The sequence below is a fragment of the Arachis hypogaea genome, chromosome 12 (genome assembly GCF_003086295.3).
Source record: "Arachis hypogaea cultivar Tifrunner chromosome 12, arahy.Tifrunner.gnm2.J5K5, whole genome shotgun sequence".
Lineage (NCBI taxonomy): Eukaryota > Viridiplantae > Streptophyta > Magnoliopsida > Fabales > Fabaceae > Arachis > Arachis hypogaea.
Window position 1 is genome coordinate 20,260,526 of NC_092047.1, and position 72,089 is coordinate 20,332,614.

At 35.3% G+C, this 72,089-nt stretch overlaps 4 protein-coding genes across 11 annotated transcripts in view; 3 read left to right on the forward strand and 1 right to left on the reverse strand.

Moving 5' to 3' along the window:
• The first annotated feature begins 8,957 nt into the window (after nucleotides 1–8,957).
• On the forward strand, nucleotides 8,958–9,380 carry LOC140176658 (uncharacterized). Its single transcript, XM_072208191.1, has one exon. The coding sequence runs from the start codon at nucleotides 8,958–8,960 to the stop codon at nucleotides 9,378–9,380; it is 423 nt and encodes a 140-aa protein (XP_072064292.1).
• A 4,418-nt stretch (nucleotides 9,381–13,798) lies between these two features.
• On the reverse strand, nucleotides 13,799–30,541 carry LOC112727084 (uncharacterized). Of its 5 annotated transcripts, none has more exons than XM_025776702.2 (6): nucleotides 30,375–30,541; nucleotides 18,416–18,503; nucleotides 18,220–18,315; nucleotides 17,412–17,515; nucleotides 17,176–17,312; nucleotides 13,799–14,131 (listed from the first exon to the last, which is right to left on the reverse strand). In XM_025776702.2, exons 1-6 carry the CDS (start codon nucleotides 30,524–30,526, stop codon nucleotides 14,049–14,051), a joined length of 660 nt encoding a protein of 219 aa, XP_025632487.1. In that variant the 5' UTR covers nucleotides 30,527–30,541; the 3' UTR covers nucleotides 13,799–14,048. The 5 variants fall into 5 exon arrangements, with proteins under 5 accessions (XP_025632487.1, XP_025632493.1, XP_025632489.1 ...); XM_025776708.3 differs by lacking the exon at nucleotides 30,375–30,541 and adding an exon at nucleotides 22,404–22,822; XM_025776704.3 differs by lacking the exon at nucleotides 30,375–30,541 and adding an exon at nucleotides 22,305–22,818.
• A 1,544-nt stretch (nucleotides 30,542–32,085) lies between these two features.
• LOC112727085 (auxin response factor 8) lies at nucleotides 32,086–36,396 on the forward strand. Its single transcript, XM_025776709.3, has 8 exons — nucleotides 32,086–32,219; nucleotides 32,311–32,475; nucleotides 32,562–32,684; nucleotides 32,973–33,048; nucleotides 33,359–33,506; nucleotides 34,015–35,018; nucleotides 35,090–35,280; nucleotides 35,857–36,396. The coding sequence occupies exons 2-8, from the start codon at nucleotides 32,369–32,371 to the stop codon at nucleotides 35,978–35,980; spliced, it is 1,773 nt and encodes a 590-aa protein (XP_025632494.1). The 5' UTR covers nucleotides 32,086–32,219; nucleotides 32,311–32,368; the 3' UTR covers nucleotides 35,981–36,396.
• A 32,128-nt stretch (nucleotides 36,397–68,524) lies between these two features.
• The window catches only part of LOC112727086 (casein kinase 1-like protein 10), a 6,933-nt gene continuing 3,368 nt past the window's right edge, over nucleotides 68,525–72,089 (forward strand). Inside the window, exons 1-4 of one of the 4 annotated variants that reach the window (XM_072208977.1) lie at nucleotides 68,525–68,630; nucleotides 70,978–71,018; nucleotides 71,716–71,785; nucleotides 72,029–72,089. The exon at nucleotides 72,029–72,089 is cut by the window's right edge and continues 88 nt beyond it. In XM_072208977.1, coding sequence (XP_072065078.1) covers nucleotides 68,585–68,630; nucleotides 70,978–71,018; nucleotides 71,716–71,785; nucleotides 72,029–72,089 — 218 coding nt within the window. In that variant the 5' untranslated portion in view covers nucleotides 68,525–68,584. The other 3 variants (XM_072208976.1, XM_025776711.3, XM_025776710.3) reach the window with 3 other exon arrangements.

Sequence of the window (72,089 nt, forward strand, 5' to 3'; positions counted from 1 at the left end):
CATCGTAATCATTAATTAATTTTGGTGTAATCACTACGCCAGAAGCAGCAAATGGCGGCGGCAATATACCAGCGATTTTTAGAAATACCGCTAAAATGCTAGATTGCGGCAGTCTCGATGACGGTTTTAATAGGGCTGCTAAATCAAATAATTTGACTCTGGTTTAAGGGAAAAACGCAATGCACACAAAGAAATCCCCAATTGGAATTAAAAAAGAAACCCTCTCCTTCCGTGATTCAAGAAAAATGTAAAACCTCCAAGGGCTTTCTGCCTTGCCGCTGCGCTCGAAATCATGCCACCCTCATCATATTGCTTGGCCATCGCTCCATCCTATTGCATCGCCTTGCATGCAAATCCCCCTCTTGCTGCCTGTTCAGTCCGCTGCTCCTGCAAATCCCACGAACGAAATCTTCCCACAATCCGCCACCCACGCACCATCCTTCTTTCGTTCTGATATGTTCCATCTTCGCTACTGCTTGCTTTCCTCTTTCCCGGTTTGATCTTCTCTCTGTGCTCGCTTTCAATTAATTAATGTGTATTAGGGTTATCTATTAGGAATTAGGATGAGCTTTTGAATCTATTGTAATTGATGAATTTCCATTTAAGCTCTTTGTCTTGAGTTCCCATATGATTAGTCAATTAGTATTTCCCAATATTTATTTTTTAATCTTTCCTCTGTTGATGGTACGGATACTTCTGATTAATTTTGCAAGCAAGATTGGTGCTATAGTTACCAAGATTTGGAGTTCAGAAGTCACCCATGTGATTGCATCTACTGATGAAAATAGAGCATGCTCTAGGACAGTAAAAGTTCTTATGGCAATTCTAAATAGGGATGGGTTCTCAAAATGGATTGTAAGTTATTGTGGTTCTACGTTTTCTTACTTTATTACTTTTATCCTCATAATTGATTTCTAATTATTGAGTTCTTTAGTCACTTAATGACTTCATTATTTGGTTCTTATTCTGCAACGATTATGTTCATTTGAGCGTTGGAGGTTAGAAGGAAGAATAGAATTTGTGGAACAGTTTGATCAAATGTAATGTTCTACATAGTGGCATTCTTTCTGAACTTATAGTTCTCTACCATGTGAAGTTCACATTTTGCTTTGATATTTATAAGGTAATCTATATATTTAGTTTTATAATAGTTATTTGATGGAAATTTTATTTTGAGAAAATTTTAAGACTAAATTGACTTGACAATTTAAAAGTGTTAGGATTAACTTGATTAAACTTTTGTTTCTATATCATCTCATATCATCTAAATAATGCAGAACATCAACAAAATAAAGAAGGTCAAGTGCCCCGTATTGGTGATAGTGTTTTCTTCACTTTTCATTCAAATTTCATCTGATCATCACTCTTCTCCATGAATTGTTGAAGGTAATTCCTCTAATATACTTCCTCTCTACTTTTGTACTTATCAAGTTAACTAGTTGATTCAAAAGTTTTAATCTTTTGTTTAGATTTTAGTATTTTCATGCATGATTAGTTTATCTAGCATGTGGGTCTTCACTAATTTCTCCAAATAATTAGCTTGTGCTGTCGGTGAGGAAAAAAGTTATATATTGATTTTTAATTTATTATAAAAAAATTATTTATCTATTTATCGGTTTAATTCAATGTAAAAGGTTGTATAATTATGCATGTGGTGCCTTGTGTATATTATATTTTAATTAGATTGGTGTAGGAACTTGGTTTGCATAGTTTAAGAAATGGTGGTAGGTGGGAAATTGCATAATTAAGTCTGGGACCAGGTGGTGTTGGTAGTTGTTATGGTTAATCTAAGTCTATAACTATAGCTTGGTTGAGCTAAGTTGGTTTCATTTTCTGGGTTGTATTTGGTTTTGACCTCTATGTTAACTTTGCAGTTTCACCCTTTTTTGTGAAATGTTGAATGTAACGAAGTGTGAAAGTGGTGTTAATCAATGTGCGTTGTGCCTGTAGAGATATAAAATGATTACTAATTGTGTCACTTTTTGGAATCTTTCTGTTGAGTTTGAGTGATTATGTAATGATGTCTTACTTGTTGTTTGTGTCATTGGGCTATTTAATTAGTAAGTGATTAGATTGGATGGACAAACATTCTGGGGATTCTGCGCTAACTCATGGTGCCACAGGTGCTTTCTCTCACTCCATGTTTAATGCATGTGTGTGTAGTTGCAAGGACATAGATATTTGTTTTTAAATTAAGAAAAGAAATCAAATTCCAGCTGTTTAATGTATATATACTGTTGTTAGTATTATGAAGCATCGTTCCGAACGATCCTGATGTTGTTTGTAATGAACAGGATCGGATCGGAGCAAAGGGCATGCATGCTGTGATGAATCTTACATACACATGCACAGTGAATGCTGATCACTTTAACCCCGTATATTTACATTCTAGATAGATTCGTTTTTTTTTTTCTATTTTATAGATTTTTCTTATTAGTTACTAACGTTGTTACGGTCTTTTCACGAATTAAATTTTGTATTACTTAATTAAACACCAGTATTGAGGATCCTCTAATTTAATGAATTAACTAACATGAGTCTTATATATATATATAGGGTGACATGAGTGAAAGCAGGACCACATTGTATTAGAATTTAGCACAAGGTAGAGAGTATTTTCATCAAAATGGAATGCCATTAAATAATCAACAGCTACCAAAAGGAGAGATGCAGGTACAGTATTATTATTCCAAAGGTTTCTCATCACTCAACTGATCAAGGACCTCCTCCTTTTCATATTTAACAACTTAATAGCCTTTATTTTAGAACAATAACCATACCAAATGATACCTAAGATCCTAGTGTTGCAATTAACACTGTTACATATATAATAGTTAATTAAGCTTGATATATATCTAATTCTTTTGAGTCAATATAGGAAAACATTAAAGGTGGGGTTTACAAGCTAAAATCAGGACATAACACTTGGGAATCAGAGATCATTGTTTAGAGTTTTGGGAAAGTAGCATTCATCTTTTCAAAAATTAGATTGTATAGGCTCTTATTTTTATAGTGTCATGCATGCATGATTGTATAGAGTTATTAGCAACCACACTTTACTCGAACTCGCCAATAATTCACACATACAAAAAGTATAGCCAACCAAGTAGCTCACAACTTAGTAAAACTTAGCTTGCTTATTCCACCCTAATAATTCTATTTAGTAAGAAGAATCTCCAACAGTAGCTATACAGACCTTAGTAATAACAAATCAAGACCTAAATTAAATTATTAGCAATAAGCTTACCTACCTTTGATCATATATATTATTATAGTGATATGAAGAGGGCGTATATATGTTTTCTTTATTGGTGAGACATGATGACAGTGGGCAGGTAATATAACTAATTTTCAAAGACAGTGATTATATGCTTTCATCTCATAACTAGATAACCACCGGGGGAACCTCTACCCTTTTTTTAATTAAACTAGTTCTTTTGGCTTTGTATCGTTGGATGATTGATGGAAACAATTTGCAGGTCTAGTTGAGGACCAACAACTGATGGAGACCTTGGTGTCGGTATAAGTGCTCCTGGTACTACATCAATTAAAAGCTTTGCTAAAATTTGATCAAAGCATTAACTAAAAGTTTTGATACAGCTAATAGAATTTTCTTAGCATAGTAGTTTTGTGTTCAATATTTTTTGAGTAAATAATTTACAAATAAATATTTTTTTTAGTTAACGGTTTAGAATTATCTACGAGTTTAATATATTTTATTTAGTATTTTTTTGTATTAATATCTCAAGTTTAATAAATATGATGTAAAGAAAATATGTTATAATGAAGAAAAATGGTATAAACTATTGTAGTTGATCAGTTCTTTTTTTAAGCTTGTGTATGAAATTGCGGCAGTTCGAAACCGCCACAATTTTTTTTAAAAAAACCCACATAATTTTGCAGCGGTTTTAAAACCGCCACAGATTTTTTTAAAAAATCCACTTACCAAAATAGCGGCGGTTCTGCAACCGCCGCAAAATTGTCAACTTGATTTGCTGCGGTTGTGCCAGCGGTTCATTAGAACCACCGCAAAATCAAATCTCCACCCCGGCCCCTAATAGGTGACGCTTGTGAAACCGCTGGAATTTCAGTTTGCGACGGTTTAAAACCGCCACAAATCCCTAAATAAACCGCCGTAAATTATCGTTTCTATTGTAGTGAATTCTCTGTCAAATTAATTAATTTGTACTGCTTCTTATGTTTGGCTTTCTGTACTTTTTAGAGCTTGATGATATTAGAAATGAGGGTGTATGCTGGAGCAAAACCTTTGGTGGAGAATCAAGAGAGCATTAAAGCACCATATATTTCACTCAATGGTCAATGAATATCGTAAGTACTGTTATTTAATATATTTTATTGTGCTTTCGTGTAACTATCCTATTAAACATATTTTACTTTGTTATTTTATTTTTGTTTATTAGCTGAAATTACGGAATATATGTCATGGAATAGCTAGAGACAATTCATCCCAAAAAGATTAGAAAAGGAAAATACACATGAAAATTTGAAAACAAGTAAGTATCATTAAAAATACATAATTCTTTACTTCTAAATTAAAAATAAATTTCCTTAAATTGTAGGAAAAAGTTGATCGTTTCAGAGTGGAATATGCTTCGATTGTTATCTTTAATGAAATAAATCGAGAGATAAAGTCATTGCTGAATCTGAAGGCATAAGACTCTCAAAGCTATCTGCTGCAATATCAAGTCCTTTCTGTAAATTTTCATTAGAAAATATAGAAAGTGTATATGTTGAATGTTGTAAATTGTTATGAATTTATACACTGGTTGAGTATTGAATTATCTGTGTATTGTATAGTTAAAACAAAAATATCCATTGCATCTTTGTAAATATTAAATTGAAACTTTTGATAAATTTCTTTGTCAAATTAAACTTCTATGAATCTGTTTGTACTGTATTGCAGAATTTGAAGCCCTATTAATCAAAGTTCACAATTATTAGGTTTAATATATTGAAGAAACTACAGATGCATCGAATTTCTTCTCATTCAACCTGATACTATTTACCATTAAACAATTGAAAAAATAATTTAAAAACCAACAGTAACTTGGTAAATGGAACAACACAACACAATTTAGAAAGTAAACCTCATTCTATTAAAAAATAAAAATTTTACACTCATTGCACCGAAATTCATTCAAATAAACACCGAGAAACCTATATTATTTTCTTGATTCTCTGAACTGATAATTCATAATTTGTCCATGATAAAGCCTAGAATTTGACTGCACCACTGATCCATCATCTAAAAGGTTTAACTGCAAAAAGTAAATCGTATATTAGCACAATTATCAACATGCACAAAGACTATTTGAATTTCAACTTAAACAGCAACATATGCATCAGACAATGTATGAAAATCAACAAAAAGAAAATCACCATCGTCCTTATATCCCTAGAGCAATGAAGCATGCCCCAATTCAGACAGCAAAATAAACCAAATATTAAACCTAAATCCACTAACAAACAACTAAAATTACCTAACCACATGCAATTCTAACTAACTAACTAAAATGCTATTAAACTAAGCTAACTATACTAACTGAACAGAACGTAAACAGAACGTAGCAAGGAATGCAGGGGAGACCTGGGAAAAGTAGAAATAGGGAAGAAGCTGAACAAAAGGCTAGAAGTAAAGTTAGTATCCATGTCAACAAATCACATAGATATGGAGGTAACCGAGAAGAACAGTGATCGAAAGTGGAGAGCCACTGGCTTCTATGGATGCCCGAAAAACCAAAACAAAAAGGTTAGTTGGGATATTTTAAATGTGCTTGGATGTAATTCTAGACTACCTTGGATTATTTTTGGAGATTTTAATCAGGTGTTAAATAAAAATGAGAAGAGAGGAGGAAACCCAGTTGGCTATCTCAAGTAGAGGGCTTCATAGAGGCCATACAATCAAATAGCTTGTTGGACCTAGGCTTTGATGGTCATCCTTTTACATGGTCAAATGGGAAATCGGGTGATAGGAATATTCAAGAATGTCTGGATAGGGCCTAGCGAATGTAGAATGGAAAGAACTCTTTCCAATAACAACAGTCCAACACTTGGGAAGGTTCAAATCAGACCACAGTCCAATTCTAATAGACTTACAGGGCGACCGCCGTTTTAAGTTTGAGAAGTTTTGGTTATCGAATGAAGAGTGTTACAAGGTTGTTAAAGAATCTTGGAGAAATAGCACAGGAACGCTTGAAGAAAAGTTAGGGCAATGCAGGAGAAGGCTGGATAGATAAGGGGAGGAAAATTTTAGGAATATCCCAAAGAAGATTAGAGAAGAACAAAAGGAACTAGCCCACTTAAACTCAATCCAGCAAACTGAAGAGGTTTTGAGGAACACCAGGGTTGAATTATTAAAACTGGAAGAAATTTGGTTGTCGCAAAGATCAAGAGCCAACTGGATGAGACATGGTGATAGAAACACGAAGTATTTTCACCAGAAAGCATCTTAGAGAAAAATAAGAAATAAGGTCGAAGCGATAATAGATGATGTGGGAAGAAAGATTGAAGATGAGAAAAAAATTGAATATGTGATGAGGAGTTTTTTTGAAGGACTTTTCTCATCGGAGGAGACAGTAGAGGCAACAAAGATCTGTGAAGTTGTCGGAGGCCGAATAGATGAGGAGAAGTTTCAATTTCTAAATAAGGATTTCTCTAGAGAGGAAGTGACGCAAGCTCTCCAGCAAATGCATCCAACAAAGGCTCCTAGGCCAGATGGTATGCCAGTCCTGTTTTACCAAAAGATATGGCCTATAGTAGGGGAAGAAATAACCAGAATAGTGCTCAAGATTCTTAACGAAGGTGCTTATCCAAAACCAATTAACCACACTCACATCTGCATGATACCCAAGGTAGCTAAACCAAAGCATACAAGAAAATTCAAGCCAATCTCATTATGTAACGTGATCATGAAGATAGCTACCAAGACAATGGCAAATAGACTAAAGAGAATCCTACCTCAGATTGTAAGAGAAAATCAGAGCGCCTTTATTCTCAGGAGGCTTATTACAGATAATGGTTTGGTTGCGTTTGATATCTTCCACTACATGAAGAAGAAGACGGAGGGAAATAAAGGGTATGTGGGGATGAAGCTCGACATAGAGAAAGCCTACGATAGAGTTGAATAGAGTTTCTTAAGAGAAGTCCAAATCTCCATGGGATTTCCGGACAGGTGGGTTGAAATTATTTGGAGATGCGTGAGTACGACGTCCTTCTCGATATTACTGAATGGGTGTGCCAGGGAAAGTCTTTCAACCAGGGAGAGAATTGAGGTAGGGGGACCCTATTTCCCCTTACCTGTTCATTCTTTGTATGGAGGTACTCTCTGGTAATCTAAACAGAGCACAAGAAAACAGACAAATTCAAGGGATCAAGATAGCCAGACACAGCCCATAAATAAACCATCTATTCTTTGTAGACGATAGTATTTTATTCACTAGGGCCTCTGATCAGTCAATCCAAGCCATGACGGAAATACTGAATTCTTACCAGAACACGTAAGGACAACGCATCAACCTAGAGAAGTCGGAGATGTCTTTTAGCCAAAACATTCCTACTAACAGACAGATGATCATCCAAGATCGGATGGGGTTTAAGGCGGTGGAAAGACACTCGAAGTACTTAGGTCTACCAACTTTGGTGGGGAGATCTAAGAAGAGGGTTTTTGAGTTTGTTCAAGAGAGAGTTTGGAAGAAACTTAGAGGTTGGAAGGAGAAGACATTATCAAGAGTGGGAAAGGAGATTCTTATAAAGTCAGTTGTTTAGGCTATCCCGGCCTACATATTGTGCTTTTTCAAGTTGCCGAACAGCCTCTGTAGCCATATAGAGGCAATAATTAACAGATTCTATTGGGGTTCGAGGGAGGGGGAGAGAAAGATACATTGGGTCAGATGGGAGAAGTTGTGTTTACCTAAAGACAGAGGAGGTTTGGGGTTCAGAGAAGTAGAGGCTTTCAATTTGGCGCTCTGGTGAAACAAGGGTGGAGAATGATCAACAACCCAGACTCATTGGCAACAAGAATTCTAAAAGGTAAATACTTTAACAGAAAATCCTTCTGGAACTCGGATCTAGGCTGGGTACCAAGCTACACTTGGAGAAGCATATGGCAAGTTAAGGGCGTTATTGAGATAGGTGGATATTGGAAAATAGGAGATAGAAAAAATGTCAGCATTTGGAAGGATCCATGGCTTCCGAAACAAAATGGCTCCAAGCCATGGACTCCACCAAATACTTTGGATTTAACAGCACAAGTGGCAGAACTCATTCAAACAGAAGATAGGAGTTGGAACAGAGATTTAATAGAACAAATATTTCTACCATTTGAGAGCCAACAAATCCTAAACATTTCAATCCCAAGAATAGACCAACCAGACAGGTTTATATGGAAAACAGCTAGAGATGGCATCTTCAAAGTCAAATTAGCATACCATGAAATTAAAGCCATAAATCAGAACCAGTCCATAGACACAGAGAGTGAAGGAAGAAAGGAGGTTACCTGGAAAGAAGTTTGGCAAATTAAAGCACCCCCAAGATCAAAGAACTTTCTTTGGCGTTTGATCCATGGATCCCTCCCTACAAACAAAAATCTCTGCAGAAGAGGGATGACGAGAGCTCCGTTATGTACTAAATGACGGAAAGCCACATAATTCTGGGATGTCGGTTCGCAAAGAAGTTGTAGTTTGTGACCCATTGCTGCTGAGAATGAAAGATGAGGCTGGAACTACTCTGAAGGAATGGGTTGCTATATTGTTGGGGAATCTGGAAGAGAAAGAAAAAACTCTACATCTGCACCCTGATACACTAGTTGTGGATTGCGAGAAATAGAAGAACCTTCGAAGGTAGAGAATACACAATTGACGCAGAAGTGGACACATGCAAAGAAAATAGCGAACGAATTTTGAAAAGCTCAAGTACAGGAAAAGGAGAGAGGCTCTGTAATGACCACCCAAATGAAGCATAATTGGGAACCACCAACTACCACTCTCGTTAAAATTAATGTGGATGCAGCCATATCCAATGGTAATAATGGAGGAGTTGAGGCGGTGATTAGGAATGGTATGGGTCACATTCTTACAGCAGCAATATGGCCCACAACACAACCACTTGAAACCCTTGAAGCAGAGGCTCTTGCAATATATTTGGGGATGAAGCTAGCAAAAGAATGTTGCTTTATGGAGATTGTTATAGAGAGTGATTGCATAGAAGTGGTAAATGAACTCAAACACGGTAGACCAAACCCAACTTGCTTCAGAGCTTTTGTAGTAGATGCTCTATCTTTGATGTGTAACTTTAGATTAATGGCTTTCACTCATATTAAAAAAAGTGGAAACAAAGTAGCCCATGAATTAGCAAAAGAGTAGTGCTACACATACAAGTCATTTGGGTTTACAAGTCATACAAGTTAGGCCAAACCACACGCGCGCTACTCAACGGTTTTCATAGCGTGCTTCGCGTTCCTCCTCCTCCTCCTCTTCCTCCTTTTTCTCCTTCTTCTTTGCGTTTCTCCTCCTTTTTCTTCGCGTGTTTCATCTTTATCATTGTTTTTTTATTACTGTTGTTGCTGTAATTTTTTCCCCTCTTTCTCTGTCTATTGATTTTATAACATTATGTATTTTTTTCTTCTTTGTTTGATTTTTTCTCCCAAGAAGAATTATAAGAAAATAAAATAAGAAGATGAGGAAGAAGAAGTAGTAGAAGATGAGGAGGAGGAAGATGAAGAGTTTTGAATTATACAGAACTTATCAGAATAAAAATACACCCAAAATTCTTAAAAATATACCCAAATATCTTCGTGTTACACCCAAATTTGCTGCAAATATAGAAAAATATTTTCTCTAATGCTGCATTTTTTTTCTTCTTTTTTTCTTTACTTCTTTCTTTCTTTTAGTTAAATGAATGTAAGTTCATCATCTTCCAAGTAATTTTGCAGCATTATGTGTTTTTTCTTCTTCTTTATTTGATTTTTTTTGTTTTTATTCTTGTTAAGAGAGTAAAACAATAAGAAACTTGAGAAGGTAAAACAAAATAGAAAAAGATGAATAAAAAAAAAAAAGAAGATAGTTATGATGATGAAAAAAAGAAGCAGTAGAATATGAGGAAGCGGAAGAAGAAGAGTTTTGAATTATGTAGAACTTATCAGAATAAATATACACCCAAAATTCTTAAAATACACCCAAATTTACTGTAAATACAGAAAAATATTTTTTTTCAATGCAAAACTTTTACATTATATTCAAATTAAACCATCAACGATGAAATATTGTTCACCTACAGAATCATAAACTACTAACAAAAAAATTAACTAGAAGAAATTTCAATGAAAAAAGAAGAAGGAAGAGGAGGAAATGATGGTGTTGGTGGCGACGATAACGAAAGAACGTGCAATGAAGAAGAAGAAGAAGAAGAAGAAGAAGAAGAAGAAGAAGAAGAAGAAGAAGAAGAAGAAGAAGAAGAAGAAGAAGAAGAACGTGCAGTAACGGCTGAAAGCGCGTGAATATAAATAACTTGTAAAGACTTGTATAGGAAAATACTTATATATGGAGAATTATTCTTAGCAAAAATAGCCCATACCAATCTTAATACTATATGGATGGAAGAGGCTCCTAACCATATTCAAAATTTGGCCTGGTTGGACATTATAGCCCATATGAAATGAAAGTTTCTTCTTCCATCATCAACAACAACAACAACAATAATAATAATAATAATAATAATAATAATACATTTAAAGTATGTTAATTTATTTGATTTTTTTCTTATGCATATTACAAAAATAATTATTTCCAAAACAAAAAAATAATTATTTATAAATGAACATAATTAATTATACGACAAAGATAATACCAATACGTTTATTTTTATCAAATTAAATCCTATTAAATTATTAATTTAAATTCAATCTATTTAATTTTTAATTTCAAAAACATTTCATACATTGTTCTGTGTGTGAAAAAGTTACGTAGAGATTTTTAATTGCCCAATCATGCCATTAATACATTCTCTTGCACTTTCTAAACCATACATTATTCTGTGTGCGAAAACTTTCAATTATTACCTTTTGCCATAATCTTAAACTACTTCATGATACAAATAATTTTCTTTCTCCTGATAATTATATCATTGTATACTATCGTATACTATTTAACGTACTAATAAATAAAATTCATAACGTAAAATTGATATCATTACAATCAGTGGCAGAGCTTTCTTGGGACAATGGAGGCCACGGCCCCCCAAAACTTTTATAAGTAGTTCTATCTCAAAGAAAAACAAGTTAGCTCAATTAGTTAAAATAATATGCTTCCAACTTATATACTTGGGTTCAACACCCATCTTCACCATTCTTTAAAATTTTTTTTCTTGCATGCATATATTTAAATCAATATTACACTGAATTATATTCGATTTTTCGTATATTTTCATGCATTATTTTATTTTTAGAATAATGAAAATTATAGTATAACTAATACTAATATCAGTTATTAATAAAAAGTTAATATTTTATTTTAAATCAAAATTACAAGTTAAATATTATTGTAGTATCAACATTGTTTACATTAATAAATTTTAATATTTTTATTTTATTAAAAATTTAAGATTTTATTTTGTTGTATTGTATTATTTGATTGTAATGAAAATAATACCAAAAATAATTAATCTTGAGACTTTTAAGAGATAAATATTATCGAAAATAAAATTAATCTTTTAAAATGTTACAAAATAATTTATAAGTTGTAATCGTTTTTGTATAATTTAAATAAAAATCAATTTTTTTGAAAAGAAAAATTAGTTTTTAGATTAAAAAATGATTTTTTAAATAAAAATAAGTTTTTATGAGCAAAAACTACTTTTTTCATGTAAAAAGTAATTATTTTTTTAAAATTGACTTTTTATTTAAAATCAAATTGGTTTATTAATCTAAACAATTTTTTTTACAAAAATCATATTTACTTTTTTAGTTAACCTTAACCATATGTAATCCTACATTTTAATTAATAAATTTAAAAATAAAATAATTATAATTATAATTTTTATTTTAATATAATACTATTATATAATTTTTTTATTAGATTTTTAGTCCCTCTAAAAATTTCTTTCAAGCACCGTCACTGATTGCAACTTTATCCAAAATCCGAATTAAATTAAGATTTAACAAATTATAAGTCACTCAACTATTTGTTTCCATAACAAACAACATTATTGTACAATCCGTTCCAACCAAAAACCACACAACTTCATCGAAAATCAGTTATTTTTTTTCCCCAACCCAAACTTTCATGTGAAACAAATAAATTGTCACATTTTCATCGACAAAACTAACGACAATCGACTGGAGACCAACCAGATAACAAAAATATTCGAGGTCCAATAAAAAAAGCCCACAACCTTAATTAACAACATCAACCATTAATCAATTTCACTTGATTAATCCCTTTCGATCAACACGCAACACAGATTTTGACAGTTTGCAGATCTTGTCCTCCTCCGTCGAAACACACACCACACGCGTTTGTTTATCATTTGCCCACGTACGTTTCACAGGTGAGGAACAAAAATTATTTTCTCACCGTAGCATTGGCCCTAAATTAAAACACATAACCATTGTTAACAAAATCGGACCAGACCAACCGGCTCGACCGAAAAACCAATAAACTAGACCTTAAATCGGTCCGGTCCGATAATCTGACCGGATGAGGCAATGAACCGGTGCGAACCGGTCAAAACCGGTCAAACTCGGTAAGACTAGTTCGATCAATGTTGAATCTAGGGTTCGAACCCCCTCATCAAGAAAAAACATGATACTCACAACCACCAAGTTGTTCAGCTTGTTATCAATATATATGCAAATTAATATATATATATATATATATATATATATATATATATATATATATATATATAAAAATATCTTTTAGCAAATAATTTACTTCTATTTAATTTATTTTAATTTTAGTTATAAACTTATTCATTCTTAAATTAATTATATTTTTATAATTATATAATATCTATTAATTTTATTTTTCAATAAATACTTGTAGTATATAATAGTATAATAGATATAAACTAATTAATAAATTATTAAAATTCAAAAATAATAGTTATTTTAATATAAAAAAGTAAAAATATTTATGATAGAGTAAAATTAACAAAATACTTATTGTTCCGGTTTCATATTGTTTTAGAATAACTAGATATTTTTAAAATGTTAGTGAAAATATGTATTTTAAATTTTAATTTTAAATTTTTTACTATATTTTATTTTTTATTTACATAGGACCGGGTCAATCGGTTCAACCAGTAACCCACCGATTGAACCAATAACCCAGTGACCTGACCGGTTCAATCACCAATTCGGTTCTAACAACTATGCACATAACTGCATCTAGTTCTTTTTTTCACTTTTCTCCTCTTCATCTACTTCTCTTTCTGTATTCATTTAAAAACTGGTTAATTTTCGGTTTGACTCACCAGTTTCCAACTGATTTTCCAATTTTTATACGGTTCTTTGGTTGGTCAATTTTTTTGTTAGATTAAATTGCATGTCATCGGTTTATAATTCAACCGGTTCAACCAACTAATTCGAACCAATTTTCAAAACCTTGAAAATAGTCTCGATTACAAAAACTTATTTATTTATAATGCAAAGATTATCAATATTTTATAAAAACTTATTTAATTTTATTCAATGGACATATACTCATGTAAGGATTGATAATAAATCTAGCCAAAACCGTATCACGTACTTTTTTTTTTTAAATGATTATCAATCAAATAAAAATTGTAAAATATTTTTTTATTAATATATTATTATTGCTACTAGCATTACTAGTTACTAGTAGTAAACAAAAAGTTACAAGCGATGGGATGACCCCGGATTCGATCACATTGAAATACATATACTAGGAGAATTTAATCAAATCCATATTAAAGCATGGTAAATGGAAACATGTGAAAAACTAATGCCATAACCAAATTCATTGCCAAAACAGCTACCTAATTAAAAATTTGGAACAAGGTATCCAAGCCCTTCAAAGATCAGGCATGCCCATCCCTGTTTTAGCATCATAAGTCTTCTCTAACACATGCTCCATTGGAGTATCTTTGGGACCAGCTGCAGAACATTGAAACGTAAACATAGGATAAGAATTCCTCTCTACTATAGCTAGAAACAATAGCAGAAATAAAAATACAAGAGATATCAATGAAGAAAAGCTTTTGGATCTGGTCTGAGAGAAATCATGGTAAAGATCATGGGCACACCATATTCATGCCAAACATCTAATTGTCCAAAAATTTGTCATCGAAAATAAGCAGAACGCGCTCCAACCAAATACTCCACATAGTGGCGTAAACTACACATTGCCACAAAGACTTTGCCTTTTTCCTACTTCCAAATACAAATAAACCTAATCAATAGGAATTGGTCTAAGGTATAGACATGATATTATTTTTATTCCAATGAATCCATATATCCCTTTGGCTACATTTGAAAGAGTGGGAGACAAAGACCAAGTTAAGTCTCTATATTGTATTTGGTGTAAAGTGTACAAGACTGAGTTATGTTTCAGTATCCTAATTGATTTAATATAAATATAGAAACTGAAACAAATAAAATTACTTAAATACCCTTTCCTCCTTTCCCCTTTTCCTTATCAAATTTCTTCTTCTATCACAAAAACAATCAAAGTATGGGGTTAGCAGGGCATTGAAATGGTCATTTGCTCGCATTCCTCATGGTATTCATAGCCCAAAGCTTTCAATGCTCACAAATTCTAAATCAATTTCAGCTGATCAAAGTGACCAGAATTCCTTGGGTTTTCTTTGTGTTGCTTCTTATTCTCTATCTGGGTGTGCCACTGTCTACTCTCATAAAACAAATAAATAAATGAAAGACCAAGGGAAAAAAGAGGGAAAAAAAAGGAGAAAAAGAAAAACTAAAGAGAAGAATACTTCGTCGGCGGCGGTGGAACTTACAGTTGACACTTAGCATAATGGAAGAGAGAGAATGCAGAATGGAGAGGGCGAGAGAAATTGGAGCAAGTGAGATAGTGGAATTTGAAAAGTAGGTGAGGGTATTTTTGGAAATAAATGTTATTGAAGTTTCAATCTCTGTCTCTAGAAATTTCAATCCCATGTGTCCCCCACCTTCTGGAGGGACAGAAATTTTGTGTTCCAAGACTGAAATTTTAGTTCCAATCTCTACTATCAAACACAATACTGAGTCTCAATCTCCTAGTTTCAGTTCCAGCCCCCTGTTTCCAAACACTATTTTTAAGTTTAACACCGCATTGGAAGTAAGAGGTACAAACAAAACTAGGTTGAAGAATAGCTAAAGAGTAACTGAAGAGATTGGCCTTGTAACAGGAACATTTAACCCTGTTTTTGGTAGCTATGTCAACTGCCAAGATACATATACAAAGACAACGAGACAGTAAAGATAGAGAATATTTCCCCCACAGTCCCCATATTTTGGGCAGAAAGTACAGAGGAAACCTGCCCTAGGATAGAGGCATTTTGCTTGCTTTTGTACCTGTCTTCTCCTTAACAATTTTGTGTCCCTCAGGGTGTGTGTGGTTCAAGTATTACATTATTATAAAGATTCCATTTCCATGGGAATTAAAGATATCCAAGGGGAAGGTGGGAATTGAAATGATGGTATTTTGATTCCCTGGAATCAAACTTATTTAGAAATAGTTTTTCAAACTTTGAACCAAACATGGGAATATGATATTCCTATCTTAAAATTCCTAAGAATTATTTTATAATTCCTCCAACCACACACACTCATGGTTTTCTGTATTTCTATCCTTGGAAGTTGCCAAATGCAGGTTTAGAACTCCCATCGATTACCTTGCCTCTAACCTAACTTTTAACTTAATGAATATCACAATAAACTTTAATTGATCGATCAAAATTACTGGGATAAATGCATTACAGTGTTATGATCTAGCTTCCTAGTTCGGCTTCCACATTTAGATATGAATGCTTCGCTGCAAGTATATTAGTTTAACTAACTCAAATTCTGGAAGCAAGATTCTTCTTCTAAGCACTTCACAATTACAGTTAGGACAACTAAAATTCTTCAACATGAAATAATTCCAATTCCTGACCACTCTTTGAACAAGATTCTTATTGATTAGAATCCAAAGTTCTCTCAATGATGAAATATTCTATTTAGACAAGAGTGCTTAGTTGAATTAACTCCAACAGTATGCTATTGAAGAATTAGAAGGCTATTCCCTAATCAATGTATTATATGTTAGTGCTAATTTGGAATTGAATATACATATATTTGTGCAATGTTCTATTGCTAATTTTCTATGGAACTCATTGTCTGACATATTTGATACAACAACAATAATGTTGGGTTTATCCTGAAAATTTGGGTCAGATTTTATCAATTAAGTTTGTAGGTTTTGGGAGAAGAATGGAAGCCAAATGTTTATGGCAATGTGCTGTCTGCCATTATTTGGTGTATTTGGGAGGTGCAATTCTTGCATTCTTAATAGAAGGCTTTTGGGCAGCAAGTCTTGTGAGATAGATTTGCACCTACCTAGTGTAAGGAACGCGATCTATTTAAAGGGATAATATCCTGCTTCGTTTTTGTATTGAGGACCATAGTTATAAGGAAACTGATACTTTCAAATACAGGAACAGGTCACATGTAAAATATGTTATGTAGGAAGTATATCCATGGCGTCCCGATACGTAGATGAATTGTTAATTGTTAATTAGTACGTGGTATGTCACCTAACCAGTGAAATTATGTAACTATGTTGAGGACATCTTATGTACCATCCTCTATGTAATATCATTCCCTTAATCCCTTTGTATAAAAAATATTTCTTCTTTTATCACAAAAAAATAAAGGAAAAAAATTTCTTCAACATGTAATCAGTCGGACAACTAAATTGACCACTCCCCCACTCTCTTTCCAAATATGAATTTCCACTCTATATATCTGCATATTTTTGTGCCAACTGCCATCTTTTAAATGTGTATATTAAAGGAGGATGGATCAGCTCCAAAAATGACTCCTGAGTATAATTAGAAAGGCAGAAGAAACAACATATGCTTACCATATATGGAAACTTTAAAGAAAAGCTACAGCTACTACTTAAACAAGGAAAAAAGGGCAAGGTTTTAGATATGTACGTTGTGTAGGTCTTGGTGTAGTTCTTATCTTGAGGATCTCAGGTCGAGGGATTATGGACCCAGATGTTCCTATTCCTCTGGATACTCTGACTTTAGTACCATCTTCAAGATATTTAATCCCAACCTTGCAAGGCTTCCTGCACAAGTGAAAGTGAAAATCAATTACTGTGAAACATTATTCCAAACCTGGAGATGCAACAATCACTGGTTCAATTTTCAAACACAAGTGCATATACCCTGTAACTGGGTCAACGACTTGCACATTGGAGGCATGAAGTGGGGCTTCAACTGTAAAGATCCCCCCTTCATGACCTGGCCCTGCCTTGATATGTTTCTTTACCTGTATAAAGGACATCAAAAAAATCATTCAAGTAAAAAAAATTAAAAAGCATAGTGCACCCATTTAATAAAATTCTCACTTAATCTCAACAAAATACAAATGCAAATATAGATATAAACTCACATGAACACCAAATCATTCAAATTATAACAAAATACCGAATAAAGCACTAATACTTACATGACATAGAAACCAAGACAAGCCAAATGTTTAAAATAGCACGAGAACAACATTGTTATAAACACATACGTACATATACGATTTATATAATTTTCATGATTTTATAAATATCAATCTACCAATATATACAACATTCTAGGCTCTGCCAGAAAATTTAAGAGACATTATTAACATATGTCATTTGTGTTACTACTTACTACAACTAAGTTCATTCAAAAATTTACAAAATATCATTTTTATTGATATTTCCCAACCTATTTATACTATTTCCAAGTCATGTCTGAAGTGTGAACCAATTGAGAAATACATGTTTCGTCAAATATAGATACAGATACACATACGTCATGCTATGTTGGTGTCCTTGCGACCAACACATCACTTAATTGGTGTCCATGGTTTCTAGAGCATACCATATCATTATGACAAAGGTTTGTATATTGTTATTGTATCAATTTTTTTCCATAATCACATGCTAAATATGACAAATAATATAGTAGGGATGAAGAGTGTTTTATTTTTCTCACCAAATTTTTACCCTCGACAATAACACGATTCTGGGAACGAATAACACGTTTAATGACCCCAGACTCACCCTTATCTTTACCCCTTATGATCATAACCTGTTACATACAGAAAATGAATATGTAAAATCAAAATTTATAACATAAATATGTAAAAAAGGACAAACAATATTTAGTTGGATTCGGGGATTGTTATTACATTGTCACCTCTGACAATTTTCCAGTGTCTAATAAGTTTCTCTGCAGCTTTCCAACCCATTTCAATGTAACACTCTGCAACCAGAAATCTAAAAACAAATAAACAAACAAAATTAAATTCAATTAAAGAAGAAGCAAAGCTGGGTGGGAAAAAAAAAGGTAAGACAAGAATTTCAATGAAATTGCAAATGGTGTTAATGGGCTTTGCTTTGGCCTTGATCCGGCACTATATTTTGATCAGGTCTATTTTATAGACCCTTTATCCAGCCATAGACCCAAACAGAACATAGCCTAAACACATTAACCACCAACTTTAACATACAATGGCTAATGATATTCATATTCTGTTCACAGCACAATATAGCATAGCAACAAAAACAACCATAAACACCAATAATCAGGAAAAAAAACATCAATCAACCATTAAAACTATATATATTACACTACCAAGAATCAACAACATCAATCAGTTACTGAATAAACAGAATCATAATCAACAAGTTATAATCAACAACAATATATATAGTTTGACCGAGGTTCAACCGGTTTAATTAAATATTAATTAAAAATTCAATTTATAATTTCAAATATTTAAATTCAATAATTTCTAACTTAATAAAATTCAAAATTTCACAATTTCACCTAATGTTCTACACAAAAAAAACATTAACAACCAAATTTTTAAGTAAACACATGCACTAATCATCACTAATCAGTAATCATCAGAAAATCAGCAACAAGCCAACAACATATCGGCAACAACATCATCATCATTTCAGAAGATCAGCAATTCAGAATAAGCAAACATCAACAAAATCAGTATTATTAACTCAGCAACTCACAATTAAACCCAACTCCAACTCAAAATTGAACAAGCAAAAATAAATTGAAGATACCCCAATGCCTGTTCCAAACAAAACACAATAATTTATATCAGATGCATTATGCCACAAAGATATCCCATATAAACCTTTAAGAATTATAGGAAAATTTCCCTAAAGCAGGTACAAATAGCTCTTGAAAATGATATCTTATAACTTCTAGCAGAAACACATATTTGAACAAAATATATGGACTAAATTTTCAGTAGAAATAAATCATTATCAAGGTTGCGAAAACCGGACCGGTCAATGAACCGGTAGAGTGACTGGTTCAAAGGTTCGACCGGGGTTCAACCGGGGTTCAACCGGTTTAATTAAATATTAAATAAAATTATTAAAAATTAAACATACACTGAAACATGTAGCATGAGTGCATGACCCTTTTTGTTACCATAACAATATCTGGTAAGTAAACTAAAATCTGATCTCCTCTTATTCTTTTCAAAATTAAAATAAGAAAAATCTAATCCAACGTTTAATTTCCTAAATTTAGGGTAAAAGGAGAAATTAAAGAAAGAAATTATTGTAGAATTAACAATGCTGAAATGGAAGGGAATAAACAATAAAGATGAGGGCATGAGGGTGAAGATTTTATTCTGTTTCTGGGCATGTCTTTTGCAACCTTTCTGCTGGGTCTAACAAATTTGTATAAAGAAGCTGTAACACATGTATGTCCTCATATGCAGATCAATGTAAAATATCATGACAAAATTAATCAAACCACCAACAACTCTAATTCAGAAGTCAGAACTCAGAACACAACAAACAGAAAAAAATATCAACTCACCCCAATTCAGATTCAGAACAAAACAAACAGAAAAATTAGATCTCAGATTTCAGTAACTCAGTAAAATTAACAAAATACATGACCATAAATTGAAGCAAACAGAGTTGAATCTTTAAAAAATAGAACCTCAAAATCATAGAAATTAACAAAAGGGAAAAACTAAAGCAGAGCAAAGGCGACCAAACTGACAGACCGAGGAACGAAACAGGCGGCAAGACTACCGGCAAGGGAGGAACGGCGAGACAGACGGGATCGAGCAAACTCACCAACAATGGAGGAATCCAGCCGACCCGCTTCGATCTGCAAGTCCACACAACGACGATGAAAACGATGTAGAGAAGACGAGGATGGACGGCCAAAGGCGACGACGTGGAGGAGACGAGGATGGACGGCCAAGAGCTCGAAGCACCCTCTATCTGTCACTGCCGATGGCGAGGCACTCTCTGGCTGACGAGAAGAGTTCGGCGACGGCAGAGGCGGTGACTGCTGTTGGCTGAGAGAGAGAGGGGCTGCTGGCTGAGAGAGAAAGGGAAGTAGCGCCGTAGTGGGTTAGGGATTTTGTGCCATTTTGGTGAGCGAGACTGATGAGAGTGAGGGAGAAGGGAGAAGGGATTTGGCGCAAGGTTTTGAAAACCGGACCGGTCATCGAACCGTTCTAGTCACTGGTTCACTAGTTTACTGGTCCAACCGGTCCAACCAGTGGTTCAACCGAAAAAACCGTTTTAGAATAAAATAATAAATAAATTATAAATAAACATCCTAAAATATAATTATAATATTATAATATAATATAAATCTTAAAATATCTTCGAAATTTAAAACACTACATAAAATATCATCAACCTAATCCATATGATCTTATCAAAATACAAACTCAAAAATTAAATAGTAAAAAAACATATCTAAATATTAAATCCCAACATCATGATTTATCAATCATCAAAATCCACAAGAACTTGTTGCAAATTTGCTTCGGTGGATTCGGATTAGGATTAGCAGCATCATTCGAAATTAATAAAAGTTTTATTGATCTCTATTTGATTAATACTATTATCCATAACTGAAATTAATAAAAGTTTTATTAATTAAAACAAAATTAAAGACCAGCCACAGCACAATGAAAAATCAAAAAATTATCAACATGACCATATCTAAATTCTGCCACCAACATTCAGCAACAAACAAAGCCAGCAAAACCAGCAATAATTAGGAGCCAGCAACTACAAATCAAAGCAAAACCAGCAACTACAAAACAAAGAAGTATCCATAACCAGATACAAAATTAAAGACTAGCCATAGCACATTGAAAAATCAAAAAATTATCAACATGAGCATATCTAAATTCTGCCACCAACATTCAGCAACAAACAAAGAAATAAAAACAGCAGGACATTCAGCAGCAAAAACACCATTACCATCGGCATTCAGCATTCAGCAACAAACAGGGCATTCAACAACAAAAATTAGCATTCAACAACAAAGTGTGATCTTATCAAAATACAATCTCAAAAGTTAAATAGTAAAAAGAAATATCTAAATATTAAAAACCAACATGAAGATTTATCAATCATCAAAATCCATAAATTAGAACCTTGTTGTGACTGACTATTATTCGAACTAGGTGGATTAGGATTAGCAGAATCATTTGAATTAGGAGGATTGGCAGACGAATTATTACTCAAACAGGCATTATAAGCAACTGCTTCTTGATTATAACTAAATTCAATAAATCATAATCCAAATTAAAAACAGCAACAGAACGGCTAGAAATCCAATAATCATCCATAAGACCATAGAACAAAATCAGTAACAAATCCATTACTCAATTTCAGAAACAAATCCATTACTCAATTTCAGAATCAGTAACAAATCAGTAACAAAAGCACATATTAGAACAGAATCAGTAACATATCAGAAATCAATCACTAACTTCAGAGTTCAGATTCACAAATCCCTAATTTCAGAAATTGCATATTTGAGTAATTTGAAATTTCAGAGTTCAGACCACTAACCTTGACTGAGAAATTATAAAAGCTAGAAATTATAAAACCAATTAGAAATATGGTTAAAGCATTTCATCAAACATGTTGAGTGCGGTAAAATTAAAATGAAATAAGAGAATCCAAAGCTTAATTTCAATGTGATAGAGAAGAGAACAAAACTATTGTAACTTTAATTTAATCTATGAAAAAATCTAAACCACTACCAAATCAAATAATTACTTATTGTAGTAGAAATCAGAAGTTGCAGAGTTTGAAGAAGAGTGTTGGTGTTGTCTGTTGTGTGAGTGTATTGTCTGGTGGCTGGTTTAGGGAACTCACGGCGGGGACAACAGAGAGCAGTTCGACGAGTGGAGCACGCGGGTTGGTCGCAGAGTTTGAAGCAGAGCAACGTGGCTTCCAGACGAACGCGAACGGTGAACGACGAGCGAACGCGAACGGCGAAGAACGCGAACGAAGACGCGAACGTGAACGGCAAACAAACGGCGACGGAAGCGTGGCTGAGCAGACAAAGACGACGGACGCCGAGCTCGAGGAAGCAACCGCGATCGGTGACAGCGAACAGGGGTTGAAGACTTCGAGCACGAGGGAAGCTAGATGACGGATGGCGAGCTTTGAGTGCGACGGACGGCAGCAGTATGCCCCTCCTTGTGGCGGTGGTGTAGGCTTACAGTGCTAGGGTTTTGTGGTTAGGTTTGTGATTTCTCTGACTGAAAGAAAAAAAAGGGAGAACGGGAGAAAGAAACGAAGGAGCTTCCCTTTTTGTGTAAACCGGCCGAGTTCCGGTTCGGTCTGACCGGCCGGTTCTCATCCGGTTCAACGGTTTTTAACCGGTTTTTTAATTGTCGGTTTTATATGTCTGACCGAACCGTTAATACTGCCGGTTTGTGGTTAAACCGGTCTGATCGGCCGGTCCGGTCCAGTTTTCAGAACATCGGATTTGGGCAGAGAAGAGAACAGAGATGAGTTGTTGTTGCCGCTGAGTACGATGGGTGATTTAGGGATTAGGGTTCAGCTTAGTTCCTTTAACTTTTTTTTTTCTTATAGGGATAAAACGACGCCGTTCAGAGTTATTGTTTTAAAACAAAAAACCGCTAAAAAATCGGACAGTTCTACCGGTTCACCGGTTAACCGCCGGTTCGACCGGTTTTTTCACCGATTTTTTACCAAACAATTTCTGAACTTACCTGGACTGGTTAGGTGACCGGTTCTCGGTTAATCCGGTTGAACCGGTAAGTCCGGTTTGGTTTTCAGAACCATGATCATTATAAAATGCAGCAGAAACCATATCATTAAGTTGACTGTAGTAGAACCTTGTATGCAAAAAGCAAAGGTGTAATAATGGTGCTTATTATCAACATAAATAATACCAAATAAGATGAATCAAATGTGGCCACAACTTTCAAAGCAACTGAAACTTAAACCAACGATTGTAATTCGAAGCTGCTTGGATCGTGCTAGTAATGATGGCAGGAAAGAAAACTACTGAAATTGTCAATTTAATTATTTTTATTTTTTACAACCAAATCATGAAAATATTCAGAGATGCATGTGAGAACTGGAAATCAAAGCATACCGTAGAAGTTACAAAATTGAGAGGGCCACAGAGGAGAAAGGGTACACAGCAAAAATTAGGGCAATTTACGCAACTAAATTGTTTGATCCTCAATATTACGCAAATACATTGTTTCAGTTTTTAATACGCAAATGCATTGTTTCTGTATTTTATGTAAACCGCTACTGCCAGTAGCGGTTTACGTGTGAGTGTGTGTGTGTGTAAACCGCTACTGGCAGTAGCGGTTTACGTGTAAGTGCGTGTGTGTAAACCGCTGCTGGCAGCAGCGGTTTACGTGAGTGTGTGCGTGTGTGTAAACCGCTACTGGCAGTAGCGGTTTACGTGTGTGTGTGCGTGTGTGTAAACCGCTACTGCCAGTAGCGGTTTACGTGTGTGTGTCTGAATGGGGCTGCCTATATAAACCATAGAGGGACCAAATGTGAAGAAGTAGAGTGTTATTCACAAATGGAGGGAGAGGAAAGTTTTGTGGCTCTGGTTCACTACTCTGGAAAAATTCAAAAGAGCAAAAGGCATGGTGTAAAATTCACAGATAGAGAACCACTTAGTGTTTTTATCCGATCTTCGAATACGTTGGCGGAGATTAAGCAAAGCATATTACGGAAGCTCGGTGTGTGTGGGACGAAGTGGGTAAAAAAATTATTTTACAAGATTCCCATTGATGTTGTCTCAACTGGTGTGAGATATGAGACCTTCGTGATCGGGTCGGATGAAGACTTGCATGTCTTGTTTCACTGCAGGCGTAGTTTTCCGGAGGTGAGGGTAACTGAGCTGTTTGCAAAGTTGGAAGATGGTGTGGATAGCTCAGGGGCATCGGCCCCTAATCCTCAGTCGATCCCAGCCGGTGGTGCCTCAACATCGATGCCTGTGGTAGCAGTGGCAGTTCCGAATCCGGAGCCCGAACGTGCTGGGGCTGTTCATGCATATGTTGGTCCTGTTGTTCCTGATTTTGAATGCGATGCCGGACCGGATCGGGTTGAGAATGCACTGTTTGACGATGATTTGGATGAGGAGCCTGTCGATATTGGTGGGGACAGTGATGATGATATTCCAAGAGGCGGACGTTCAGCCCATGGATGTTCCGGTTCTGCAACACAGGAGTGCCCTCCCCACCTCTCTTCTTTGAACTTGGAAGCCATCGGCCAACAGCAGAATGCTGATGCAACATTCGAGGGGCAGGGGATGCATGATGGGACAAATATGTCTGAATTTCAGATTGGCCAATCCTTCCAGAGTAAAGAGGAAGCCGTGTTGAGTGTGAAGGATTACAGTATTCGGCGTGGAGTTGAGTACAAGGTTATGGAGTCCGACAACCTGAAATACCAAGGGAGATGCAAGGAGTTTGGTAACGGGTGCACGTGGTTGATTCGGATAGTCATGCGGAAAAGGAAGGGCACATGGGAGGTTAGGAGGTACAACGGTCCGCACACGTGTATGGCCACATCGATATCAAGCGACCACAAGCAGCTTGATTATCATGTTATCTGTGCGAGAATCTATCCATTGGTTCGAGCTGATGCGTCGGTGTCTATTAAGGTGTTGCAAGAGGCCACGGAGGCGACTTATGGATTCATGCCTAGTTATCGGAAGGTGTGGTTGGCGAAGCAGAAGGCAGTAGCGCAAATATATGGTGATTGGGAGGAGTCATATGCAGATCTGCCTCGGTGGATCCTTGGAGTCACATGCACGATGGAAGGTTCGATTGCTCTATTGAAGACGTCCCCGGTTAGGGTGGGTGACCAAGTTGACGAGGATAGAGTTTTCTTTCATCGGATGTTCTGGACGTTTCCTCCGTGTATTGAGGCTTTCCGACACTGTAAGCCGCTGATAAGCATCGACGGCACACACCTGTATGGCAAATATGGCGGGACGTTGTTGTTGGCGATCGCACAGGATGGTAACTCGAACATTTTGCCTGTTGGGTTTGCACTCGTGGAGGGAGAGAACGCAGATTCTTGGTCGTACTTTCTATCGAACCTTAGAAGGCATGTCACTCTACAGCAAGGTATTCTCGTGATCTCTGACAGACACAACGGCATCAAGGCTGCATTAGAGAGCCCCGATAGTGGTTGGCAACCCCCCCATGCTTATCGGGCATTTTGTATTCGGCATGTTGCTGCAAATTTTGCCCTCACTTTCAAAGGGCAGGATGCGCGGAGGTGGTTGGTAAATGCCGCGTATGCGAAGACGGAAGCAGAATTTGACTATTGGTTTGATATAATGAGGACGGAGAACCCGACCATGTGCGAATGGGCAAACAGAATGCCTTATGAGAGGTGGACACAGCATAAGGATGGTGGGAGAAGATACGGTCACATGACCACCAACATCTCTGAGTGTGTGAACTCTGTCTTGAAGGGCACAAGAAACCTCCCGGTGACGTCTCTGGTTAAGTCGACATATCTCTGGCTGGCCGAGTTGTTTGTTGTCCGTGGGCAGACGGCAGAGGCACAGTTAGGGTCCGGGCACCGGTTTTCACAGGCAGTAGTTAAGGCCATTGAGCGTAATCTGAAGGAATCGAGGTGCTTCACGGTGACAGTGTTTGATAGGCATCAGCTTGACTATACTGTGGCTGAGACGACTCCCACCGGGAAATTCTCTTTGGGTAGCTATCGGGTTTCTCTGAGGGATCGCACCTGCGATTGTGGATACTTCCAGGCGCTGCACTACCCCTGCTGCCATGCCCTCGCATGCTGTGCGCAGTCACGCCTAGATTGGGCAACTTATGTTGATGAGGTGTACACCATGTCTGAGGTCTTTAAGGTGTATGAGATGTCCTTTTCACCATGTATTCCAGAGGGGCTTTGGCCACCATATGACGGGCCAACGGTTATACCCGATCCGGGCATGAGAAGGGCTAGAGAAGGACGACCACGGTCCACCCGCATCCGCAACAACATGGACGAAGCCGACACCAGCCGACCTAAGAGGTGTGGTCTGTGCAGGCAGCCCGGTCATACCCGACGGGTTTGCCCTCAGCGAGGATCTACTAGTGGGATGTAGATTTATCTTTACTTATTTCGTTTGTCGTAGTTTCCGTGATAACAAACGTGTCTGCTTGTTATGAGTTTTAAGTTATTTGTTTTTAGTCTTTTCGTTTATCAGTTATGAGTTTTTAGTCTTTTTGTTTTGTCTTGTTAATGATAACATCGGTAGTTGTGTTTCACTTTTCTAGAGATATTGTCCTTAACTTCCATCTTAGCTAATAGATCGATACAGAATAGACTGTCTCAACATAATCATAAAGTAAAAACTGAACAATATAAAAGTCCTTCCAACAAGACTAAACATAAGGTCCAACGGGCATAAAACATAAAGTAACAAGTACCCAAAATAACAGTCATCCAAATATAAAAAACATAAAAGTCCTAAATCAGAAAATAAACTACATAGCGAGAAATAAAAAACAACAACACATGGTGCTAACCATCGCGATCATCCCTCGCAACATCATGAAAGTCACCAAGGAGATGAGATCCTGTCCCACATCGAGCTGGACGTCTGACTCGAGTCGGTCGGGCTGCCTCCTGTCCAACATCATCACGTGGAGGGTCTAACCCGAACGCGGACTGGGGGGTGCCCCCCATAGTGAACCAAGTATCCAACGGACTACCTGCAGGCACGTTCAGATCTACCCCATATTGACCCTGATAATCATGTGGCTGGGAATGCATCTCCGTCAACTGTGGCTGGTAAGCTCCGGTCTCCATCTGCACATCCGGCATCTGCTGCTGGTAAGACTGGCCACCAAACTGCACATTCGACGTGCCAGCATCATCCCTAATCAACTCAGCAAAGTCTGCATAAAACCGTGGACTGACCAGCTGATCATCTAAATCCATAGTCATGGTCGGTGTGAACTCCGGCATCTGAGAATAAGCTCTGCTAGTGAATGTATCCCCTCCAGCCTCAGTCGCTGCAAACCCACTAACTCCGCCTGCGTGCTGTGTATCATCCGGAGTTCTCCCACGTCTGGCATTAGCCCGACGAACACGGTGATCGACCTCAGCTCTAGCATCTCCGCCTGCGTCATCCTCCTGCATCGCATCATGTAACCACCTCCACTCTCGACCGGTGTCCCTAGTACCAACACGACGGCGTCTCTCAACACGACGGTTGTCCGGCATATCAGGTAGCTGTGATCTGCGTGGAACCTGGGAGGATCCTCTCTGATATGCCTCCGGAGGTATCTGGGTGCCTCTAGGATCGGCAAATGCAGCCCCAGGGCTAAGGAACCGCTGAGCCTCTCGGTACCACCAATCTAGGTAATCTGCAGATGGGCCAGGATCTGCCACTCGCTCAATGGTAATGACGGCATTAAGTCGGTTCTCCCAATGCTCATGCCATTTCTGATAGTAGTGGGGAAACCACCTATCGCCACCCCTACCGTCCTTAGCATGCAGCCAGTCTACGTTCAAAGCATCCTCGGGGATATGTTGTACTCCACCTAGCTGTGGAACAACCCTGTCAACCTGATGCCACTCGATGACCGCAAAGTATATCAAGGCAGTCACGGCTCGCCACATGCGACTGTGCTCCTCTGTAAGTATCTCTGGATGGACCACGGCAAGTACATCAAGCGCGGAGTAGGGCTCCCACACAATCTGAAATTTAAGAACTCATCAAGGACTACAATAACAAGTATATATCTAGTCACGAATAGAGATCAAACAAAAAGTAAAACTCTTGTTGCTATAAAACTTACATCACGAGCGGTCAGTCGATCCAATGCAAGCCGATACCTAATGACCCTCTGCTCCTTTCCATCATTAGGAGGTAAGTAGGCAGACCACCTAAATTTAAGTCATATGAGACACGAAATTTAAAATATGCCCAATAAATTTGTTAAACTTAAAAAAGCATAACCCATACCTTGATGCCAGCGGGAAAGAGAAAACCTCAAACCCGGCCGGCCTAAGAGACGGAAACCGCCAGAATATCCAACTCTGAAGTAACTGGAGCGGGCCCGCAAGATTAGTCACATTTCTGTTCGCTACCCGACACATACATCGGTACAGCCACGCCAAAGCGGCCGAACCCCAGCTATACCTACCCATGCCATCAAGGTTTGCCACAAATGGCAACCATCGTATATGAACCCGGTTCGCACTCTTGTCCCCAAATAACTGAGTCGATAACAACATCATGATGTAGGCCCGTGCGTAGATGCGGACAGTCTCCTCGCTCGCATCTGGTGGTAGCACCCTAAACCTCTCGTGGAACCATGTAAAGTGTACTGTCATCTGCTTGACCTTATTCGGTGGGGGCCGCTCACCGAATAGGTCCTCAAACCACTCCCAAGCTGGTCGGCCACCCTCCATGTATGTCTCAAACTCACCAAGGCAACCACTCACAGCCTCCCCATCCACAGGAAGCCCTAGCTGAAATGCCACATCCTGCAATGTCACTGTGCATTCTCCGAAAGGCATGTGGAACGTATGCGTCTCAGGACGCCACCTCTCAACGAACGCACTAACGAGTGGCTCATCCAACCAGAACCATTGGCTATTTAGCCTAGCCAAATGGTACAATCCAGCCCGCTCTAAATACGGGATGATCCTTTCATGCATGGGCATATTCTGTTGCCGCCTCACACTGTATATACACCTATTGGGCTGCACAGAACAACAAACGAAAACAGAGTCCAATTAAATTCTCCTATCCTTAAACAGATTTCCATATCTAACCGAATACGAATACCTTAAACCATCAGCAAATTCTCCTATATAATATTTAAAAAATATTTCCTACTCACGATAGGGAAAATAACAACACAAATAATTTACTTATTAACATCCAGAAATTTTAAAATATTGTAAAGATCTAAAATTTAAAACTTCATATCATACAAATATCCTAAACAAACTATAATAATTCACTAATGTCAACTATCCCGTTCCCTAAACTAAACCAACATTAATTAGCGGGCATAACATTCATTGAATGGAATTAAATTTCAGGTAACTAGGCATATCTATAACTAACCAACAAAAACTAAAAACACTAAACCAAGATTAGTGAACTAACATCCTAGCATGCGAACCCTAAATTCAGGATACAACGACTAATCTATAAATTCTAATTCGTCTACCTAACCTACCGTTTTTCTGACTAAGATATGCAAAGACTAGAAAAAAAATAAATATTAACTAACCTGGTCACCAATAGAACCGGCAATATGCGCAACGCCATTCAGTCGGTACAGGTTCCTGCCTGCCATGATAACTCGCCAGAAGTCGCCGCTGAGGAACCTCGGGCCCGCTCACAACTTGCTCTGACTTCTCTCTACAATTTCCTCTCTCTAGAAAACTCCTCAAACCTTCTAAACACATAATCCGCGGCTGCAACCACGGTTTATATAGGCAAACCATCACACGTAAACCGCTACTGGCAGTAGCGGTTTACACACACGCACACACACACGTAACAGTAGCGGTTTACACACACGCACACACTCACGTAAACCGCTGCTGCCAGCAGCGGTTTACACACACGCACTTACACGTAAACCGCTACTGCCAGTAGCGGTTTACACACACACACACTCACACGTAAACCGCTACTGGCAGTAGCGGTTTACATAAAATACAGAAACAATGCATTTGCGTATTAAAAACTGAAACAATGTATTTGCGTAATATTGAGGATCAAACAATTTAGATGCGTAAATTGCCCCAAAAATTATTAACAAAACTACACAGTATTATCACAGAGCTTACTGGCGGCGAGGAGGAAGGGGAGTGACGGCGACGACAGAGGAGACGGCGACACCGGCGAACACACAGAGAGAGAGCTCGAACAGAGGAGACAACGATGGCCACAGAGCTTCCACACGACGGCGAGGGAGCTTCCTACGACGACGACACAGCATACTATGGTGAGGAAGAGAGCCTTCAAGGGGTTTAGCCGTTTAGGGTTAGGGCTGTTTTTTTTTTCAAAAATGACCAAAACAACTTCGCTTTGGTAAGGGGAAAAAAAGGTTTTCGAACTGGACGGTCTGAACCGGTTCGATGCCTTGTGCAGTCAAATACCCAAGGTTCTGAAAATCGGACTGGTCATCAAACCGTTTTAATATCCATTGTATTTTCTTTGTGGTTTTAATATAGTTGTATTATTTCGTTCTTTTGACTGCAATGGCTTGCTATCTTATACTTCTACCATGTCCATGTGTGGATTTTCCCTTTTCTGTGGATAACAATAAAGCTAGCATGATAAAAAGATTGAAATATCTTCTGGAAGCATAGGTAGCTGTATGCTAGTAGGTTGTACTGATTCACATGTTTCCTATTAACTGATAGTTATATGATTTGCTTAATTGCTTTAATAACTTGCCTTTCTTGAAAGAACCTTTAATCATATATAGGATAGGGCCTGTTTTCTCCCCGGAAGACATGCCGGCAAACCAATACATCCTTCCTTTAGCATGTACGAACTTTGTGCTGTACTTGCTTGTGTGTATATTTGCATTGATTATCCCAGTATACACATTAAGATCTCTAATTTAGAGTAGGGGCGCTGGAATCTTAAGGCAACTAAGCACTTTAATGTTACCAGCTATGGTATAAAATGATTTTAAAATTATATGTGCTCTCCTTTGACCATGAACTCGATTTATATTGCTTATGATCATGTGAGCAATTTATTCTGTACCATCCATGAGTTTTGCTGTTGTGTATGCCAAATGCATAACCTTAAAAATTATATATTATCAATTAGCACATGATCAGTTTATCTTAAAATCATGCCGATCTCTGATATTGTGAATCAATTAGGTTTCTCTAGAATACATCCTGTGAGGAACATAAATGATATCTAATTTTACAGTCTCTCCTACTGATTGTCATCCAATAGGAAATCAAATTGTACTAATACTCTATTAGGAAAGTCTATTTTCCCTTGTACACAAGAGGATTATGTCCAAATGTTATGGTGTTTTGTTGATCTGGAGTGAAAAAAATCTGTGTATAGATAGAGCGTAGCAAGGTAATTTAGCTTTTGGTTTTACCCCTTGTCGAAACTATGCTACATTATCTCAGTGTGGAACTGAAGGAATTTATTTTATTTGGACTACTTATACAAATTACAAATAGAATAATGTGGCGAAACCAACTATTTAATTTGACAAATACATCCAAATAGCTAGATTGCCGGCACATATGTATATTGCATTAATTGCATCACTTCTGTTTACCCATTAAAATTGGACTTTTTAGTAGTGATGGCAGCCAAATTACCTTTTAACAAGGAATGTTGGCTTATAAAAAGGTAGCTCCAAATATTTGGTCTTCAGCATATGCTGGGCCTCTGTCGTTGAGGTATACATTTGTTTTTGTACATTATAACGGAAATTTCATTTTACCAATCCTCTGCTTGGGAGCACTTGATTTATTGTTTAAGAAAGCAGGCTTAACTACATAAATTGATGAAACTATCTGATTAAGGTGACATGTCTATTGCTTGCATGTCATTTCAGGACAGCCAAAGAGGCACCTTCTTACTACCGGCTGGAGTGTATTTGTTAGTGCCAAAAGACTTGTGGCAGGAGATTCTGTGCTTTTCATATGGTGTTTACTTTTACCTTTTTGTCAACTTAAATTTCCCCTTTGATGCTGCAGAAAGCTTGTTTACTGTTTCTATATGCATTTCCATTATTAGGAATGAAAAGAATCAGCTTCTTTTGGGGATACGTCGTGCCAATCGACCACAAACTGTAATGCCTTCTTCAGTTCTATCCAGTGATAGTATGCATATTGGGCTTCTTGCAGCAGCTGCCCATGCTGCAGCAACTAATAGCTGTTTCACGGTGTTCTATAATCCAAGGTTGTGAATGTTGCAATACATTTCATCTTCTGATGCCACCCTATTAGAAATTACAATGTTTTTTTTGATAGTTCCGTCTTGGGCAGGGCTAGTCCATCCGAGTTCGTCATACCACTTTCAAAATATATCAAAGCTGTATACCATACACGTGTTTCTGTTGGTATGCGTTTCAGGATGCTTTTCGAGACCGAAGAATCAAGTGTCCGGAGGTACTTACAGCAATCAAATATATATTTTTGTTAGGATAAATATAGTTGAATGTATGATACAGGAGTAAAAAACAGCTTGCCTGAATGTTTGGCCCCTATTTGTATGGAGCACATGAACTTTTTATTTTGGAGGATTTTCCCTCAGATATGTTTAGAGATTGAAAAGTTTTATTCATTGAAATAGTGTTTTTGCTTCTGTGCTTTTTTGTTTTCCAAAATTCACTTATGCTGTGTGGCATCATGCTACTTTTCTTTTACTTAGGCAGAAGTCACTTTTTCTTTCTGCAGGTACATGGGTACAATAACTGGAATAAGTGACTTGGATCCAGTTCGTTGGCCAAATTCTCATTGGCGATCTGTAAAGGTATATAAGATCACAATCTAATGCATAAAATTAGGCACTTCATGCAATGTATTCGGTTGTTAAACCAAAGTTAATGCCATCTTGCAAATATAACCTTAAGGAATTGTACTGGTTATGCTATTGTAGCTTTCTTCTTTTGCAGCCATGTTTAAATACGTACAATGTTAAATGTCACAGTCAGGAAGATAAGGATAGGAATTCAATTGGCGTAAAGCTTCACAATTTGTGTTCCATGCCTTAAAGAGTGTCCTTGAAACTTCATAAGCTAGCAACTTTATGAGCAACCTTTTCTTCCTTCTTTACCTTGTAGGTTGGTTGGGATGAATCCACAGCAGGAGATAGGCAGCCAAGAGTATCACTATGGGAAATTGAGCCTTTAACAACATTCCCAATGTATCCGTCACTATTTCCGCTCAGATTGAAACGTCCATGGCATCCTGGCACCTCATCTTTTCTTGGTACTAGTTTTATTTCAGTTCTAGTTTTTCAAACTGTCTTCCACCTAATTGCAATATAGATGGTATAATATGACATCAATGCCATGGGTTATAGAAGAGATATCATTTCATTCTAAAGAGAAGAGACACTGATAAGATTTTGTAGTGTTACATTTAAATTTACATATTTCTTTTTTTCTTGCATACAAAAACAAAATATTTACTGATCCTCCCTGTCCCACAATTTTGTTTTCCTTGTTTGACAATGTATCTTCAAATGAAAAAAAGTTAATATTGAATATTGAAATCAAATTAGCCACATTAGATTGTCCATATGCTTCATGAACAAAACAAAAGGGATTGGATCTCTTTGTTCATATTTACTTAACAAAAGACGGTAATAACTTAATATTGAATATTGAGATCAAATTAGCCACATTAGATTTTCCATGATCTTCATTAACAAAATAAAAGGGGATTAGATCTCTTTGTATCATATTTACCTAACGAAAAAAAGTTCATGTTACAGATGGCAGAGATGACCCAACTAATGGGCTAATGTGGCTTAGAGGTGGACCTGGCGACCAAGGTCTGAATTCAATCAATTTTCAAAGTGTTGGAATGCTGCCATGGATGCAGCAGAGGCTTGATCCGGCTTTGCTTGGAAATGATCATAATCAGCAGTACCAAGCCATGTTGGCAGCTGGTTTGCAGAACATAGGGAGTGGAGAACTCTTGAGGCAACAAATGTTGAATTTCCAACAGCCTTTCAATTATCTTCATCAATCAGGAAATGTCAACACTTCTATCCAGCTTCAGCAGCAGCAGCAAACGATTCAGCAATCAGTGCCTTCTAATATCTTGCAGCCACAAGCACCAGTATTGGGAGAGAACATGACTCAGCAGCAGCTCTTTCAGAAATCGCACAACAACCGAGAAGACCATGCGGAGCAGCACACTTATCAAGATGCACTTCTAGTTCAGGGTGACCAGCTCCACCAAAGGCAACACTCTAGTTTGCCTTCGCCATCGTATTCAAAATCAGAGTTTGTAGATTCAAGCATGAAGTTTGAAGCATCAGGTTCACCAGGACAGAACATGCTTGGTTCACTTTGTCCTGAAGGGAGCAGCAATCTCTTGAATTTATCCAGAGGTGGTCATTCGATACCGACAGAACAGTCACCCCAACAATCATGGCCTGCAAAGTATACACCTATGCAGGTTAATGCTTTTGGCAACTCAATGTCACATGTGCAATATTCTGGAAAAGATATTGCAGTGGCATCACCACATCGTAATTCAGACACTCAGAATCCAACCCTCTTTGGAGTCAATATTGATTCATCCGGTCTTCTACTCCCTGCCACTGTCCCACATTATACGACTTCATCCGCTGATACCGATGCTTCAACAATGCCATTAGGGAATTCTGGATACCAGGGTCCTCTATATGCTTGTATGCAAGATTCATCTGAGTTAATGCAAAGTGCGGGACAAGTTGACCCCCAAAACCAGACACCAACCTTTGTCAAGGTTTGAGTCATACTATTACAACTAACTGCTGCTTTCTGAGTCATTTATAATATAGTTTTGTATTTTTACAGGTTTACAAATCAGGGTCAGTTGGGCGCTCGCTTGACATCTCCCGGTTCAGCAGCTATCATGAACTGCGAGAAGAGTTGGCTCAGATGTTTGGAATTGAGGGGAAGTTAGAAGACCCTCTTAGATCAGGCTGGCAGCTTGTATTCGTCGACAGGGAGAATGATATTCTTCTCCTTGGGGACGATCCGTGGGAGTAAGTACAACTTCATATTTACACAATTTAGTTTTGCTCAATGAATTTGTCTCATTCTATCCACAGCCCTTCACCTTAGCAAAACATGCAATGTTTATTTTATTGGCTTCGAATTCTTTTTGGTCCTTGTAAATATTGTGAATCTTGGTTTTGTTCCCAATGAAGTTTCTCTTTGGTTTCAATCCAAACATTTCAAAAGGTATTTGGTTTTGATACCTATAAAAATCCTCTTTTGATAATAGGTTAATACATATTGAAAAATAATAGGTTTTGATCCACAAAAGATTATGATAATTTGCTACTCTGAAAATATTATCTAAACCAAATTATCATAATTGTTAGAGACTTCAAACAATTATAGAATATTACTATAATATGGGGGACTAAGAAACAAACAAAATGATAGGAACGTAAACGAAATGTTTTTGAAAATATTTGGATCCAAACCAATTTTCCTTTTTTATAAGGACCATTAGAGGCTAAAAACTTATTTAAACCTTATTTATTTCATCTTATAAGATTTTCTTGACATTTTTCCTTCTTTGGTATGTGGATTTTCTGCATAACCTTTTATAGATCATTTGTCAACAATGTTTGGTATATCAAAATACTTTCACCTGAAGATATTCAAAAGATGGGAGATCAAGGCGTAGAATCTCGCGACAGTGCTCCCGGCCTACCATCAATAGGCGATTACTGAGATATTGAAAACTATCCCTTCAATTCCCACGGTCATGACATAAGTATCACATGCTTTGAACACTACTTTTAGACCAGAACTTGCATATCTAGATATGTTCTGTATTATCTATCTGTTCCACTTTCACCATCTTTATTACTTGGAGAGTTGATAAAATTTATGATAAGAAACTTAGGACAAACTATTTTTGTTTAATCAAGAGAATCTCAGGACAAAGATTTGTTCTACTAGTTTGTAACTTATGTACTGAAAGCTAGAAATGTTAGTATTATTATTATCACTACTGTACTATTTGGTAACTCTCTTGCATGAGCTAATTTTGTAGAAAGAAATCTAGAGAATGCTGAAAGGTTAGGTTATGTTTCATGTTATTTGTGGCATTGCGTCCCAGTGGAATGGCCTTATAGCTTGGTTCAGATTTTACTCTTGATTTTGTGTATGCCATTCTTAGTTGTGATAGCTTCTCGAACGATCCATTTGGTGATTTTTTTTCTGAGTTTTAGACCTTTTTTAAGTATTAATCTTTGCCTGCTTTTACACTCTAAAATTTCAGATTAGCCAGTTAGCAACCTATTCTGAACACTTGATTTTAGAATGTGTTTGGATAAATCATTTGAAGGGAATATATCTTTTAGGAGTATGTTAAATTTTTTATTTGGAAATCATTTGTTTGGATAATTAATAGAAATAATTTTAGGATAATATTTAATTTGATCCTGAACTTGCATGCAAGCCTCAATTTAGTCCTTCGAGTTTTAATTGTTTTTATTTAGTCTCAAAACTTTGTGAATATAACTTATGTTAGTCCTTGAAATAATTTTCAACGTACAAACGTTAACGGAACACTGTCGTGAACAGTCGGATGCCACACTAAATTTTGTAAAATGATGTCATTTTAGTTTTGACACTCAAATAACCCAAAAACATAGTAAATGGTGTTTATTAAAATTTTATCTAACAAAATAAGTGATACGATGCCCTTTTTGAGCTATTTAAATGTCAAAACTAAAACTGCATTATTTTACAAGTTTTAACGTGACATTTGATAGTTTATAACAGCGCTTTATCAACATTTTCATACTAAAAATCGTCTCAGGGACTAATATGAGGCAAGTTTATAAACTTTGGGAACTAAATAGAGACAATTGAAATCTCAAAAACTAAATTGAGACTCGCGTGTAAGTTCAGGATCAAATTGAGTATTAACTTAATAATTTTTTAGATTCTAATCATTTTTATAGAATATTTTATTTAATTCAAAACAAAGAATTTATAATCTCCTCACAGGAGAGAATGCAAAGGCTCGTGAGATTCTGTCGGAGTTGTACAAAGATGTTATTAACGTGTTGGAAAAGCATTTTAATTAGGGTGATTATCTATTCCAGTCCTTAGCAATTTTTTTTCGAAAGATCACAATCCTCCATAAAAACAAATCTCCCTTTCTGGCCTTTGATCTTTCCGTCAATGATTTATCAGGGGTTAATGGGACATGTTTAGGTGCATGTTAAATTGTTAATTTGTGCTAATTAAAATTGATAGTTCTTTTTTTTTTTTTTTTTGGAATTTTGTCATCTTCCGGGATAATTGTCAAGAAGAGAAACTATTGGGAGCTAGTAATTTTTAGCTATTATTTAATTAGTACAAATACTAAATTATTATTTTACTAATTTATGTATGTAAATACTGAAAAACGTGGATGCAAATTATATTAATTTATGAGTGCAAATTGTATTGATTCATGTGTGCAAAATTCTAGTAAATATATGTGTAAATTTTTTTTTGTGTACAAAATGTCTGTAAATATGAGTCCAAATTATTGCAGGCTAAGTGCTGGTAAAAAATATAATATTTGCTGGTCATGTAACATTGTACTTGTCAAGAATTGCTTATGATTTTTTTTTCTATTTTTTATTACTTTTTTCATATATATTAGTTAAATTTGTTAGGTAAGAATTGTGAAATATTAATTTTTTTAAGAATAATGCAACACATACAAGCCTTTTTGGTATCAAAGTCCAATCAAGTTGACCTAAATCCAACAAAACCAACTTCAAAATAGAGTGTGTAACGCTTCAAAGCTGTGCACATTAATATGAAAAACGGTTCCACTTTCTTCTTCAAAATTGCAACAAAGAAACTTCAAACCTATGCTCAAAATCTCTCAAAAATATGTGAAAATTTTCGCGAAAACTCAAGAAAATATCGGAGATACGTTTGAAATCTTCAACAACAAACACCGAAAGAGAAGACGAAAGATTATTGAAGATAAATCGTCCATATTTTTCACTTTTCTCTTTCGCATTTTCTATCGTGAAATACTAAATAGTCATATTTCTATGTATTAGTAGATTCAGTTTGTGTTCTAGCAATAATGTAGATATAAATGTTCTCTTTATACTGTTCATTCGTGATAAATGTGTTAGGTCAGTGTAAGAATATTGTCGTAGTGCTTCTGGTGTCATTTAATCTATATTAATGACATTTTCTTATCCAAAATTGATTTGCATGTGGTTTTTTTTTTTTTATGTTTGAGTGATTTGCATGCTTTGAACTGAGTTTGTGGCAAGTAATCAGTAAGTACTTTCGGTATATTTTGACTGAATTATTGTGCAATTGGTCTTTTTGTCCTAAATTTGGTGTAATCAGGCCATAGAATGCTGGAGTTATTCTGTGCATGTTTGAGTGATTTTCATGTCTTTTTGTGTATGTTTGAGTGATTTGCATGCTTTGAACGGAGTTTGTAGCAAGTAATTAGTAAGTACTTTCAGTGCTTTTTGACTGAATTGAAGTGTAATTGGTGTTTTTGTTCTGAATTTGGTGTAATTAGGCCATTGAATGTTGTTGTAGTGCTTCTGTTGTTAATTTATGCATGTTTGAGTAATTTTCATGTATTTTTGTGCATGTTTAAGTGATTGCCATGCTTTGAACTGAGTTTGTGACAAGTAATCAGTAAGTACTTTCGGTGCATTTTGACCGAATTGAGGTGTAATTAGTGTTTTTATCCTGAATTTAGTGTAATTAGGCCATAAAATGTTGTTGTAGTGCTTCTAGTTTCATTTTGTGTATGGTTAAGTGATTTTCATGAGTTAAATGTAGTGTTGTTTTCTATTAACCAAATTCTTTATTCTTTACGGCAAAAATGACAATGAAAAAGTTGCTATGAAGAACATCTCAAAGAAGACACCAGTATATAATGTAAACATATATATGTTAAAACAACTTCATTTTTGTTCTATAACTATAAATATAGTTATATAATATAATTTTTATTTATTTACAAAACATTCATGATTTGCAATGCTCCACAAGATCAATATCAAATATATTCAACAAAATAAAGAAAAATCTTGTGGATGAATTGAGATTTGGTATTCATGCATAAGTATACTAGATTATCCAGTATAAAAGATTGAAAAATCATCGCAAACCTCTGTTTTTTATTATCTTCTGTTTTTTATTATCTATTGCAATCTCCGGATTATTATCTAATTTTAAATCCATATATTTATATAATGATTTTTCAACCTTCCATATTTCTATATAGAAATAGAAAGAGATAGACTAGAAACGACATCTCTTATCTCACTGACACCAAAGAGGGGGATCTAAAATGAGTGGAATTTTGATATGGGTGGAATATAATGAAATAGAGCCACTTTGAGGTTCCCTTTGAAATGAGGCATGGAACGGAGCCATTGCGAAGAAGTTCCACGAGTTACGAAGGAAACTTCGAGCTCATATTGGTCATGGGTTGAGAACGGGAATTGAACTCTATGAGATCAAATTTCCCGTTGTTCCTCAGTAGCTCAGTGGTAGAGCGGTCGGCTGTTAACTGACTGGTCGTAGGTTCGAATCCACCGGGCTTGAATGTGACCCATAAACTGTTGAAAGAATTGGCTAATTCCTTTGATCCGTTTAATAGCTTCCTGGACACATGGTATGGGGTAATCAAGATCACTCTTGACAAGATAAGGGATGTCTTGGGCTTAAATGCATCCGGTAAAAAATCCATTTTGTAATCTATTATATCAATCAAATTTTGGTATTTTTTTTATATTACTTCTGTGTTATTAAAATATTTTTGCTGATGTGTAGGGAATTGCTTTCAGAACAAAATTATCTATAAAGAAATCACTGAGGAGCAGAAGAAAGTTGTTGAAAGCTTCAAAGGTTGTTCTTTGTCACTTTTGATAAAGTCTTTGATTGACATGAGTGTGGATGGACTGGAAAATCAATTGAAATTCAAAAGGGCATTCATCCTCTTTATTCAAAAGTGTTTCTTGTTGCCAACAACAATAAGCAAAATTTCTCCGGTTCACATGCCACTCAAAGGAATCAGAGTTGCAAAACAAATATACAATTGATGGTTGTCTCTTTACACTCATGATTATATATTTTCATGAATCCACATATACATTAATAGGCCAGCGGATAGAATTCCCAAACCACTGTGAGTGCAACATTGAACAAGAGAGAGGCTCGTTAAAAGGATAGAATGTGAGGCAAAGGATGAAATGGTAACTCAACAGAAATTATTCCCTTAAATTTCGGTGCATTTGTTTGAAATATATTCTGCTAATTAAATAATTTTCTATTTTAGTGCCTCATAAGAAGAGCACAACTGAGAGGACAATCAAAAAAAGAAAAGAAGAAAAAAACGAAGTAACAAAAGAAGAAACTTGTTGTATTGGACTCATCTTCAGAAAGCAAAACTGATTCTGAGTATGAGTCTAATTCTGAATATGACTCTGAAGAGATATCGAAAAGAAGAAAACAACCCAAAAGATTGGCAAAGATGTAAGTGTTACTTTTCGATATCTTTTGTAAATATTTATTCTGTTTATTTACCTCATGTGTTTTTACCTTTTTAGGATGGAATCCAAAAAGAGGAAACATGTTATTGTGGATTCATCTTCTCAAACAGAGACTAAATCTGATGATGAGTAAGATTCAGAAACTATTATTATAAAACTATGTTCTGTTTTTTCATCAATTTTTTTTATAAATAGATTTTTTTGTATGTATTCTCAGAAGTGAAGAAATCCAGAAAAAACAGAAAAAAAAAGGTTGAAGAAAAAAATAAAAATCCTATAGAAGAGTATGTCTTAATTTTCGGTGTTTTTTTGTCAATATTTATTATGTTTATTTTCCTGATGATTCTTTTTTTTTCCAAGATATAGGCCAAAACCAAAGATATTCCAAAAAAAGGCAACACCCCTGAAAAAAAGAAAACTTGTTCGGCCTAAACAACCAAAAAATGGCCACGACTCGACAGAAGCTCACTTTGATTCTTCACAAACATAAGATTCGATAATTTATATTGTTTCTTTGCTAAAATTTTCTAAAAGCTGATATAATTACTTTAGTTTTACTGAATAATATTTATTTTGTCCTTAGAATGCTACCTGTGAATTTGTCGAGTGAAAATGATTCTATATTTCAAACACGGTCAAACTATCAGGGTCTGTAAATGCACAAAGTGATCTGATTAATATGTCTCTTTGTCTTACTATTTCTTTATTTCTTGTACTACCATAATGTGCTTTTTAATTTCATATATATTTTTTTTAGAAAAAAAAAACCCTCTAAGATTTTCTTCAAGAAAAAAAGGCATGAAAAAAAGAAAAAAAAAGAGTTTGCAACATGCAACTTTGTAAGTTCACATACAATAAAAGTTTTATTATTGTTCAATGATTGAGGTGCTTTTTGAGATAATTTTGGTGCATTTCAAGTTTAAAGTACAAGAAGAAACAATGGATGAAGCCAACCTTATTCAGCAAGCTTACCCAGTTGATCAAGCAAGAATAGAGGAAAGGATAAAACATTTACCAAAATCTGATAAGTGAGTAAAGTATTTAACTATATTGTTGAATTTTTTATTTTGTTTAATTTTATTGACTTAATTGACACTGAATTTTGTTTAATATGAGTAACATAACTATTAATCTCGGGACATACCTTAAAGATCAAATGCTTGTGCTACGAAGACAAACTCAATCTGAATCTGAACTACTGAATATATGAGTTTTTCAATTTAGTTTTTCGTTCCAATCATTGAGTTAATGGTTTTATCAAAATTTGTTAATGTTTACTGCTTAATAATTTCTTTATTATTTGCCTTGATTAGAGTGCCACTGCAAGTAATTGCTCCTTCAATAGAAACCTTTGCATCCAGTGCTCAGCATACTCAACAAGAACCTGTTGCACAGTCTCCAACACAAGAATTTCTGCAATATAAGAACCTATTAATGCGTAAGTTCTAGTTACATTCCTTTTTGTTGCATAATTCTTTTTTTGTGCTTTCTTAAACAATTTTATATCTCATTTTGCAGTCCTTCACAACCACATCAAGAAGCTCCTGAGGAAGCTTGGCAAAGGAAATTCAGCATGAAGTTCCTCTTAATGCGTAAATTCTAATTAATAAATTTCTCTTATAATAGTTTTGGTACATTCTTTAACTATTTTATGTGGCATCCTGCAGTCCTCCATCATCTCAAGATCTCAAAGATGGTTTGTTGACGGTTGCAAATGCTGTATTGGATGATGACTTTGGTACACCATTCTTTGACTTTGGCATAAGTCAATCAATCGATGAAGCTACAATTACACAAGAGGATGAACCACCAGCCAAGAAGAGAAAATTTCAAAAATTGGAACTCAAGAGAACCTCGTGTTGGCTGATGAGTTAGAAATGCTGGTTGATGATGTTATGGATGCTGGGGTTGTAACAGCATTAAAATTTGCCAAGTAGACAAGTCCACAACTAATGCAACAAGATGTATAGCTGAGTTTGAGCTTCCTTGAAAAGTTCAAGACTCCAGTCAAGCAAAAGGAAATAACGGAAGAGTTTAGAGACAAATGCTATCATTGGGCCACAAATATCAAGACATTCAAAGATGACACCAGTAATGAATGGGAGATTATATTCAAGTTGAAGCATGAAAATCTATTCGAAGGAGCTAGATTTTATTTTGCATCTTTAAAACCAAAAGAATTTGTTAAACATCTGGTAATTCTTCTGCTATAACACTAAAGCTTTTTTATGAATTATTGTACCATATATGTAATTTAATTTGGGTCCTTTGTTTTCATAAGTGTTCTCCGTAGTGTGCCAACTTCTCAACAAGAAGAAATCTAAAAAAAATTTGAAGAATATATATATATATAAAATATTGTGTCCCATCTAATACTGTGGTAAGCTCTACTACAATTAAACTTTAACCTCAATTTTGGTGCATTTTGAAAATATATTATATGCTAAAAGTTATTATTTCGGTGTAGAATAACATGTTGATGAAGTTTTAGCATAACTACATTAATCTAGTAATCAAGAAGGCCTAAAGCATTAATGAATATAAGAACTACCTTTTTAGACAAAAAAAAAAAAAAGCTAGCATCCCATCCATTTATAAATTTTTATTTCTAAAACTTCTTAAATAATTTTTCATTCTGTGTCATTTAGACTAAAATATTGTCCTATTTACCCAAATGTTAGTTATTTGCCCCAATTTGCCATGGAAGACATTAGTGGTTGTGGATTTCGGATGTGCAAAATAAAATATTTCATGTGCTTGACCCCATTCAAAAAGAATCTCCCAATGAAGAAAGAACAAAAATGAATAAATTTGTGGTAAGTTGTTTACATAATACATATTTTTATTTTCTTTATCTTGTTTGTCTTTTTGTTTTGAATTGAGTTTGTGCATTGTAATCATTAATTAATTTTGGTGTAATCACTACGCCAGAAGCGGCAAATGGCGGCGGTAATATACCAGTGGTTTTTAGAAATACTGCTAAAATGCTAGATTACGGCAGTCTCGGTGACGTTTTTAAATAGGGCTGCTAAATCAAATAATTTGACTATGGCTTAAGGGAAAAACGCAATGCACACAAAGAAATCCCCAATTGGAATTAAAAAAGAAACCCTCTCCTTCCGTGATTCAAGAAAAATGTAAAACCTCCAATGGCTCTCTGCCTCGCCGCTGCGCTCGAAATCGTGCCACCCTCATCATATCGCATGGCCATCGCTCGATCCTATTGCATCGCCTTGCATGCAAATCCCCCTCTTGCTGCCTATTCAGTCTGCTGCTCCTGCAAATCCCGCGAACGAAATCTTCCCACAATCCGCCACCCACGCACCATCCTTCTTTCGTTCTGATATGTTCCATCTTCGCTACTGCTTGCTTTCCTCTTTCCTGGTTTGATCTTCTCTCTGTGCTCGCTTTCAATTAATTAATGTGTATTAGGGTTATCTATTAGGAATTAGGATGAGCTTTTGAATCTATTGTAATTGATGAGTTTCCATTTAAGCTCTTTGTCTTGAGTTCCCATATGATTAGTCAATTAGTATTTCCCAATATTTATTTTTTAATCTTTCCTCTGTTGATGGTACGGATACTTCTGATTAATTTTGCAAGCAAGATTGGTGCTATAGTTACCAAGATTTGGAGTTCAGAAGTCACCCATGTGATTGCAGCTACTGATGAAAATAGAGCATGCTCTAGGATAGGAAAAGTTCTTATGGCAATTCTAAATGGGGATGGGTTCTCAAAATGGATTGAAAGTTATTGTGGTTCTATGTTTTCTTACTTTATTACTTGATTTTATCCTCATATTTGATTTCTGATTATTGAGTTCTTTAGTCACTTAATGACTTCATTATTTGGTTCTTATTCTGCAACGATTATGTTCATTTGAGAGTTGGAGGTTAGAAGGAAGAATAGAATTTGTGGAATAGTGAGATCAAATGTAATGTTCTACATAGTGGCATTCTTTCTGAACTTATAGTTCTCTGCCATGTGAAGTTCACATTTTGCTTTGATATTTATAAGGTAATCTATATATTTAGTTTTATAATAGTTATTTGATGGAAATTTTATTTTGAGAAAATTTTAAGACTAAATTGACTTGACAATTTAAAAGTGTTAGGATTAACTTGATTAAATTTTTTTTCTGTATCATCTGATATCATCTAAATAATGCAGAACATCAAAAAAAATAAAGAAGGTCAAGTGCCCCGTATTGGTGATAGTGTTTTCTTCACTTTCCATTCAAATTTCCTCTGATCATCACTCTTCTCCATGAATTGTTGAAGGTAATTCCTCTAATATACTTCCTCTCTACTTTTGTACTTATCAAGTTCACTAGTTGATTCAAAAGTTTTAATCTTTTGTTTAGATTTTAGTATTTTCATGCATGATTAGTTTATCTAGCATGTGGGTCTTCACTAATTTCTCCAAATAATTAGCTTGTGCTGTTAGTGAGGAAAAAAGTTATATATTGATTTTTAATTTACTATAAAAAATTATTTATATATTTATCGGTTTAATTCAATGTAAAAGGTTGTATAATTATGCATGTGGTGCCTTGTGTATATTATATTTTAATTAGATTGGTGTAGGAACTTGGTTTGTATAGTTTAAGAAATGGTGGTAGGTGGGAAATTGCATAATTAGGTCTGGGACCAGGTGGTGTTGGTAGTTGTTATGGTTAATCTAAGTCTATAACTATAGCTTGGTTGAGCTAAGTTGGTTTCATTTTCTGGGTTGTATTTGGTTTTGACCTCTATGTTGACTTTGCAGTTTCACCCTTTTTTGTGAAATGTTGAATGTAATGAAGTGTGAAAGTGGTGTTAATCAATGTGCGTTGTGCCTATAGAGATATAAAATGATTACTAATTGTGTCACTTTTTGGAATCTTTCTGTTGAGTTTGAGTAATTATGTAATGATGTCTTACTTGTTGTTTGTGTCATTGGGCTATTTAATTAGCAAGTGATTAGATTGGATGGACAAACATTCTGGGGATTCTGCGCTAACTCATGGTGCCACAGGTGCTTTCTCTCACTCCATGTTTAATGCATGTGTGTGTAGTTGCAAGGACATAGATATTTGTCTTTAAATTAAGAAAAGAAATCAAATTCCAGCTGTTTAATGCATATATACTGTTGTTAGTATTATGAAGCATCGTTCCGAACGATCCTGATGTTGTTTGTAATGAACAGGATCGGATCGGAGCAAAGGGCATGCATGCTGTGATGAATCTTACATACACATGCACAGTGAATGCTGATCATTTTAACCACACATATTTACATTCTAGATAGATTCGTTTTTTTCTATTTTATAGATTTTTCTTATCGATTACTAACGTTGTTACGGTCTTTTCACGAATCAAATTTTGTATTTCTTAATTAAACACCAGTATTGAGGATCCTCTAATTTAATGAATTAACTGACATGAGTCTTATATATATATAGGGTGACATGAGAGAAAGCAGGACCACATTGTATTGCAATTTAGCACAAGGCAGATAGTATTTTCATCAAAATGGAATGCCTTTAAATAATCAACAGCTACCAAAAGGAGAGATGCATGTACAGTATTATTATTCCAAAGGTTTCTCATCACTCAACTGATCAAGGACTTCCTCCTTTTCATATTTAACAACTTAATAGCCTTTATTTTAGAACAATAACCATACCAAATGATACCTAAGATCCTAGTGTTGCAATTAACACTGTTACATATATAATAGTTAATTAAGCTTGATATATATCTAATTCTTTTGAGTCAATATAGAAAAAAATTAAAGGTGGGGTTTACAAGCTAAAAGCGGTACATAACACTTGGAATCAGAGACCATTGTTTAGAGTGTTGGGCAAGTAGCATTCATCTTTTCAAAATTAGATTGTATAGGCTCTTATTTTCATAGTGTCATGCATGCATGATTGTATAGAGTTATTAGCAACCACACTTTACTCGAACTCGCTAATAATTCACACATACAAAAAGTATAGCCAACCAAGTAGCTAACAACTTAGTAAAACTTAGCTTGCTTATTCCACCCTAATAATTCTATTTAGTAAGAAGAATCTCCAACAATAGCTATACAGACCTTAGTAATAACAAATCAAGACCTAAATTAAATTATTAGCAATAAGCTTACCTACCTTTGATCATATATATTATTATAGTGATATGAAAAGGGCGTATATATGTTTTCTTTATTGGTGAGACATGATGACAGTGGGCAAATAATATAACTAATTTTTAAAGACAGTGATTATATGCTTTCATCTCATAACTAGATAACCACTGGGGGAACCTCTACCTTTTTTTAATTAAACTAGTTCTTTTGGCTTTGTATCGTTGGATGATTGATGGAAACAATTTGCAGGTCTAGTTGAGGACCAACAACTGATGGAGACCTTAGTGTCGGTATAAGTGCTCCTGGTACTGCATCAATTAAAAGCTTTACTAAAATTTGATCAAAGCATTAACTAAAAGCTTTGATACAGCTAATAGAATTTTCTTAGCATAGTAGCTTTGTGTTCAATATTTTTTGAGTAAATAATTTACAAATAAATATTTTTTTTAGTTAACATTTTAGAATTATCTACGAGTTTAATATATTTTATTTAGTAATTTTTTGTGTTAATATCTCAAGTTTAATAAATATGATGTAAAGAAAATATGTTATAATGAAGAAAAATGGTATAAACTATTGTAGTTGGTCAGTTCTTTTTTTAAGCTTGTGTATGAAATTGTGGCAGTTTAAAACCGCCGCAATTTTTTTTTAAAAAATCCACATAAATTTGCAGCGGTTTTAAAACCGCCACAGGTTTTTTTTAAAAATCCACTAAACCAAATAGCGGCGGTTCTGCAACCGCCCTAAAATTGTCAACTTGATTTGCTGCGGTTGTGCCAGCGGTTCCTTAGAACCACCGCAAAATCAAATCTCCACCCCGGCCCCTAATAGGCGACGCTTGTGGAACCACTGGAATTTTGGTTCGCGGCGGTTTAAAACTGCCACAAATCCCTAAATAAACCGCCGTAAATTACCGTTTCTATTGTAGTGAATTCTGTGTCAAATTAATTTGTACTGCTTCTTATGTTTGGCTTTCTGTACTTTTTAGAGCTTGATGATATTAGAAATGAGGGTGTATGCTGGAGCAAAACCTTTAGTGGAGAATCAAGAGAGCATTGAAGCACCATATATTTCACTCAATGGTCAATGAATATCGTAAGTACTGTTATTTAATATATTTTATTGTGCTTTCGTGTAACTATCCTATTAAACATATTTTACTCTGTTATTTTATTTTTGTTTATTAGCTGAAATTACAGAATATATGTCATGAAATAGCTAGAGACAATTCATCCCAAAAAGATTAGAAAAGAAAAATACACATGAAAAATTGAAAATAAGTAAGTATCATTAAAAACACATAATTCTTTACTTCTAAATTAAAAATAAATTTCCTTAAATTGTATGGAAAAATTGATCGTTTCAGAATGGAATATGCTTTGATTGTTATCTTTAACGAAATAATCGAGAGATAAAGTCATTGCTGAATCTGAAGGCATAAGACTCTCAAAGCTATCTGCTTCAATATCAAGTCCTTTCTGTAAATTTTCATTAGAAAATATAGAAAGTGTATAGGTTGAATGTTGTAAATTGTTATGAATTTATACACTGGTTGAGTATTGAATTATCTGTGTGTTGTATAGTTAAAACAAAAATATCCATTGCATCTTTGTAAATATTAAATTGAAACTTTTGATAAATTTCTTTGTCAAATTAAACTTTTATGAATCTGTCTGTACTCTATTGCAGAATTTGAAGCCCTATTAATCAAAGTTCACAATTATTAGGTTTAATATATTGAAGAAACTACAGATGCATTGAATTTCTTCTCATTCAACCTGAAACTATTTACCATTAAACAATTGAAAAAATAATTTAAAAACCAACAGTAACTTGGTAAATGGAACAACACAACGCAATTTAGAAAGTAAACCTCATTCTATTAAAAAATAAAAATTTTACACTCATTGCACCGAAATTTATTCAAATAAACACCGAGAAACCTATCTTATTTTCTTGAATCTCTGAACTGATAATTCATAATTTGTCCATGATAAAGGCTAGAATTTGACTGCACCACTGATCCATCATCTAAAAGGTTTAACTACAAAAAGTAAATCGTATATTAGCACAATTATCAACATGCACAAAGACTATTTTACCCAATTAAAGCACATCAATTTTACCTCACTTAGAGCATCCTTTTTCTTTTTCTTTAAAGCATTTACAATCTATTTTTCAGTATTTGATCCCAATATATTTTTGGGACGTTCACTTGTTCTCACACGTGGCGGGCTTTGAAGCTCATTAATATCTTCCAACGAAGCATCTTCGTGCGATAACAAACATTGTCCTATACTTTTGGCTTTATATTCTTGTATCTCAACCATCGCATTATCCTAAGCGCGGTGCAAAATCACAATCAACTCCTTAGATTCTGATGCAAATTCACAAATATTGTGTGACCAAAATATCAACTCATCAAATCTCCTACTTCTTGGCTTCAATAAAGGCTCATCATGGCTGCTACTCTTCATATGTGTGTGCCTCCTCTTTACATTCTTGCTCCATCGTTCTAATATATATCTTGGTGATACTTTATCTCTTCGCTCAAAGCTTAACGCACTCAGAGAATGACGGCACAATATGCCTCTTGACTCAAATAATAAGCACTGACATTTTACTTCGCATGATATCGCGTCATATGTAACCACAAACTTATTGAATGTTGAGTTTGAAACCTATTCTACAACTTCATATGCCATAAAACCTAGAGCGAACTCTATTGATCTTGTAGTGCAATTCATCTTTCCTCTAAATTATGCTTGAACTTCCCTGAACTTCTCGTCAGTATACACATGCTGAAATTGAGCTTTTATTGATGATTTTGTTGCACAAGGTATCACAGTATGAAAATCTACAACATCAGATTCTCTTCTTTTTGCTCTCTACTTTCTAGACAATTATCATATTGTTTCACAAATTGGATCAATGAGCTATTACGTGTAATAAACTTGTTAAAAAATGCATGCATGCTCTTTCTCCTTTGTGTGCTTCTCATACCAACCCAAAAGTGATTATCAAGATAAACTGGGATCCATAAATGACGACTTTCAAAAAGTTCTGAAAAAATGGTAAAATACATAAATCAGAAACCAAATGCACCGAAACGTATACAAGTTCACACCTTTATTACAGAAGCAAAACACATAAATATCTAATTCATTATAATAAATTCACCCTTATCTGAAAGTCATTTATTGTCTCTAACACCATACTTCATAAGAAAATCATTCCAATTTCTATCAAATACTGTTGAGTTAAGAAATTAACTAAATTAATTAGTGATGGCAAACATTATTTTTGGGCAAAATAAATAATTAGTGTTGATTAATAATATTTACTTATTAACTAATTGTTTATTGTTGCAATGCCAAAATCTGATTTACAGCCCAACTTGAATGGAAAATAAAACAAGGCAAATGGGCTGAATGGTAAGTGTGAATAAAGACAAGCCCAAGTCATTCATTTCAAACAAAATTCATCAAAGAAGCATAGCAAAGCACCAACGGGCTGAAGTAGAGAAGAACCCGATCCAAGCCTGAAATTGTTTTTCAATTTCCCACCATCTTGCTCCAACCAAAGCAACGTTCCTCTCCTCTCTAATCAAGTCACATCAAGACTTCAGAAAAGTAAGAAAGAGAAAGAGAAGAGAAGCCTCCTCCATAAGCCAGTAACCAAAGAAGCAAGAAAGAGAAAATCTAAGCTTGAAGCACAGAAGCTAAAGCAGAAAATCTAATCCAAGTCAAGCTTAGGTTAAAGGTAATCCATCTCATCTTGCTTGCATCAAATCTTCTTCCCTTCTTCCCAACTCTCTGCTCTATCCGAAAATGGCATTCAAGGGAAAGTTGTTCTCTGCCCTATTCTGCTTCACATCTACGGTCACAAGTGATACTTGGGGACCAAGTAGTTTTTCAATGGCCAAGATCAAGTTGACCATAAGAAGATTTCTATTGTTACTGCTTTGTGGCTTTCGGTCAAGATGAGGAAGTCAGAGGGAAAGTTTCTTCTTTAAGGATTAAGGTGAAAAAGTGAATCTGTGAGTTGGTGAAGCTCAAGGCTCAAGGTGTTGACCTTGGAAGAAGAACCCAGCAACATGCAAGGAGATAAAAGAAGCTTGCTGTTCATTCAGAAGGCAAGGAGAGAAAACCAGTGAATAGAGGTTTTGTTCTGAGAAAGCTCTTTAAAGAAGTTCAACTAACTGAACAGTGTAACCTAATCAAAGGTGCATTTCGCCAGTATGAAGAACTGAATTAGAGGCTTACTAATCTGGTTTTTCGCATAGCACAGAGGCTGCTGATGAAGTCAATCTCCTTCATGTTTTACAGATTGTAATGTATTTTTCTATGTTTATCTTTCTGTAATTTCTTGTGAGAAAAGGCATATTGAGAAAGCTCAAGTAAAAGCCATGAGTGGAAAAAGGCTGAGTGAAACACTTGAGAGAAAAGCCTAGAGTTATTTTCAGATTTCTTTAGGTGTGTTCATGTCTTGTATCTTGTACCTGTGAGGTATCCCTTTCTTAGTTGGGTTAGCACTAAGAGTGAATAGTTTGGTATTAGCATAGCCAATGTCAAGTTAGGTTAGAACTTGAGTGTGAAAGGATTGGGTCAATCCTGAGTTATTGGTGTATGTAATACTGTTAACTATAGTGAAATTCTTCCATAGTTGTGGAGGAGACTGGATGTAGGTTGCATAGCACAAGGCAACCGAACCAGGATACATGCTGGTGTTAGCTTTTCTCTTCTCTGCTGTGTTCTATTTTCTGATATTCATGAGACAAAAATAAATTGTCTCATATATTTCCGCTGCTAAGTTAAAACAGAATCAGAATTGCAAATCTGTTTTAAAAGGGAAACAACAGCAACTAAAAGGAAGGCATAGATTCAACCCCCCCTTCTCTAAGCCTACCACAACCTTCAAATACATCTTTTGTAAAAGAGTTCCAAACAACATGACTCATCTCTTGTTCAATTTCTTCATGTCTCTTATAGCCATTTAATTTATGTGGAATCTTCTTCATAATATACCAAATGCACCATCTGTGAATTGTTGTGAGCATACAAATCTCAATAGCCATTTGCATCGATGCACATTGATCGGTAAGAATGACTTTTGGAATCTTTTTTCCCATGCAACGAATCCAACATTCAAATAACCATTTGAATGATTGAATATTTTCATTTTTAATCAGAGCACATCCGAGAAGTGTAGAATGACCATGGTGATTCACACCAACAAAAGAACTAAAAACCAAATTATACCTAAAGGCAAAAACACAAAAACAAAATCAGGATTGCGCTGAGAAAAGAATCTGATATGCACCAAAACTTGTTTCAAAAGCACAAAAACCAGAACAACAAAAATACATGTTTGTATTATAAGTGGTATCGAATGAAACAACATCTCCAAAATACTCACGATGACCTCTTTTCACTAAGACAAATGATTAATACGTTTTACTTTGTCTAATTCCATCTTCATCATTATTCTCAATTGTACTGCGTACAAACATGCTTAACTGCCTGTGTTGTTTAAACATCCCTGCTTGATTTGGACAGTATGAATGTGAATGATGCAAAACAACCTTTGAAATAACCCAAACAGCAGCGTCCTTTAATATATGTATATAAATTCTTGTAGGACAATTTAATCTAACTAAAAGATTTATCTTCTGAGTTGGAGATATGTTCGATTTTCATTTTTTCTCTCAGTTACATGTAATCAATTGGTTCTTGATTTCATTTTCCTTCTTATTTGTGTTCCTAATTTTGGTAGAAAATCCTACAAGTTTAGAATAATCTTTGTAGAATTTTTCAACTTCTTCAAGTATGTTAAAAGTCATCCCGACCTTTGGCATAAACTTCTCATCAACATCACATAGAAACTGAAAAAACACCGAAAATAGTTCTACATTAAATGAAATTGTCTTTCATAATGCACCAAAACTATAAATAGATTCTTCAAAAAAATAATTCAAAACTCCTACATTCTATTCAAATTCAAACCTTCAACTATAAGTACTAGTTTTCACAAAGAAAAATGAAATTATCTTTCTGTTTATAAAACTTCACAAGCATCAACTACTAACGAACTACATTAACTAGGGAAGAAGAAAACTTCGTTCACTTCATTCGATTCAGAACACTAATCCAATTCGTCTTGATTCAACTGATTTGAATTTGTATCATTCATTGTTTTCGAAAACAAAAAATCTATTGAAAAATTGATCCAAATCAGATAAAAAATCAGAAAACGAAGAGAATGGAAGAACATAGAGAAAAGAAAGAAGGCAGAGAACAGAGAGAACGCAGAGAAATTTGAAAAAAAATGAAATCCGCTGAGAAAGTTATATATAGTGGCGCGTTTAGTCAAAAAGCAGTTACAGATAGTGGTGCGTGGATGTAAATTAGGTTATACCAACTTGGTTGGACTTAGTTGGGTAATTAACTTGGTTGTAGAGCATTATTGATTTTTTAAAACTCTTTTACTTATAAAAATTGAATAGAAGTTATACATAATAATAATGACATTGCTAGTTATTATTAGTCTTACCTGTTTGTTATTAGTTATTCTAAAATGTTTTTTTTTTAATCTTTGATGTTATATCTACCTTGTTAATTGCCATAAATATTCTCATTTGTTATATCTATTTTAGATAAAATACTATGTTAATTTTTTTATTATTTATTATAAAATAGAATATGCACTTCTAATATTAAATAAATTATGATGTTTAATTTAAATTGAATACACTTAAGACTTAACATAATTCTAATAATATAATATTTTAATAACTTTTCTAAGCAATAGTAAATGGATTAAAAAAAGTATATTTTCTATTCAATTTTTATGAATAAAAATTTAAAAATTACTGATATTTATTAATTTTTACGTAATAAATTTAGCTAATGTATATAAAAAAAGATAAAAAAATAAAAAATTATAAACGGCCTCGAACATTACTTTTTTCCGTGTGTCCTCGAATAATACTTAAACAAACATATTAGCAGTTTAATGTGTCATATAGGTATGTTTGTTAACCAGACAAAAATCATTAAATTAAATATCAGGGGCTGAATTTTTTTTTTTTTTGCAGGCCTCACTTTTTGGGTAATTACCTAGCCATCTATGATTTTTTATCTTTTAATTATCTGGAAAGCATTTTAATTGTATGGCGAATAAAGGGTAGCTATGAGGGGTTTGACGTAGGCTTTGGTTTATTTTCTAGCTTAGTTTGATCGGTTTGAAGATTGAGGAAAGGTGCTTCTTGATTATCATAGGACATTATGAAACAGTGAAGTCTTAGATGCCATCCTTACTCGTTTCCTTCCTTTGGCTTAATCCTAGTTTGGATATGGATCTCTGGGCTTAGTATTTGCCATTTTCATGAGAAAGCAATGATAAAGATTGCAACGGTAGTGGGTAATCTGATCAAAGTAGATGTTACTACTAAGTTGATTGAACGAGGCAAGTTTGTATGAATCTATGTTACTAGTTTCTACCAGTCATAAGGAAGATAAGTGTTGATAGTTTTGGTTATGACATTGAGTATGAAAATATTTGTTTGGATTTGTGGAAGATATGGTTGCTTTGGTCATGATAATAGAGATTATACCAAAGGAGAAGCATCAGCACCGTGGAGACTCCAACGATGCACCACTGGGTGAAGTGCCAGAGATATGGCAGCAACAAGCTTCGAGAAAAGTCGGTGAGGTTGGCAGTTGAGTTTCAACAGAGATATGGTAGTTAATTTTTTTATTGACTAAAGATAAAAGAAAAAAAATAACCAAGAAAGAAGAAAAAAAAACACGCCAAATCACATGGCAGAGTTATAATCTAAAAAAATAGATGAAAAAGCTCATCCGAAGGTTGTAGATACTCCACATAATGTTTTATACTCAACAAAACTTTTATAGCTATGAAGTCAGTCGCACCATTGGCTGATCTATGGATCAAAGAAATATTAGCTTTCCAGCTCCATGTCAAGATATCCTAGACTTTGTTCACCAAATCCTACTCTTGCATAGTATCACCAAGCCTCTTTATTTGCAGCAAAGAGAAAGTTTCTAAACAATTTATTTCACACAGAACTTCCCGGTAACCACAATCCCAAGCAAGAACAAGACCCCTCTAAATAGCATGAAGTTCAGTCCGAAGAACACTGTTAATTACGATGAAACCACCACAACTCTTCAGCCAACATCCATCCAAATTTTGAATAATACAACCAAAACTAGCAGTACCATTTTGACTACAAAGACTAGCATCGCAATTAATTTTAACAGCACTAGTAGAGGGAGGCACCCAAGATAGCCACAGAAAGGGACAACTTAAGGAATGATACATGGTAAAAATAGTATGCAACTCCCTAGCTGACCTTCTAATCAAACTAATCACACTACTAATATTCCAAGGATCATCAGAGTTAGAAAACTTATTATTCCTATCACGCCAAATCCACCAAAGAGCCGAGAAGAAGATAAAGAAATTACCATGCTTGCAGCTGTCCTTTAACCAAAAAGATAGGTTAACGTTTGTTGTAATGAGGCCTAAAGCAGTCCAAATCATGTTAGCCTTGGGATAATCTTTGAGACAGTGTAAAATAGTTTTAGGAGTAGCGTTACATCTGTGGCATATATTAAAAGTAGCTAAATCACGGCTACATCTGAAATCTGCCATAGGAATAGCGTTTGTATTTTTTTGGGACATGAAGCCTCCAAATCCACAGCCAATTCTCCTCTTCTGCCCAGCTGATCTTTCTTTTTAGAGTGAATACCCCATCCGGCCCCTGACAATTATCTCGAAAGGACAACGAGGCCCCCAAGAAAAAAAAAACACCCAATCTGGCCCCTGATAATTTTTTTTGGGACTGATTAGCCCCTGTGCCAAAAAAAATAACGTTGAATTTTTTTTGGCACAGGGGCCTCGTTGTCCTTTCGAGGTAATTGTCAGGGGTCGAGTTGGGTTTTTTTTTTGTCAGGGGCCGAGTTGGGGGTTTTTTTTTGTCAGGGGCCTCGTTATCTTTCGAGGTAATTGTCAGGAGCTGATTTGGGTTTTTCTCTTCTTTTGAACAACCAATTATACCCACTATTTATAGAAAAAGAGTTTGAGGCCGAGGCATGCCAAATCCAACAGGGGTGCTCCCCAGCTTGCAGATCAGGATTATAATATTCCAAGTTGTCTAACCTCCTCCAGAATAAGGGTGTAAATCCCATTAAGGACCCACCTCCCATCATGCCAAATATCCTGAATGGTTAAAAGAGAGTCTGAAATATGAACATAGGGGAACCCATTTGCAATTGAACCCTCAAGTCTCCACTTATCAAACCAGAAAGACTGATTAGTACCCAGTACACCAAGAAAAGCCTTCTTTGAGGGCTGCAAAAGTTTTGCGAATACTTCAAATATGAGAAGCATTCTTGGGAGGACAACCATCAAAATTACCTTCTTTCTTTAAATATTTGAACCTCATAAGAGCCACCCAAGGATTATTCGGATAATGAAAAAGCTGCAATATGAGTGTTCCAAGTAAAGATAAGTTAGCACAAAATGGATCCCGAACACCAGCTCGCCTAACTTCTTAATCACTTTTTGTCAGTTAACCAAGCTGAAGCCCCTACCATCCAGATGTCCTTTCCAAAGAAATTAACGCATCATGGAAGACAATTTATCACAAACCCAGCTACGAAATAAGGAAACCTGCATGTGATAGATAGGAAGAGAAATAGCTACAGAGTTAATTAAGCACAATCTTCTTGCTCTGTTAAGAAGTCCGCCTTTTCAAATTGCAAGTTTGCCTCTGACATTCTCAAACACCTTATAGAAGGACGCCCTAGAAACCCGGGAATGGTTAAGAGTCACACCAAAATATTTTTCTAAGTTCAGAATAAGACTTGGTTTTGTAAAGCTTTTTGAAGAGGTGCTTGTGCTTTTTAAAAGTTCAAACTCCTCATTTTGTGTTTGGTAAATAAAAAAGATCATGTGTTTGTGCTTGCAGCTTTTAAAAGATCGGGGTACTTTTGAAAGCACCTAAGATAGAGTTTTTTAAAGTTGGCTTGTGCTTTTCAAAATTTAAAAGTCTAATATAACCTCATATGTTAACTAATTTTCAAATTTAATGCTTGCATTTATGTCTATTAGGTAGCGTTTGGTGGAGAGACAGAGACGGAAAGACTGAAACTGAGAGACAGAGACTAAGAGACAGGGATTGAAATAAATCTCAGTATTCTGTTTGGTGCAAAATGGGAGACAGGAATTGAAACAAAAATGAAACTCTAATTTAATTTGCACAAAGGGTAAAATTGGAATTAATTAATTGAAATGAAAGTATTTTAGGTATAAAATGTTATTAAAGTTTCAGTCTCCATCTCTAAAAATTTCAGTCCCTGTGTCCCTACTTTTTGGAGGTACTGAAATACTGAAATTTTAGAGACAGAGACAGAAATTTTAATACCAGTCTCTGAACTAACAAACACGATACTGAGTCTCAGTCTCTCAGTCTCTGTTTCAGTACCTCAAAACAAACGCTACCTTATAGTATTTTTAAATTTTAAAAGTTATTTTACCAAATGCAATTGTTGTTGTTTGTGATTATTAAAAGTAATTTTTAATTTGATTTACCAAACATAAATGCTATTCCTTTTAAAAAGCCATCTTTTAAAAGTTAACTTTTATAAACTACTTTTAAAAAGTAAAAGCTTTACTAAACTAAGCCTAAATCTAATAGAAGACACACTTGTAAAAACATCCCTTCTGTGAGCTGAAACATTCCTAGAAAAAAGAGTTTTAGACTTATCAAGGTTAACTTTGATGGGTGGAAAAATGCCGGTTAAGATTTTCCAATAAAAACAGTGTTGTCAGTACAGTCTTAACCGACAAAATTCTCACTACCAATTTAATTTGTATCATGATTAAGATTAAATAACTGGGAGTAGAAATCCTAGGTTGTTTCCCAAAGAGTTGACACAAGGTGCAATTTATTGGTTAGGAATTTTTTTGAGAAATTTTAAAATTGGAAAATGGAAAAATAGATGGCTATCAATTTAAGCAAGAAATAGTGACAAGAGGTATTATATATTTGAAATAAAAGGCCTTGACTAGGAAAAGATTAATTGGAGTTTCTATCCTTGTTGCCTTTTCCAAGTATAATAGTAAAAGGTTTTTGCTTCCACTTAGTTATCCTCTAACTAATAAAGGAAAGTCAAGTAGGTAGCACTAACTCTGATTCACAAGTCCTAATCACTTCACGGGGAAGGATTAGAGTTAGTGAAAATTGAGTTAGCCAGCAATTTCCAATTACAATTTAATACTTGAGTATTCCAACTCAAGAATTTCCAATTAATCAACTCCAAAGCCAAGTTGAAAGCTCTACTCCATTAACACGAATGCCATTTTCACAAACATGTAAAGGGAGTAGATAACAGACATGTTAACTAAAATGAATTAATAAAATCAAAATTCGTACTGATAATTAATTAAAAGAAATTAAACAAGTAATTGAATTAAATATAAAAATAGTCACTGCATTAATAAATTCAAAATTAACAAACTCCAAACATGAATTCAAGTAACTAAATGAAAAACAAAAGAGTAGAGTGATAGAAAGACAAACTATAATGATAAAAACTCCACTAGAAGGTAGTAGTAGCTCTCTCAAGATCCAATACTGAATATGAACTAGATACGCTAAGAACCCTAGAAGAAGTAGTGTCTCCCTCTCTAGAATTCAAAAACTAAAACTAAACTAAGTGAAAAATGAAAGTGTGTTGTGTCTCAGCTTCACCCCTGCCTCTAGTCTGTGTTTTCGGGCCTGAAACTGGGTCCAAATCAACCCAAAAATCGCCCCCAGCGAGTTCTGTTACGTACAGCACGTGACGGAATGTCACGCATACGCGTCGCCCACCTTCTCTCTAGAATTAGGGTTCCTTAGTTTAATTTCTTGCAATTTCTACTTTTAATTCTTGTTTTCAATTACTTTTCCTTGTCATTTATTGTTATTGCACCTTTGTTCTTTTCTTCTATTTGTTATTTCCTCTCTTTTGTCATTTTTATGTTCATGAATACTTTTGTTAATTTCAATTTTAATTAATGCAATTTATGTTTTCATGTTGATTATTGCTTTCTTTAATTGTTGTTATTATTTTCTTGCAATTGGTTGTTGTAGCATTTATTATTTCTTGTTATTTTACCATGCTTTCTTTTCATGCCCACCAAGTGTTTGATAAAATGTTTGGTTGGGTTTTTACTTAGTTTTTCTTCTCCCTTGGCTTGAATTTGATGACTTTGGTGATCCTTGAGCCATTGATGTCCATTCTTGTTTGATTCATTAGAGTAGTTAGTTGATTTGGTTTCCATTAACACTAAGTGACCCTTAGTGTTGACTTAGGACTTATGGATTGAAATCAACTATGCTTACTTGACTTATCCTCGATGTAGGGTTAACTAAGTAGGATTAACTCTTCATAATCATCATGTCTTTGTGGTCAATGGCTAGGATAGGTAGCCTTAGCCCTCAATTCATGCCAAGAGGTTTCTTGCATTTGAAGTTTCTTTTCCTTGCATTTAATTGCTTTGACTTTTATTGCTTTGACTTTTAGTTTCTTGCATGTTAGTTTCTCACACTCTTGGTTGAGAAATTGGGTGTTTGGGTGGAATTGAGTTGTGGATGTCCATTCCGCATTGTGTAAGGATTGTTAATTGGTTTGGTTTCCCTTGACTCTATGTGACCCACTAGTGCTGACATAGGACTTAGGGATTGGAATCAATTATGCCCTTTTGACTAATTCTCAAGTAGGATTGACTAATTGGGATTAATCCCACACAATTGCCATGTTTGTGGTCCATAACTAGGATAGGAATCCCTAATTACCCAATTCTCACCAAGAGTTCTCTTTTTTAGTGTTTGGATTCTCTTTGCATTGCTTTTACTTGCTTTCCATTTAATTTCTTGCATGATCATTTACATTCCATGCTATTTACATTTCTTGTCTTCACTTGCAATCATCCAACTCCCATTTCCTCTCTTAGCCAATAATGTACACTTTATTGCAACTCCAAGGAAAGACGACCCAGGAGTCTAAATACTCTCGGTTTATTTTGTTTTAAATTTAACATTTGATTGTGAGAATTCATTGTTGGTTTGGACTATGCTACCAACGAATTGATTATGTTTTGATTGATTCCAAACCGGCACGAATTCTTCATCATCAATCGTCCTTATGGGAGAGTCAAGGGAAAATCTAAATAAGAAGTTGGACCTATGGAGAGAAGCTCTAGAAGTGTATGGTCTGCGCATAAGCCGTAGCAAGACGAAATATATGGAATGTAAGTTCGGTCTGCGAAGGAAAAATCACAATATAGAGGTGAAGATTAGAGAAAACATCTTACGAAAAGTTAAGAGTTTTAAGTATCTTGGGTGCATCATACACAATAATAGAAAGATTGAACATGATGTAAACCATAGGATCCAAGCAGGTTGGTCAAAATGGCAAAGTGCATCTGGTTTTATATGTGATAAAAAAGTGCTTTTAAAACTTAAAGGTAAATTCTATCGCACTGCTATAAGACTGGCTATGCTTTATGGTATAGAGTGTTGGGTGGCCAAAGAAGAGCACGAACATAAGCTAAATGTGGCAGAAGTGAAGATGTTGAGATGTATGAGTGGTCATACGCGATTGGATAAAATAAGGAACGAAGATATAAGGGAGAGAGCTGGAGTAGCACCCATTTGTGAAAAAGATGGTAGAATCGCATCTCAGGTAGTTTGGACATATGAGAAGAAGACCGACAGAGCACCCAGTCAAGAGGGTGGATGAGATGGAAGATGGACAAGTGGTGAAAGGAAGAGGAAGACCTAAGAAGACCATCCATGAGGTGGTCAAATGAGATCTATATGTAAACGATCTCTCTATGGACATGATACATGACAGAGCTCAATGGCATCATTTGATTCATGTAGCCGACCCCACCTAGTGGGACAAAAAATTGTTGTTGTTGTTGTAAAATTATTAGTTAATCAGAATTTTTACTAGAATTTTATTACCAAAATGATGTTACAATGCTACTAAATGAGTTAGGTTGTGTAGTATTTAGTGTTTATTTGGATGTCATTAAGTAGATAAAAAAATATTTTTTAATAGAGTAAAGTATCGTTTTTGTCCTCGACGTTTGGGGTAAATCCTATTTGTGTCCCTAACGTTTAAATCGTCCTATTTGTATCCCTAACATTTGTAAAAGTGATTCAATGTTATCCTGCCGTCAATTACACATCATGAACGCTTTAGTTTTTTTTTTTTGTGACTAAATAGAAAAGAAAGAAAAAAAGAGACAAAACCAAATTAATTGGCTAGGGTTATATCTAAATCTATTAGATGTTGAAGCTCACTCCATGGTTGGCTCCAATTCGAGTGAATGTCCGCGCCAGAAGCAGCTGCTTTAGCCATACAATCTGCAACACTATTTGCAGTCCTCTGAATTAAAAGAATAGAGACTCTCCAATTCCAATTCATAACCTCCTGTATATGCTTTGCCAAATCCCATTCCGGAATATCCTTACCAAGCATTCTTTAGTTTACCAAGAAAAGAGCTTCTAAATAGTCTGTTTCACAAATAACCTCACGAAATCCACTCTCCCAAGCAAGAAGTAAACCTCTCCAAATTGCATACAATTCAGCAAAAAGAACACTACACACTTCGACTTTCCCAGTGCAACCTTTCAACCAACATCCATCAGGATTGCGAATGATACAACCAAAACCAGCATAGCCAAAAGGAGCAAACCAACTAGCATCACAATTCAATTTAATAGAATGAACTGGAGGTGGAACCCAATGCAAACAAAGTGAAGGAGGAGACAAAGATTGATGCATAGCAAAAATAATGTAAAATTCCCTTACTGAACTACGAATCAAACTCACCACTTTACTAGCACTCCATGAATCATCTATACTAAATAAGTCATGATTCCTGCTTCTCCAAATCCACCAGATGGTCGAAAAGAAAAGAAAAATATCTCCACTCCTTGCACCTCTATAGAGCCAATCATGTAAATTCGAATTATCTGAATACAGGCCTAAAAGGTTCCAGACCTCCTTGGCACTAGGGCACTCCCGAAGACAATAAAGAATGGATTCAGAACCATTCTGATATCGATGACAGGTGCTAGATAAAGCTAAACCACGACCCAAACAAAACTCTGCCGTAGGAATAGCATTATGAAGACTGAGCCAAATCAAGAACTTGTACTTCTCAGGAATATGCAGTCGCCATACCCACAACCAATTATCATGCTCATTCCAGTCAAACTTTCTTTTGGCTAGCCAATTGTACCCACTCCTAGCTGAGTAGAGTCTAGAAGATGCCACACCCCACGACCAACCCGAACTCTCTCCAGCATTCAAATTTGGATTATAAGCATTCAAACGCTGTTTGACATCTTCTGGAATGATAGAGAAAATATCATGGAGATTCCATTGACCATCTTTCCAAACATCTCTAATAGTTAAATCAGAGTCAGATATATGTACAAAAGGGACATCTTGAGCAATTGGGCCCTCAATACTCCAATTGTCAAACCAAAAGGATTGATCAAGTGACCCAACGCACCAAGAGAAGGCATCCTTAAGAGCACCAAAAGCCTTTGAGATACTCTTCCAAACATGAGAAGCATTGCAAGAGACAGGGCCATCTAAAACTCCCTCATTCCTCAGATACTTTGCCCTCAATAGAGCAACCCAAGGCTTGTCCTGACAATGAAAAAGTTGCCAAACCAATTTACCAAGTAAAGATATATTAACACACGCAGGATCTCTAACACCTAGGCCACCAAATTTCTTTGGAGTGATCACGGTCCTCCAATTAACAAGAGAAAGACCTCTACCATCAACTTGACCCTTCCAAAGGAACTGTTTCATCATAGAAGACAATTTATCGCAAACCCAATTTGAAAAAAAGATACCTGCATATGATAGACAGGAATGGATGCTGCAACAGAATTGATCAGGCAAAGTCTCCCTGCTTTATTTAGAAGCCTTCCTTTCCAATTAGCTGATCTTCCCCTCACCTTTTCAATCACCGAATGAAAAGAAGCCCTACTGGTATGGGAATGATTAAGGTTAACTCCAAGATATCTTCCTAAGTCCAAAGCAAACCGTATTGAAGAAACACTAGTAAAAATATCTCTTCTACGAGCAGTCACATTTTTAGAACAAAAAGCTTTAGACTTTTCAAGATTCACTTTCATGCCAGATGCCTTGCAAAAAATGTTAAGAGAATGCATGACCATTTGGACCTGACTCTTTGTAGCCTGACAGAAGAGTAAGAGATCATCTGCAAACATCAAATGAGAAAATTTTGGGCCACCCCTAGTGACAGAAACTGGTTTCCACACACCCTCGACCACCTTATGAGATATATAGCAAGCAAGTCTTTCCATACAAAGCTCAAATAAGTAAGGAGACATTGGATCGCCCTGTCTAAGTCCCCTTCTAGGAGCAAAACTATCCAATCTATTCTCATTCCACATAATAGAAAGAGATGATGCATGGACACAATTCATAATCAAATTAACAGTGATGATAGGGAAACCAAAAGCAATGAGAGTACTCTCCAAAAACCTCCAATCCACCCTATCATAAGCTTTTTCAAGATTAATTTTAAAAGCAAAAGTACCTTTCTTGGATTTTGTGTGCTTCATGAAATTCAGAATTTCTTGGGCCACAATAATATTATCAGGAGCACCACGATCCGGAATAAAACTTCCTTGTAAAGGACTAACAATATATGGAAGAAAAGGCCGAAGTCGGTTAGTCAATACTTTGGTGATAATTTTATAAACAACATTACACAAGCTAATAGGCCTGAAATCCTTCATAAAGGTAGGGTTATCAATTTTAGGAATAAGCACAATCAGAGTTTCCATGATGCTAGGATTTAAGAACTCTCCCAAAAAAGAGCTCCGGACAATATTCCAAATCTCAGTGCCTACTATCTCCCAATATTCTTTAAAAAAAATAAGCTTGAAAGCTATCTGGACCAGGAGTCTTAAAAGGGCTCATACTGAATACGGCTGACTTGACTTCCGCAAAAGAGACAGGGTCAATTAACCTAGCACAAGCCTCAGTGCTTAGAGTGGGCATCGGAACATCCCCTAAACAATCAACCTCAACCTCTTCCATTGTACCAAAGAGATTCTTGTAAAAAGAGAGGGCTTCTTTCTGGAGAATATCTGGATCAGTAGACCAAGACCCATCTCTAACATATAATCCATGTACTCTATTATGGTTTCTACGCACCAAAGTCTGAAGATGAAAGAATTTAGTATTTCTATCCCCATACTTGACCCACTGCTCTCTAGATTTCTGGCACCAAAAAAGTTCCTCTTGCAATAAAAGCCTATTGTAATCTTCCCTCAGTTCAGCTTCTTTAATTCTCAGAGATAACACATCGGTAACCTCCAAACGCCGTTGAATCTGATCAATCTGATATTCCAGCTTATTTTTTCGCACAAAAATATTTCCAAAAATCTTTGAGTTGAAGTCCAAAGAAGCCTGTTGAACCATCTTAAGCCTTTCAGTAATGCCTCCAAACTCTTGATTCCAAGCCTTACTAATAACATGTTTATAAGAAGGATGTGTTGTCCACGCAGCTTGGAACCTAAAAGGACGAGAACCTTTCACTCTGGGGCTACCATGACAACGAACTAAAATAGGACAATGATCAGAATGAAGCCTGCTAAGAATTTCAGAATAACCCTCAGGAAACATTGTCATCCATGCCTCATTAACTAGAGCTCTATCCAACCTTTTAGCCAAGTCCCTACCAGCCTGAATTGCTCTATACCAAGTATATCTTCTACCAGTCACTTTAAGATCAAAGAGCTCACAGTCATCTAAAGTAGTAGCTAATAGACTAGCTCTGTGAGAAGAAAAATAAGCACATGTACTCTCATCTGGTGCTACAATCTCATTAAAATCACCAACAGCCATCCACGGTCCATTATGGCCTGAATTAATAGAACGCAAATGATCCCAAAATATACATCTTTTTTTGAATTGAGGACTCCCATATACTGCACTACAAAGCCAAACTAAGTTACCCACACTCACTTTCACTGTGATACATTGGCCAATTTGATCAATAACCACACAAGAAGTATTAGCAATAGAAGATAGAAACCAAATGCCACCCCTGTGTCCTACTGCTTCCTCAATACCAACACAATGAAAACCCAACTTATCCCAAAAATTCTTCAAATTATTAAACATGGTATGAGTCTCAAAGAGAAAGAAGAAAGATGGTTTATATATTCTCACCAATTTTTTGCAATGCACACGGGCCATCTTGTTAGATGCACCCCTCACATTCCAGGCTATGATATTGAAACTATCCATAAAAACAGCAAAAAGGGAGCTCCAATAACAAACCCGAGACTCAACATGATGTCCCTGTCTTCGACGATCCTGCCTTTAATGGACTCTCAAGTTGCAGCCCAATTTTCTCCGTTGAAACTTGCACCATACCCACCGTCGATGCTCCATCCTTATCTACTAGTGAATTCTGCAAAGAGTTTAGGCGAGGATGCTTTCGCACAGTGCCATTTGTTGTCTCACCTTGCTGCTGATGATGAACATTGTGCCGGGTCCCCGAAGAAGCCACACTAACCGGTTTTCCAATATTGATGCCCCTGCTTAATTTTACTTTGGATCCAGTAGCATGTATTGTACGTTGGTGATTAGGCCTTGTCCAAGTATTGGTAGCCTTGTTAGGAGTCTTCTTTGCTTTTGGTTGGACCTGATGGGTGCTAGGAGAAGGCTTTTGACCCATTTTATACTTTTCTTTCCTAATCACTTGAGTCCAGCCTTCCAAATCCTCATGTTGTGCATGGTCTACATGAATAGCATGCAAATCACTCTCCACCAAATCCGGGACAGTAACATTTACAGTCTCATCTCCAAGATTCTTGCCAAAATGAAAACTTGCCTTTTTCACATGTACTGGATTTTTTGAATTTGCGCTTTCTGGCTGCTTTGCTATATCGCTGACCACCTTGGCATTAGTTCCTCCTCCCGCATTGCTGTCAGTCTTGCACACCTTCATATCATGACCAAACTTGAGACAAGAGCCACAAATAAGGTGAAGACTTTCATATTCAACCTCATATTCAACACCTTCAACAAGAATCTTCTTAGTCACTTGGTAATCCTAAATCTATCTGAACACAGGCTCGAGCATATCGTCCTCTTTCAGCTAATTTTGTTGCCAAATCAACCTTAACGGGAATGCCAACTGCAGCCGCAACATGGAGCATTGCATCTTCTTGGTAGCACCAAATTGGTAATCCGGAAATTCTAATCCACACTAAAGTTGCTCCAAAACAGTTTTCACTTGATCTAAACTCTTGATCCCAAGGCTTCACAGCCACATAATTTCCCTCGATCATCCATAGACCTCCTAAGAGAATCTTTTCTCGCTCATCAGCCACATCAAACTTCACAAGAAAGTAGTCAAATCCCACGTCCAATAAATCAAAACCTCCCTTAATCCTCCATACTGTTCGGAGTTTATGAGACAATGCAGTGTAGCTATAATGTTTACCTAGCACCTTAATCACTATAGCATCCTTATAAGGTTCTGCCAAGCAATTCTTAGCTTCTTGGGTAAACGTGACACTCGGTGGCAAGAGATCTCCTTGCTTCCCAGAAACTACCGCAATGTTATCTCCCGATAAAGTTCCAACGAGTGAAAAAGCTTTAGCAATCTTGGAACCTACAACTTTGTCCCTGAAAGAAACCTTCAAAGGCTTAGAAACCCCTCCCAAAATATTATCCTCCTTTTCCCCTGATGCAATCTCTCCCCCGCTCTCCCCCTTATCTCTTCCGCCGACATTATCGGCTGCCTCACCGTGTTTCACCCTCAAAGTCTCTTTCCCGCTCACTCCACCGCTCATCTTCGATTTTCAAAATTGTACAGAGTACGGAGTACGTACTCCTACTAAACCCTAAAAATTCTAACGCTTTAGTTTGAGTTTTAAAAACCTCTTCTTGAAGTTAGAATATACATGTTTGGGATAGAATTGATGATCTACTCCGAAAAATAGCTCATCAAATGTTAAAACTAATTCCTATAACATTTACATAATTCACTTTTCTAAGGACATAATTGAATCTAAACACAAATAGTGGGTATAATATTAAAATCGACCACATCCAAGTGAGACCTAATTGAGAATGAATACATCTAAGTGAGAATAATTGAAAAACATAATCTGATTTGTTAGTATAATTGATAGTAGGATAACATTGAATCACTTTTATAAACGTTAAGAATACAAATAGGACGATTTAAACGTTAGGGACACAAACAGGACTTACCCCAAACGTTGGGGACAAAAACGATACTTTACTCTTTTTAATAAAAAAAAGTTTTTTTAGTATGTTTGTTAAATTTTTAATAATAAAAGTAAAAATATTAGAAAAATAAAAAAAATCTTTTTTGAAAAAGCTACCATTTATATTTTTTTTAAAGATATTTTTTACGTAATAAATAAAAAAAGTATTTTTATATTATTATACCCAAACATAATTGATAAATAAAAAAAATTTGTGATTAAGCAAGGCCTCAAGGCCTATAAAAAGATCTTGTTATATGAGATATCCAAATATAAAATTACTTTTATTTTTTTATAAAATCTTTAAAAAAATATCTTTTTTTAAGAGTAAAGTATCGTTTTTGTCCCCAACATTTAGGATAAGTCCTATTTGTGTCCTTAGCGTTTAAATTGTTCTATTTGTATCCCTAACGTTTATAAAAGTTATTCAATGTTATCATGCTGTCAATTATACTAATAGATCAGATTATTTTTTTCAATTATTCTCACTTGGATGTATTCATTTTCAATTAGGTCTCATTTGGATGTGTTCGATTTTAATATTGTATCCAAAATTTGTGTTCAGGTTCAATTTTGTCCCTAAAAAAGTGAATTATGTAAATGTTGCAGGGATGAGTTTCAACTTTTAATAAGTTATTATCCGGAGTAGATCATCGGTTCTGACCTAGACATTGGTATTCTAACTTCAAGAAAAGATTTTCAGAACTCCAACTAAAGCTCATGATGTGTAATTAATGACAGAATAACATTGAATCACTTTTACAAACATTAGGGATATAAATAAGACGATTTAAATGTTAGTAATACAAATAGGACTTATTTCAAACGATTGAAACAAAAATAATATTTTACTATTTTTTTAAAAACCCACCTAAATATTTCAATTTTAAAAAAATAAAAATATTACAATTATATTTAAGTTAAATATACAATAATAAAAAAATACTTTTCTGTTTATTCATTATGTTAAAAACATATTTTTTATGTAAAAAATCTTTAAAAACTTATAATTTCTCTAAAAATATATTTTTTATTTTTTTAATATTTTTGCTTTTACTATTAAAATTTTACCAAATATACTAACAAATAAAAAAAATTCAATAAAAAAATCTGTTTCTAACGAACTCTAAACAAGTCCTGAATCCCAATTGTGATTCTAACATGTACCATCCATCTTTGGTAGAAATTTCAAATTACATAAATGATATTGGAACCTACGGCTTCCATGCATCATTTTAGTGCACAACAAGAGGGACAAAAAAATGAAGAAACACTATCAAGCATGGAGCAATGCATTGGACCACAGTCCCACAGTATGTCTCCTCTATCTATCCAGGTTCCAATCTTCAGCATAATATTGATTATCATAAATAATTCATATAATGCTATTATCAACGACATTACAAGTTACATAAACATAACTAACACTTTCGATTACAATTAACAGCACACGTTTCAGTATTAAGTACGCGAATCGTAAGCAGAAACAGTGAATTAAACACGGAATCAACAAATTACAAACACATCATAAGCAATTTCTTTCTTCTCAATTTCCACTATATTCGATTGTAATAGAAAACAATCCACAAACGACTCTCATAAACCCTAACTCAACCACACAATTTTGAATATATACTCTCGTCCAGCATTCTTAGCCGGAGTATGCGCCTCCGCCGCCGGGATCTTCACTGCCCTAACTTCTTAGGGCTCTCGATCATCCTCGAGGTAATCTTCGTAACGGTACAGTCACGGCGACGACGGAGAGGATATCCTTGGTGCAGTCGCGGAGGGAGATGAATTCTTCGGTGGAGGATCCGAAGGGCGCGGGGAGGCGAGGGAGACTGTCGATCTTGCGGCGGCGGAGTCCTCGAAGGCACGGTTGAAGAAGATCTCGGAAGAGAAAGGGTAGAAGGAGCGGACGCCGGTGAAGGTGGCGAGGGTAGCGGTGAACGGGGGGAGGGGTCGTCGGATGAAGAAAGGGAGAAGGTCTCGGAGGAGATGACCAAGGTCCGTCAGGAGCGGGCGGAAGCGGTGGTGGCTGCGAGGGCAACGAGGAGGCCAAGGACGACGGCTATCTTGAGGAGGTGGGCCACGATAGAGAGCGCAATTGGAATAAAGAAATTGAACGCAGAAGAATGTGTGTGGGGTGGAAAAGAAAGTACAATAGAAAGGTTTTGGTTTTTTGACTCTTTTTTTTTTTTTTTTTTTTTTTTCATGCATGGGTTTTCCAATTTAACCCTCTAAAAGTTTCCCTTACATAATAGATAAGGAAATTATTATTCTCGTTCTTAATTCCTAATATTTTCATCTATTATATATTATTTTTAAATTATTTTTACGATAATTTTTTTTTATAACTCTAAAAAAGTTTATTTTTATGTGTGTAAAATTTAATGATATATTGCCCATCTTTATTTTGGTTTAAATATATGTGTATTATTCCTTTATTTGGTATATTTTCTTCATTATTGTTATGATTTTGTCTTTGTAAGATCATATTTTCTCTATTAACTAAAAAATTAGAGTAAATATATATAGATTTATTAATGTTTTTAATAGGATTTAAGTAGCATTAATTCTTTTTTAAAACCAAAACACTAAAAAAAATAAGAGTAATATTGATAATTAGTTATTTACTCTAAAAAGATCAAGACAAAATAATATTTTATGAAAAAAATAAAATTTATATTTTAAAACAAAAATAACATTTGTCAAAAAAAAGAAAACAAGATTTTCTTATTATAATCTCTCTCTCTCTCATACATGCACATTTGTTTTCTGCGGCCATTCCTTTCTCTCTCTCTCTCTGTTTCTCTCTCTTCAAACCAGACAAGACACAGCTTCCTCCGTTAATCCTCCAAACTTTCTGTTTTTGTGGAAACTGCCTTTTTGTCTCTTCCTATCTCTCAATCCAGAACATACCCTTCAATTTCATCTTCCAATTTTCCCCCTTTTCTTTTGCATAAAGTTCATTTTTTCTCTCTCATAATTTTCTTTGTGCCACCATCAAGTTCTTTTCTTTCTTTTCTTTTTTTAATCCCCCTCCTCCTTCCTCTTATTCTCCTCCTCCATGGTCAATGGGGTCCTGTTTCTTAAGGGCTTCAATTTTTGTTGAACTAGGTTGATTCAATGGGGTTACCTTTTGGAGGAATGTAGCTGGAGGAGGTTCTTTTTATGCTATGAATAAAGAATTTCATCCTCATTCGTTATGGGGATGATGCAAATTCCATAAATTTGATTCAATCTTTTGTTCTTTCAAAATTTATTTTGTTTTCTATACAAGCCAATTTAGCTTTATTATATCATCTAGGTTCTCAATTTTTATTGGGTTTGGTTGGAAATTGGAGGCAAGCTTGGATTTTTTTTCTTCTTTTCTTTTTTCGTTTTGGACTCTGGTGAATCTCTGTTGTTTGGGATTGTGCACAATCAATTAGTGCATTGAGGCACACAAAATTGAGCAGAAAAAGGTCATAGCAGTTGATTATCATGGATCATATTATTGGTGGGAAGTTTAAACTTGGAAGGAAAATTGGGAGTGGGTCTTTTGGGGAGCTCTTTATATGTATGTTCGTTCTTTTTTCCTTTTTTTTTGTTTTTGTTTGTTTTGAACTAATTAATTTGATTCTTATTATATTGTTTTCATGTTGATGTTAACATATTTCTTCTTTTGTTTCTTATGTTAGGTGTTAATATACAAACTGGAGAGGAGGTTGCTTGTAAGCTGGTATGTTAAAAAATTTCTGCTTCTTTTAACCCTTTTCTTAATCTTTTCTTATGATGGTTCTAAAATTTTTTATTCTATCTTGAATGTATAAAATGGATAGTATGATTCTCCATGGGGTCTTTTATTATTTCTGGTGGTAATCATTTTGTTAAGGTTGTTTTTCTTAATGAGATGGGGGTTCCTAGTTTCCTACTATGTATAAGGATGCATGAAATTTAGCATGAGATAATGAGTTTAACTTTTATCTGGATAAATAACAAAAGAAATGGCATGCCGTAATGTTTTGTTAACTTGATTTTGGGATGATAATGGATGATCAAGGTTTAACATAGATCAATAAGGTAGTGTTCGGTTATTGCCTAAGACAGAGGAGACAGAAACTAAGCCACTAAGGACAAAAATATGTTTGCAGAAGGGGATGGAAACCTGGATAATTTTTAGGATAGTTTCATTACTTCCAAAACAGAGAGGGACACAAGAGACATATCCTGGAGATGATTTTTAAACTAATTTTTGTACCTTAAAGTGAAATGTTAAATGTAAATTTGTATTTACTTTGTAATTTGTTTTACGGCTGCTGGATGCACACTTTGGTTCCCAATGTTAAAATACAATTTACTTTGGATTATGAATCATGTTTTACTGCCAGATAATGACATTAGTTTGCTCATGATATTCTGTGGTTTGAATTTCTCAGGAGCCTGTGAAGACCAGGCATCCACAGCTTCACTATGAGTCGAAATTGTATATGCTTCTCCAAGGAGGAAGTAAGTCTAGATCTATTTATTCTTTTAGTATTGGGTGTGCTAAAATTATTATCTAACTTAATCGTAGAAGTTTCACGGGGAAACCAAAAATGTTTTTGCAGTTGTTAGTAACATGCTCCATATTTTAGTCTTTTAATTGGTCTTATTTGTCCCCTCCAAACAAAGTGAATAAGAAAAATGTTATAAGACCATGAAGAATGTCTCATTTTGAGTAATCTAATATGGTTCTTTTCCTTCATGTAGCGGGGATTCCCCATCTCAAGTGGTTTGGTGTTGAGGGAGACTACAATGTCATGGTTATTGA

Excerpts from the sequence above, each read along its gene's own strand:
- LOC140176658 (XM_072208191.1), top strand. The coding sequence starts at position 8,958 with ATGACCACCCAAATGAAGCATAATTGGGAACCACCAACTACCACTCTC.
- LOC112727085 (XM_025776709.3), top strand. The coding sequence starts at position 32,369 with ATGCCTTCTTCAGTTCTATCCAGTGATAGTATGCATATTGGGCTTCTT. Across the intron at positions 32,476-32,561 it reads ACGGTGTTCTATAATCCAAG|GGCTAGTCCATCCGAGTTCG; the intron begins GTTGTGAATGTT and ends CGTCTTGGGCAG. Across the intron at positions 33,507-34,014 it reads TGGCACCTCATCTTTTCTTG|ATGGCAGAGATGACCCAACT; the intron begins GTACTAGTTTTA and ends TTCATGTTACAG.
- LOC112727084 (XM_025776702.2), bottom strand. The coding sequence starts at position 30,526 with ATGCTGTGTCGTCGTCGTAGGAAGCTCCCTCGCCGTCGTGTGGAAGCT. Across the intron at positions 18,504-30,374 it reads CCCCTTCCTCCTCGCCGCCA|ATTTCTGGTTGCAGAGTGTT; the intron begins GTAAGCTCTGTG and ends ATTTGTTTTTAG. Across the intron at positions 17,516-18,219 it reads TTGTCGAGGGTAAAAATTTG|GTAAAGAAACATATCAAGGC; the intron begins GTGAGAAAAATA and ends TCCTTTATACAG.